The 70,383-nt window shown below is 43.2% G+C and overlaps 2 protein-coding genes across 6 annotated transcripts; one reads left to right on the forward strand and one right to left on the reverse strand.

Moving 5' to 3' along the window:
* Window positions 1-7,838: 7,838 nt before the first annotated feature.
* On the reverse strand, window positions 7,839-22,933 carry Slu7 (spliceosome associated SLU7). Of its 2 annotated transcripts, none has more exons than XM_048435985.3 (16): window positions 22,819-22,933; window positions 18,806-18,989; window positions 18,016-18,169; window positions 17,618-17,698; window positions 17,182-17,346; window positions 15,624-15,692; window positions 13,256-13,303; window positions 12,944-13,075; window positions 12,600-12,697; window positions 12,406-12,473; window positions 11,835-11,974; window positions 10,969-11,130; window positions 10,013-10,117; window positions 9,565-9,636; window positions 9,340-9,453; window positions 7,839-8,859 (listed from the first exon to the last, which is right to left on the reverse strand). In XM_048435985.3, the coding sequence occupies exons 2-16, from the start codon at window positions 18,973-18,975 to the stop codon at window positions 8,680-8,682; spliced, it is 1,758 nt and encodes a 585-aa protein (XP_048291942.2). In that variant the 5' UTR covers window positions 18,976-18,989; window positions 22,819-22,933; the 3' UTR covers window positions 7,839-8,679. The 2 variants fall into 2 exon arrangements, with proteins under 2 accessions (XP_048291942.2, XP_048291943.2); XM_048435986.3 differs by having other exon boundaries at window positions 18,806-19,007.
* A 72-nt stretch (window positions 22,934-23,005) lies between these two features.
* On the forward strand, window positions 23,006-41,783 carry Pttg1 (PTTG1 regulator of sister chromatid separation, securin). Of its 4 annotated transcripts, XM_087910702.1 has the most exons (8): window positions 23,044-23,138; window positions 23,383-23,443; window positions 26,255-26,347; window positions 26,851-26,949; window positions 27,736-27,923; window positions 38,638-38,731; window positions 40,239-40,397; window positions 41,648-41,783. In XM_087910702.1, the coding sequence occupies exons 4-8, from the start codon at window positions 26,862-26,864 to the stop codon at window positions 41,725-41,727; spliced, it is 609 nt and encodes a 202-aa protein (XP_087766828.1). In that variant the 5' UTR covers window positions 23,044-23,138; window positions 23,383-23,443; window positions 26,255-26,347; window positions 26,851-26,861; the 3' UTR covers window positions 41,728-41,783. The 4 variants fall into 4 exon arrangements, with proteins under 4 accessions (XP_087766829.1, XP_087766828.1, XP_087766831.1 ...); XM_087910703.1 differs by lacking the exon at window positions 23,383-23,443 and having other exon boundaries at window positions 23,006-23,138; XM_087910705.1 differs by lacking the exons at window positions 23,044-23,138; window positions 23,383-23,443 and having other exon boundaries at window positions 26,339-26,365.
* The last annotated feature ends 28,600 nt before the right edge of the window (window positions 41,784-70,383 follow it).

The raw sequence follows: 70,383 nt of genomic DNA on the forward strand, positions 1-70,383 counted from the left end.
TCTTTTGTAACAGCCAGGCTGTGGTACTTAACCTTTTCTGCTGCTTGTATTCCTTTTTCTTTTCTTTTAGATTTATTTATTTATTTTGTATACAGCAGTCTGCCTCCATGTGTGCCCACATGCCAGAAGAGGGCACCAGATCTCATTACAGATGATTGTGAGCCACTATGTGGTTGCTGGGAATTGAACTCATGACCTCGGGAAGAACAGCCAGTGCTCTTAACCACTGAACCATCTCTCTAGCCCCCTTGTATTCCTTTTTTTCAAACCAGATTTTCATACACCTTACTAAAAGTAGCCAATGCTTTTCAACACAAACCTCAGTTTATCATAAATATAAAAAGAAAGAAAAAAGGGAAAATGTACACCTTTAATATTACAATGGTATTAAGAATACATTAAAATTTATATATTTTAAAAAAAATTATGGCCAGGTGTGGTGGCGTACACCTTTAATCCAAGCACTTGGGAGGTAGAGGCAGGTGGATCTCTGTGAGTTTGAAGCAAGCTTGGTCTACACCGAGAGTTCCAGGCGGGCTACATAGTGAGACCCTGTCTCAAAAGAGGAAACAAAGAAGGAGCCAGTTGGTGGTGCCACATACCCTGAATCCCAACACTTGGGAGGCATGTGGATCCCTGTGAGTTCGAGGCCAGCCTGGTGCACAGAGTGAGTTTAAGGACAGCCAGGGATGCACAGAGAAACCCTGTCTCAAAACAAAATAAAATAAAAACAAAAACAAAAAACAAAACCAAAAAACCCAAAGGCAAACAAAACCCAGCCAAATAAACAAAAAACAACCCCCAACTAAAACAAAAATAAAAACAAACAAACAAGAAAAACAAAACACACACACATGTGCCAGTTCACAGTGCCTCCTGCTGCTGTTTCAATGTCTAACAAGTGAGGAAAAAACCGAGAAAGATGGCTGCCTCTGCTTGGGCAAGGAACAGCAAAGAACAAAGCAGAAGGCAGGGCTTATATAGAGCATCTTGGGGGGAGGGGGTTGGAACTTTTCAGGATAGAGACTGGTGGGATTTCAAGTCCAGAGGTTGGTCTTTTTACTCTGAAGGATGGGGGACTGGGTCCAGTAGTTAGGGCAGTTAGAGTGTTCTGTGGGTGGAGCCTGGCAGTTAGAGGTGCTCGGGGGAGGGGCCTGGCCACCAAGGTGACCCAAGGGGCTTACAAACACAGCATCCCTTAGTTTTGTAGGCAGTGTCTTTGTGACAAGTGCATGAGGATCCAATCATGACCACGACAGGAGACACCTCTTTTTCACATGGGCAACCAATTCCACATTTTCTCCTAGGAAAGAGGAGGCACCATCAGTACACATGGAGGCACACATGCCAAGAGCCAGGTTGTGCCTCAGAAAGAAGTCTCTGAGGAGCCTGGACACAATGGCCCCTTTCATGGGTAACCGCAAATGTCACAGCACAGGAACTCCTGCGGTTTCTCCCCCTTTTACACACCACAGGAACGCCACCAGCTGGCTGCAGTCATCCATGCCAGCTGCCTCAGCAAGCTCAATGCCCACCTTCAGAGGACTAGCTCTGAGCCCTTCTAGAACTTGCTGTGAGAAGTCCTGGCTCATTTAATCAATTCTAGAATGGATCCCATCATTGGACAAAAGGGCAGTTGCTGAAGCTGCTTCTGGGCATCCGGGCCCAGAACGATTTGTGCTATTCCGAGCGCACAAGGTTTGACTAATTATCCAGCCATGGTGTGAGCACCTGGGCTTCTCCGGGGCACACAGATATGCAGATTGATGTGATGCCCGCAGCAAGGCGCTCGCATGTGATCCAAGTGTTTTCAACTGACCAGATGGTGCTGGTATGGGCTTTGGGCTACTGAGGTTATGCTGTGCAACACCACCATGCCATTTTTTGAAATGGTCTGACAGTTTTGATGGCGAGAGGTCAGCACTTGAAAATATGTTGTTACACAACACACGCCATGAGCACTGAGTGCCATCCACCTCCACTGTCCAGGCGAACCAGTGATGAACATGGTCATCATACCGTTTGCATTTGACATGACACACAAAAATTCTCAGCGAATGTGCCAGAAACACCATGGAACTGGAGGAAAATACATCCCTGAATTTAAACGAGGCCACATTACAGGCTAGTCTGTCACTACATATTCTGCATGCATCAAGAAATGTCCTGTGTCTTGTCTGTTCGAAGTAAATCAAGACAGCATGGCAGTATAACTCAATGCCAGCCACTTCGCTAGAACGAATGCCTTGATATAAGTGATTAAACAACAGGTCACACCTGGGAGAGTTGGGCTTAGGCAAATTATTAATCCCTGAATCCTTTGCCAGAAAATTGCACTTATGACTTGATGTATTTTCAGTAATATTAAAACAAATATTGATTTGTTAAAGTCTGATCAACTCATATCTTCTAGAAAGGACCCTCCGTGACCATCTCTCCCATCTATTCTGTTCCAAAGTCTTATGTCTGCTCAGTGAAGAACCATGAAATAGATAAAGGAAGCAGTCATCAAATACTCAAAGAAAGGGCAGATTTTGACAAAGTGGCTCATATTTTTTTTAATGAAGATTAAACAGGCATGTAAAGCTACTTGATCCCTGTTCAGTTTTGATCCCAACTAAGCAAGAATTTCAAACAAGTCTTTATGCCTAATGATGCCTGCTCTGTACAAAGGCAGGCTGTGAAGTTGGTTCAGAGTACCCTTGCTTCTGGTGGAGCATCCTGTCCACACATGAGAACAAAACTGAGAACTCATTACTGACACATCAAGATAATTTTCATATGAGGACACCCTCAGTTACCACAGAGGGTTTCACAGCACTTGTTCATATAATGAACCCTCAAGAAAACTGATCAAAACAGAAGCCAAGGCAACAGAATAAAACAAGCAATATCGTTGTGATGCGGCTTAACCCAAGGACAGGGTGTAGAAGGGTGTAGGAGGCCAATGGGGTGGATGCTGAGCTCCAATACCCGCTGATATGGTGTTGCTAGACCCTCCTCTGGGGGCTCTGATTCTCTAGCTCTGGAGTGGGGACCCGGAATCTGTATGCTAAATAAGCACATTTGCTAATTCTTAAGATGAGAGCAATGATCTACCGTAAGAGACAATCATCATAAGCCCTGGGAGCCCTCTTGTGTGCCCTGTACCATCTCAGAACTAAGGGATCTCTGGGAATTGCAGTGCATTCCTGGAATTCCAACACCGGAGAGGCTGTGACAACTCACTGGACTGAGGCCAGCACGGGCTACTAAAAAACCACTGTCTGATTGGCTTTTACCCCCACCCCAAACTGAAGATTGAGTTCAAGGACTCAGGCATGCTAGGCAGGTGCTCAACCATGGAACTATAGACCCAGTCCGTATACTTTTTTCCAACAAAAGAGTTTGCGCATGAATCCATGTATAACGCTCGTCTCTGTCACCCTGGAAAAGGAGACAAGGTGGCAAGAACTTTCAAACCCTCGAAGATGAGCTTGCCACCCAAGAAGCTTTTTTGTGTTTTAGAACCTCAAGGTGTGTCTGCCTGCTCCTTTGCAGGAATTAGGACAGTAATATTCTAAACACACATAAACAGGAAGTGCGTCACCACAAGGGACTGCTGATCTGAACAGGTTTGATAATGGTATTGTGGTTGCATTCAAGTTTTTGTTTGTTAGAGATAATTGTTTACAAGTGAAACGATGTTTGGGACTTCCCCTGCAATACGGTACTTCAGCACACTCACAAGCACACAAAATGGTGTGGAGAAGAACAGTTGCTTTCATTTGGTAACTAATGAAGTCAGATGATGGACACACGTCAATCATTCTCACAGCTTTTATGCAGATGGAGTTTTCTGTAACAAGAAATACAATAACCCCAAAGCATCACCTGAAGACAGCTACAGTTCCCTTTCAAAGAGGTCTCCCGCCCATCTTCAGAGATCGGAAAAGCGCTAAATGAACACAAGGAAAAGCCCCGAGTTCTGTTCCCTGTACTCCAAACTGAGCATGATGGGGCATACCTGTAACCCCAGCATTCAGAAGGTGGAGGCAGGGGGATCAGGAGTTCAAGGTCATACTTAGCTACACAGTGTGTTTGAGGCCAGCGTGTTTATAGATAAATAAAAACATCACAAAATGAAATGTTTTTACACTTTTGTGAAACATTTATTGAGGCAAAAAAAATCAGTTGAATGTGAATGTTCACATCATAGAAACATATGTGCGCACATACCCCCGGAGTAGGTTCATCAAACTAAACTTGTTTTTTATTTTATTGTATTTTTTAAGGTAGGGTCTCAGCCTTGCGGTAGTGGCACACACCCTTAATCCCAGCACTTGGGAGGCAGAGGCAGGTGGATCTCTGTGAGTTCAAGGCCAGACTGGTCTACAGTTCCAGGACAGCCAGGGCTGTTACACAGAGAAACCATGTTTGAAAACAAAAAACAAAAAAACAACAGCAACAAAAATAGGGTCTTACTGTCCAGCCTTAGCTGGCCTGGAACTGTCCGTACCACCCAAGGGTGTTGGAGAGGCAGAAGACGTAAGCATGGCTATAGCTAAAATCAGTAGCCACCGCAAGAGTGGGAAAGTCGGCGCGGGCGGAAAGAGTCTGAGGCGTTTGCCAGAGGAACTTGGCTTGTCACTTGAAGACTGGGATTTTTAGATCCTCGGTGCGAATGGCAGTACCTACCTTCTGGGTCTGCTGGGCGGCATAATTAGGAGAACACAGGAAATAACTTAATTGTTTAGGCTCTCAAGTGCTAGCGAACTGAGGTCCTGCACCCCGGCTGCAGCGTCAGGTAAAGTCGAGGATGCTCGGGAGCCAGTTCCAGGGTCCAGCTCTGTTCTAAATTAAGCCAGGAACCCAGGAACCCAGAACCTCGGGACCTATCGGGTCTGCTACCTAACAGGAATCTAAAGGCATGATCGCCTCTAGAGGCGCTAGCCCTCTCGCTACAGCGGATCCAGAGTTTCAGGGACGGGGCGAGGCTGCTCCTGCACGCAGGCGCAGTGATGACCGGCTAAGGGTGAGGGCGGTGGAGGGGCGCGTGGGAGTGGGGGAAGCGGTCCTCGGGGCTGCAAGATACTTGTGCTGTGGCCTCCCTGGGTTTTAAAGATGTGAACTGTAGGGCCGACGGAATGCCTGGAGTAAAAAAGAAGGTGCAATGAGGTTTGCATAGTTTCACCTTTCGACTTTGGGAGAGCTTAGGTTTTGAGCGCAGCGATGATAAAGCTGCACTAATTGGCATGTTCTACTAGGAACAGCGAGGAAAAGAAAGCTTGCCTATTCCCAAATTGAACTCTGGCAAATGTGGCGCACTCCTTAGATTCATTCCATCGAGGTAAGTTCCACCGGGCTGAAGAGGCAGTTCAACAGTTTAGAAGCACTGGCAACTCTTGCAGAGGAACCCACATGGTGGCCCACCATTAACTCCAGTTGCAGGGAATCCAATTCCTCCTTCTAATTTCTATGGGCAAACACTCGGTGCACAGATACACATGCAGGCAAAAATCCTCATACTTATGAAATAAATAAATCTAAAAAAAATCCATTAAAATAAGTAGTGCTACTTTCCTTAACAGCTTGCACCTGCCCTTCCCGTGACTTACAACATGTGTGGGTGAGTGTTCCAGAATCAAATCATCTTGGAGGAAAGATTTCAGTGTGTGTGTGTGTGTGTGTGTGTGTGTGTGTGTGTGTGTGTGTGTGAGAGAGAGAGAGAGAGAGAGAGAGAGAGAGAGAGAGAGAGAGAGAGAGAGAGATCTGTGAGGCACAGAGACTGGATTCAGGTAGTCATTTGCTGGGCAAGCAAGCACCTTTACTTTCTGAGCTATGTCCCTAGCCCGTTTATCACCATTCTGGTCTTCCCCCTCCCCCCCCCCGGGGGGGGGCGGGAGCAGGTGAGGACAAGCTTGTTGGCTTGGAATACCCCAAGTCGCTCAGACTGACCTAAAACATGCCATGATTCTCCTGCCTAATGCTGTGATTATGAGCCAACACACCAGACTGAAAAGACTGTGTATGTGAGTGTGTGCGCTCACATACTCATGAGTGGTGTATATATATGCTTAATTGTGCACAGAGGCCAGAGGAAGATATCAGTGGGATATCTACAGGTCATGGCTAGCTTTTTACATGGTCCTGGGACCTGAAGGTCCAGCAAGCGCTCTTCCATTGTGCCCAGCCTAGAATGCCATGAACTCATACTACAGATTTTATTAAAAGATCAGCATAGATACTAGAAAACCTGTCAAAGAAATTGCAAAAGACTAGCAGCCTTGTAAGCCGGAAACTGAGGACTTAATAACGGAAGGAACTGACATTTGAATCTGATACATCTGTTGGTTGCCATGCTTTAGCTGCTGGGAACCAAGCACGGTGTTTAAAGCTAAGCACATGTGCTGACGGCAAAATATGAGTAACTTGAACTTTGTAAGTTGCATTAGGGACAACACAAAAGCTACAGCCAACAGTTCCAATGCTGGCAAAGGTGACTGTATCTGAGACAATTAAAATTAAAGCTTATAACACAGAGCACAGTGGTTGCACACGGGTAACCCCAGCAACTTAGAAGGTGGAGGTAGGATGTTTGTCTTCAGCTACATATTGTGAGGTCAGTCTGGGCTACACAAGACCTGTCTAGAAGAAAAAAAAAATCAAAGATCACATCCACATAAATCTAAGCACTGTTCTATGCATCACCCCCGCCCTAATTTAACAATAGTATGATTTGGGGTAATAGAATTCTTTCTAAAATCAGAATAAATTAGCCTCAGAAAGGAAATGTTAAGTTTGATAAAGGATGCTGGCATTTTATTGTACAAACTCAAAACAAGTCAACCCAGGTTTTTCAACACTCCTCTAATCCATTTCTTACCAGACAAATGGCGCTACAAACAACTCAGTTAAATATTCTCAATGAAATCTTTATTAACAAAAGATAGTACACAAAACAGACACCAATGACCGACTTCGTGTTAAACTACCTATGTTGAGGTAGGGACAGAATAATTTTGGCCTTGAGATCTACTTGCATTATAGTTTTGTGTGCTTGTGTGGGTAAATGAGCATGGCATGTGTGTAGAGCTCAGAACAGCCAGTTCCCCGGGTGCTGCTCACTGGCCTGGTACTTGCAAATTTGGCTGGGCTGTCTGGCCATCTGCCCGTCTGCCTCTCCGGGCGGATATTACAAGGAGCACCCCTGTATCTGGCCGGCCTGCTTTCTTTCGCTCTTTGCGGTGGGCCCTGGAGTTCAAGCTCACATCCCCAGGCTTGCAAGGCAAGCCCTTCTCTGACCGAGTGAATTTCCCAAGCCTGCAATGTAGTTTAGTCTCGGTCTTGGGAATTTGATTCAGTTGCTTTTCCTCTGCCTTATCTGAGATGCTGACTTGACAAAGCATCCTAGAAGTCAGTTTGGGACACATTTACTGAGTCAGTGCACTCAGATCGTGGTCTCACAATCGTACTGCGTCAGTCAGCATCGTCTCTGCCATGGCTTTAGGCGAGTAAAGCCGAGGACCACAGCAGCATCAGCTATGAATATGCCAGGAAGCTAACCTTAAGACGTCTTTAAGAACCTTCAGCTCAGTTTTTTTGCTCTTCAAATTACATCAAGTGACGCCTGCTGGGTATGTAGACTATAACTAGATGTCTAAGATATTTTGTAACTCTTACGAGGATCAGAATTAGATGACATACAGTAGTAAGAACAAAGTCTTCTATCATAAAAGAAGGGCATTTTGTGTCTAAAAGAATTCATGTTCAGTGAGGTAGGCGTGAAGCAGTCAATGCTGTCCATTCAAAAGCTAATTTTAGATGTAAGGTACAAGGAAATGCACGAAAACCCAAAATTTAACAACCAAGTGAAAAATAGATTTATTATTCAGATTATGGGGGACACAGATATTTACATGCCTTGTAGATTTCCTTCTGGTGATGCAGATGAAGGTAGAATATTTATTGTTGTTGTTTGAAACCTAGAAAATCCTAGAAGGCATTACAGTGAATAGATTGCTATAAAAACCTGCAATTATTGAGTTAAGTTACTACTGGCGTCACTCCTGGAGGTCAGGAACTGAGGAGCTCTGGCTGTAGGGGTGAGGCCCTGCCTCCACCATGGTGCTGCTGTAGAGAAGACCAGAGACTGCACACAGCTTGAGACCGAACTATGGAACAGCTGACTTCTATTTTTTTCTTAAATTTGAGACCATCTTGCTTTGTAGCCTAGGACAGCTTTGAACTCTTACTCATTGAGACAAAGTCTCACATAGTGTAGGCTGATCTCAAGCTTGCTATGTAGCTGAGGGTGGCCCTTGCACAATCTCCTGCTAGGATTACAGGTGTGCACCACCACACTCGGCTGACCTTCAACTCCTGGTCCCCCTGACTCTGCCACTCTCAGGTGCTGGCATCACAGGCATGAGCCACCGTGCCAGGTTCTGCAAGGGCACTCTTGTGAGGAAGACAGCCAAAGTCTCTTTCCTAATCTAATTAGAACGGATGATGCTTAACCCTAACCCACAACTGTAAGCTCTTTCTTGCTCGCTTTGTCTCTTGACTGTGGAGAATGATTCTGAGACTTCGAAAGCTTTATTAATGTCAGACAGCAGAAAGGAAGGACAAGGACTTTCTATCGAGTCAGGAAGGAGCTGGAATGAACATGCTGTGTATGTATCCCATCCTGACTAGTTACTACTGTCCTAGGAAAGAGGCCATGGGGTCGTCTGGCCTCTGTCGTTTCATTCTGTAGGCCTCCATTTCCTCTTCAGTGGGCTCCCGGGTTTCATAAACGCTGTTGTATGGCCGCTTCCGCTCATCAATCTGCATGATCTCCTTGACATGAAGAAGGCGGGCCTCCTCCGCGTTCAGTGCCTGTGGTGAGAGGTGAAAACAAGCTCTCAAATCTCTATCCCATGGCTTTTGTTAAAAAGAACATGGAAGACCTCTTGGACTATGAAGTGCTCTATCAACCTGACACCGTCTGAATACCAACCCCACACCGTCTGAAAGAACACAGCAGTCAGTCAGCTCCTGCACTGTGAAACTACAACTAGCTACTATTCGGCTCACTTGATAACTTTCATAGAGCACAAAATGTGGGATGACATTTTTTAATCAGTTAAAGAAATTTGGATGAGGGGCTGGCGATGCTGCTAAGCCTGGTGACGTGAGCTCCATCTCCAGAATCCACACAACGGAAGGAGGGGACCAGCTCCTGCCAGTTGTTGCCTGACCTCTGCAGAGGTGCATGTTGACATTTGTAAACATTTGCAGGCAGGGTGATACTGTCCCAGGCCCACAGATGGAGCTCTTGCTATTGTCACTTTTGCTTCCTAGACATCACAGAAGTACCTTCTTCAGTTTCTCATGTTTCCTGCCTTCGTCGTCGCTGTCGGAGCTGCTCTTCCGGTGTTTCTTCTTCTTCTTTTTCTTCTTCTTCTCCTCTTTTAGTTTTTCCTGATGCAGCTGACAGGGAGAATAGAAACACCATATGAACACAGAGCTCTGGCATGTTTTAACACCCTACCCCCTGCCCCCCAGGATTTAACAGTCCTGAACAGAGGATTCCACACCGACCTCCATGAGGGTCTGCGGTTTCTTCGCAGGTTCTTCTCCAGCCGCGTCACTTATAATACACTCCTCTGAATTCTGTGGGGAAGAAACAGAATCTGAGCTGAAGATTACAGTTACAAACCAGCTGAAGAACAGGTTAGAATTTGATACACAAGAAGATACGTTTTCTGCAGGGTTTTGCTGTCTTCCACCTTTAAGAACTAGAGGGCAAGGGCTGAGATGTAGCTTGGTTGCCAGAGTCCTTGCGTAGCCTGCAAAGCCTGGGTTTACCTCCAGAGCCTCCCAAAGCCAGGACTGAGAACTACCTGTAATCTCAGCATCTGGGGAGTGGGGGCAGACCAATCACAAGTTCAAGGTCACCCTTGGCCAGTTAGCTAAGTCTACATGGAACCCCAACTCATCACTTAGCGTTCTCCTGCACAGAAAGGAAAACAAACTAGAGGATACTTACAACACTCTCCTTCCCCGCTTCTCCGGTGCAATAGGAGTACTTGAAAAACGAGTGACAACATTTGTATCCCCACCGGCCATCCTTCCAGTAAGATCCCCAGATGTGCTGCAGAGAGAGACACAGAGGGTATTTGAAAAGCAGCTTGAAACTAGGGTCTTTCCCTGGGCAGTGGTGGTGCACGCCTTTAATCCCAGCACTTCGGAGGCAGAGGCATGCGGATCTCTAGTTCAAGGCCAGCTTGGTCTACAGAGCAAGTTCCAGAGTAGCCAGGGTTACATAGAGAAACCCTGTCTCTTGGAGGTTGGGGATGTGTGTATGTGTGGGTAGAAAATCTCCAACAAATAATCAATACAGACTTAATCGAGCTTTACCAAAATACATATGTGTATAGATTTTCAGAGTAAGAAAGGGGCCAGTGAGATGACTCAGTGGGGAACCTGCCTAGCACACAAGGCTCATGGGTTTGAGTGGATCCCTGGAAGTCACATAAAAGTGAAAGGAGACAACCAACTCCACTAACTTAGCCTTTGAACGTGCGTGCGCGCACACACACCCTGGGTAAAGCCAAATGAATTAAGGAGTTAATGTCAGTTTGAGGCACAACAGGGTAGCAGAACTGTCTAAAATTGTCATGTTTTTAGAGATATATGATAGAGTGTTTATGAGTGAAATATTCTACCTGTAATTTCTAAGTATTTCTGCCAAAAATTAGTAAATGCAAATGTGTTATCTACATGCTACTGTACATTCAAAACTAGACAAGGTATAAATAGTACAACAAACAAAAATGTTTTGATTTTACATAAGCATGCAGGTGAATACAATAATATTTTTCATTTTTCTCACTTTTAGAAAAAAATTCATGAAACAAAGCCAAAATGCCAACACCAAAACAAAAAAAGGAAAGCATTAGTTGGCCATATTATGTGAGGAAAAGTGCAGAGCTGAGCACTGACCGTGTGGTTATTGATCTTCACATCCTCCTCATACTTGGAGCAGGCGACAGCCCGCTCCTGGCCTTTAATGACAGTTCCATGCCTGGAGTACTCCACATAGTCTTCTGTCTGGGCCAGCAGCAGCTCAGCTGGAGGAGCATCCAAGTGTTCTTGGCCACCATACTAAAAGGATAATGGGCATTATTAAATCCATTTTATAACTAAGCTTTTATATCAAATCTTTATGAAAGGACTTATTTTCAAAGAGAATAAATGAACCTTTTTAAAAATAGCTTTCCTATGAAACAGTGAAAAGAGCATCACTAATTCTTCCCATTTAAGTAAGGTGTTTCTACTGTTGCTTATCCGGGAATCGAAGTCGGTTTCAAGATGGCCGTAAACCCCTTCCTTTAGGTGCATGTCTGATGTCCTTCACCTCATGGCTTCACTGGTTCTCTCATCAGGAGATGGAGCCACTTTCTCCATCCCTGGAATCTGCACATGACTGTCACCTCTCCCGCCAGTGGGAAGCTCACAGCTGTGATGAAAGCAAAGGTGAGCTCTGTGCGCTGGGCACACGGCTTTCAGCTGTGCCCAGAACTCTAAGAAAGGATTTCAGACAGCCGGGCTAGGCTATGGGAAGACAAGACTATGTGATGCGGTCTTGAGCAGTCAGGGGACCAGCTGACATGAAGCAGTGAGAGGAACAACAGACATTTATCTTAAGTACCACATCTGGAGGAGGAGACATGATTGCTGCAGAAGTCTATCCCAGCTAAGGCAGCGGAAGGACAGGTCTATGCCTATGGGTTAAAAGGGACTCTTTGGACGGCATACCAAATTGAATGCTGCTTAAGCAAAAAGTAAAGTGGTTTTTTTAGCGGTACCTTTTCCAGGATGCTTTCTTTCTGCTGCTCCTTGAAGTCTTCTTTTTTGACTTTGAAGGACTTATAGAGCAGCTCTAGCTTTGTAGGATCTGCCTGGAGATGCACTTCAGATCCCTTGTCGTAGGCTTCCCAAGCAAACACTAGGGCAATTCAAAGTATCTCAATGAGTTGCTAGCTCACTGCATTTTGTTTTTTAAAGCACGCTTTAAGTAACTGCTAACAGTACCCCCCCCATCTTTTCTTTCTGCTGGCTTTTTCTTAAGAGTTGCCTCAAACGTGTGGCAATCCTCCTGTCTCTGTCTCCTACACAGTAGGGTCATAGACATATGCCATCATGCATGTTTTTATAATGCTCAATTACGTTTTTTTAACCTTCATTTATCTGGGTGTGCAAATGTGTGTGATCACTTACGCCACAGAACATATGTCGGGTAAGAGGATAACTTGGTTCTCTCCATCCACCATGGAGACACTGGGGACAGAACTACCTGATGACAGTCACCCCAGCCACCTCGCTGGCTCTCAGTCCGAAAGTTCATATAAAATGCCCTGGTATAAAATTAATACTTACATTGTGTTTGAGCCATTGAAATGGTGTCTCCAGTGTATCTCACAAAGTTATCTCCAGCATAACTCACTCTGTAAGCACAGATTTTAAAAAATTCTCAGAAATTGTTCCCCATTAAGAAAACTTCATTCACAAAATCAAATTAGAAAGATTAGCGTCCTCTACTCTGAAGTCTGTAAAGTTAAATGGATACTTACTCGTCTGGATTCTTTCCTGCATTGGCATAGGGATTCTCTCTCATCGCTCTAGTTTTTGGATCATAATAGGCAGAATTTGGATCTAAATTTCTCAAATACTAGAAGAAAAAAACATTTAAAGACTGAATTAACATTTATTTATAACAATAAAGGGCTCAGCAGGGCAGAGGAGTGGGTTCTGAGCAACCCAACATCCATGTATGATTCCAGTATAATAAAAAGCACATGCTACTGTCCTTTGGAGTGACGCTAGTCATGGTAACCAAACCGCAGACACTGCACATGGAGAGGAAGGTGTGAAAACACGATCCGTCAGAGCTACAGGTCGGGGTGACACGACTTACTTTTGCTATATCTTCACGAATCCTGAGATTCCGAACAGTAATGCGTCTCTTAGAGTCGAAATTCTGCCCGGGCATGTCAATATCATCTGCGTACTTGTCTTCATCCTCGTCTTCACTGTTATGATCCTTTTCCTAAAAGGAAGAGTGGGGGGTGAGAAAACTAAGCAGAAAGTCACAGCACTGAGTTCTTGTTTTCCTTCCTTTTAAATAAAGGCTTATCTGTGTGACTTAGGGCTACTAACATGACTATGACAACTACGAGCCACTGAAACAAAACAGAACATGCAGCCAGAAAAGACAAGCATGTCTTACCATCTGAGAATTGGGTTCCTCTTCTCCCCACTGATGTTTTGGAGAATTCTGCATCAAGAAAGCAGGAAAAGCATTTGTCAATCCCTTCTACTTAATTTACTGATCGCTTAGCATTTTACAAACATATAAACGGGTGTAGGTGAGTGGGACAGTGCATGCCTAGTGTGCACCAGGCCTTGGGTTTGATCCTTAGCACAGAACAGAAGGAGGGAGGGCAGGTGGCTAGGTCACTTCAACTCATAAGCTCTCAGACTTCTCACTTGTAGTGAGCACATATATTCTGACACAATGTGCTACTGTGAACACTTAATTTTATAAGTGTCTACAAAACCAGAAAATAAACACGTTTTATTGATACAGGATGTCTTTCATGTGTATGTGTCTGTGTGTGTACATGCACATGTGTGCGTTCCCTTGGAGGTCAGAAGAGAACACTGGCTTGCTTGGATCTGGGGTCAAAGGCAACTGTAAGCTGCTAGGTGTGGGTGTTGGGAACTGAACTCAAGCACTCTGCTAGAGCAACAAGTGCTCTTGACCACTGAGTCACCTCTCCAGCCTCCTGCTACAGGATTACAATCACAAAGGGTAACAGGAAGTTTAAGATGACCAAAGAACCCAATAAATACCCATTATATTTGTTTCAGTCATTAGCTACATCATGTTCATTAAACCTGACTAGTTTTCTTTTTATGTATGTAGTATTGGGTCAGCGCATGCCACTGTGTACGTGTGAAGGTCAGAGGACAAGCCCGTGAAGTTAGTAATCTCCTTCCACCTTTATATGGGTTCTGGGGCTTAAATCCAAGTTGCCAAGCTTGCACAGCAAGTTCCTTTTCCCATTGAGCCTTCTTACTGAGGCTTAGTGAGGCCCAAACTTCACTAGTTTTTTTTTTTTTTTAAATCAAGTCCAAATAGTAAATGCTGTCAGGAAGTGGTATTTTGAATGTAATTAGAGCCCATAATCTCTCATAGGGAGTGGCACTATTAGGAAGTATGGCTTTGTTGGCGTGGGTATGGCCTTGTTGAGGTTTCCTATGCTTGGGATACTACCCAGTGTCTTAGTCGACACTGTTGCCTGCAAGATATAGGACTCTCAGCTATCTTTCTAATACCATGTTTGCCTGCATGCTGCCATGCTCCCTGTCATGATAATGGACCAAACCTCTGAAACTGTAAGAGAGTCACCTCAATTAAATGTGTTCTTTATAAGAGTTGCCATGAGGGGCTGGAGAGATGGCTCAGAGGTTAAGAGCACTGGTTCTTCTAGAGATCCTGAGTTCAATTCCCAGCAACCACAACAGATGGCTCACAACCATCTGTAATGAGATATGGTGCCCTCTTCTGGCCTGCAGACATAACACTGCATACATAATAAATAAATCTTTAAAAAAAGAAAAAGAGCTGGGGCTGTGGTGGCACACACCTTTGATCCAAGCACTCAGGACACAAAAGCAAGCGGATCTCTGTGAGTTCGAGACCAGCCTGGGCTGCAAGAGCTAGCTAGTACCAGGACAGGGTCCAAAGCTACAGAGAAACCCTGTCTTGAAAACCAATCCAAACCAAACCAAACCAAAAAAAAAAAAAAAAAAAAAAGGAAAAAGAAGAAAAAAGAGTTGCTATGAGCCGTGTACACCTTTAGTCCCAGCACTTGGGAGGCAGAGACAGGCAGATCTCTGTGAGTTCGAGGCCAACCTGGTCTACAGAATAAGTTCCAGGACAGCCAGGGCTGTTACAGAGAAATCCTGTCTAGTGTTTCTTCACAGCAATAGAAACCCTAAGACAGGATACTTGTAACCTGGGTTCAAACTCCACCACAGCACATATGTAAAGTCAGAAAAAAAAGAAACCTGGTATTATTGAGTCTTTTTCTGTGATGGTCTTCTATTTTTTCCATATATCACTAAACTATATGGTAGCTAGTATTGTTACTGAGGTCTTAATAAATGTTATTTTAAGAATGAAGGCCTGACACACGCAGTGCACCCCTGCAACCCCAGGGCTTAGGGAACGGAGATAGAAGTTCAGTTCCTCCCTAAACAAAGACGAAGAAAGTGGATTCTTGTTCTACACTTCATTTCTTTGCTTTAAAACAGTGGTTCTCAACCTTCCTAATGCTGTGACTCTTTAATACAGTCCACATGTTGTGGTGATCCCAAACATAAAATTATTTTTGTTGGTACTTTATAACTGTAATTTGGCTACTGTTATAAATTTTAGTATAAATATCTGTGTTTTCTGATGGTCTTAAGTGGCCTCCATGAAAGGGTCACTCAACCCCCACAGGGGTTATGACCCATAGGTCATGAACCACTGTTTTAAAGTGTCTGAATATGAGTGTTTTGCCTGAATATCTTGTGTCTTTACTTACAGCTTGTTCCATTAGTTTTCCAGAGGCTAACTCTTCTTGCAGTTTCTGAGCTTTCAATGTTCGTTTTGCCTTTAAAAAAAAAGAGAGAGAGACATTTAAATTTTATTTACAACATTTAAAGTGAGTGATTTTAGTGGTTTCAGAAATGGACATTAGAGCACCAAGACCAAGTGAAGGGCTTGTGGGGAGTTAGACCTTTGCGTGAGCGAGCCCTGACGCAAGAGGACCAGGTGGCAGCACTGGTAACCCACAGAGAGCGAGTCCTGGCAGCAGTGCGAGATGCTGCTGCCTCCAGATATGGGCTGATTACTCTTGGGCAGGCTCAGGTTACTACACACTTCAATGCTCCCGAAAACATGAGATCTAGATCTTTATGAGCAATCGCACGATCCTGCCAGGCATGACGGCACATGTTCATAATCCTAGCATATTGGAGGTGGAGGCTCAAAGCCATCCTTGGCTATATAATTATAGTCATACGTAGTTCAAGGTCAGCCAAGGTTACATATAACCCTTAAAACTGAAAAAAAACAAGACAGAAGCATGTCCCAAAAATAAAACTCATGATTTTAAGTATAATCTGTAATTCCTTAAGAAAAAAGCAGAAAAGACTACTATTTTTAACGAATTTGGTTGAGAATGTAGAATCACTGTTTAGAAACAAAAACAGGGCTGGAGAGATGGCTCAGAGGTTAAGAGCATTGATTGACTGCTCTTCCAGAGGTCCTGAATTCAATTCCTAGCAACCACATGATGGCTCATAGCCACCTATGATGAGATTTGGTGCCCTCTTCTGGTGTGCAGGCATACAAGCAGACAGAACACTCTATACATAATAAATAAATCTTAAAAAAAACATATTCACACACACCAAATCTTAAAAAAAAATAGAAAAAAACAACTAAAAAACCTCAAGTTAGATTAAATTTCAGTTTTCTGAAACAGTTTAGCAATTCTTCCGTGGTATGTGGGGCACTATAAAGCAGTGTTAGCCACACGCTGTGGTCTAGGGGCAAAGACCTTAGAACTTCAAAAAGCCAAAAGCAGCTAGGTGTGGTGCTGCACACATCAGGAGACAGAGAGATCTCTGAGTTGTAGGCTAGCCTGATCTGCACAGTGAGATCTAGGCAAGCCAGGGTTACATAGTAAGACTCTGCCTCAGACAAATAAATAAATAAATAGAAGATTTGGATGTTGGTCTGTTCTTTCATGTCTAGTACCTTTGGTCACACTGGAACTAAAGAATAAAAGACTCAGGAAACTGATACCAGTCAGGTGTGGTGGCATTTGCCTTTAATCCCAACAGTTGGGAGACAGAGGCATGAGTTCAAGACTAACCTGGTAGACACAGTAAGTTTCAAGACAGCTAGAACAATATAGAGAGACCCTGTCTCACGGGAAAGAGAGAAACTGCCGCCAAGCAGGGCATCACACTGTCTTCACCACTGAAGTAGACATGCTGCTGTAAACACAGTGCCCCGCGACTCGGGAAAGCCTTGCCAGCTTAGAAAGCCTTGGATCTTCCCTAGCAAAGTAGAAAAGCAGTGAACTGGCTCACCAGGTCTACTTTGGCGTACTCCTCAACGATTTTCATGTGCTCCTCTGGGTTGTAGCCATTCCAGCGGTCCCTCTTCCCATCATAGTCAAACATCAGCTGGGGCTGGATGTGCTCATCTGGGGCGATGTTAGTGCCTGTGAACTTTGCTCCAACCCGCCTTGGCCTCTGAAAGACAGCAGATCTTTTCCTAAGAACTTGCAGCACAGAGGGAGATTTCATGCAACTTTTACAGTCGGCTTGGACATGCTGTGGGGTTTTAGTCTCTAAATTTAATTATCAGGCAGTCTTTGGGCAGGAAACTTTAACGATGCTGGACTAATTTCATACAAATTAATTTTTATTTTTCTAAATTAATTTTAGGAAAACAGAAGATCTCCAGCAAGGGGAAAACAAAGGCTTGTTGACAGTTTCCCAACAGGCTCAGGGCTGATCATACCTCGAAGCAGTCTTTCTTCTTGTGTGTCATGGCCCCACAATTTTCACATGCCCCTTTGCGGTACTTGGTAGTTATAGAATTCTATTAAAGGACACAGAAAAACAAAATAGACATCTTATTTATCAGAGTCATTTAGAAATAACTTTGGCTTTCACTATCTTGTTTACTGAATGACTTTATTAAGTTAAGAAGAAAACCAGGTAGTCTCCATGTTCTAAGTTTAAGGATTTCAATAATATAAAATTCATGTAAGAAGACTGTAACTAACATTGAAAACACTGAATTTCAACACCAGGGTCACAGAATTCCTCCCCACTTTAAACAGCGTTACATTAAAGGTTCCTAAGTTCTTCACACACACTCTCCACCCACAAAAGGACACACAGGTCACTACATACCTCCTTTACACCTCTCTTGTACCATTCCCCAGAGGAACTGAACTGCTTCTGTTTCTCTGGCTGCGGTCTCTGATGCTTTAACGTGGGTCTTTTTGATGGATCAATGTACCATGGAACCGAAGAGATGTACTGAGGGATATGAGGGTTGATATCTCTGTAATAAAATTTAAGTAAGATTGTAAAGCAGAACGTTTGAAAATGACATTTTAATCACAAGGTAGTGGGCATAGAAACCAAGAACAGAAATCTTGCAGCGGAATGGGAGAGGGAAGACGGTTGCTATCTCCACTAACAGAAGAACTAAAAGTAAAGATATAAGTTACTATAGTAAGAAACATTATAATCAAGATGCTGAGACTAATGAAACACCTGAATGAAGACAGAGGAATGATAGGAAGGGGTTAGAGAGCTCCATCTATTCCAGCTAGAAGTCAAACTACTGTCTACAGCCAACTGATTGATTAAAATAATCACATAGGCATTATTATTCAGAGATGTGAAAAACTCAAAATGAAAAGATGTAAAAGTAGCTACCCTAGTCTGGGGAGTGAAAAAAGGTAAAAAAGGACAATTGCTATGCATTATAAGCTCTTCAATATTACCTGATTACTAAACCATATACATATGAGTATGATAAAACAAGAAAGAAGAATAAAAATTCTGTAACTAGTAAAGGGCAGTTTTCTGCCCAAGCAAAGGCTGATTGAGAGTCCTGGTGCAGTGGGTATGGACCTGGGCAAAGGCTGAGCCCTGTGCAGTGGGTAAACAGATCATGCAAGAAGCGACTTACTTTCCCTCTTCGTCAACTTCCGCCGGAGCATTGCCTAGTTTTCTCTGCTCTTCTAGCTCCTTCTTCTTCCTCCAGTCTTCTCTGGTCATCTTCTTTGGCTCCTCCAAACTCATCTCCTTTGACCCCGAAAGGGGCGTGGCATTAACCGTATCTACGGCTGCCGCCGACATGATGAACTGGCTTCCTTTAAAAAGGGAAGGAACTTTTTACATTGAAGGAGGCCTTCAGGATACAGCCATGAGACCATTACACTGTGTGCTATTGATACACACTGTGAGTTTCATCAGGGTTTCTCCCTCCTTCCCTTTTTCCTCCCTCCAACTTTTTGAACTTTATGTGGTGGTGTGAACTGGGTCCTTGCACACACGAGACAGCAGTGGCCCTCTCTCACGCTCTTATTCTTTAAAGTGCCTGTAAAGGAGGGGGTCTTTACAATTTTAAATTACATTTTATTTGTTTTGTGTGTATGTGTGTGGAGGGGTGGGGAGGCATTATGTATGTCACGGCATGTATGGAGAGGTAAGAGGTCAACTTGTAGGAGCTGGATCTTCAATCACCCTGAGGGTCCCAGGGATGAAACTCAGGTCATGAGGCTTGGCAGCAGGTGCCTTTACCTCCTCGGCCATCTCCCTGGTTCTAAGGGTCTCTTTCTCTTCCTCAAAAGGCTCGACAAACTGAGCATTGAAATGTACAACTTCAATCCCAGTTCTTGGAAAGCAGAGGCCTGTGGATCCCTGGGAATTGGAGGCTATGTTCTATGTACAGAAACCATGGCTAGCCAAGGCTATATAGAGAGACCCTATATCTGAAAAAAAAAAAAACCTAACAGTGTTTACATATTCTTGGCACCAGTTCTTTCAAAGCTCCAATTTACAAATGAAGAAAGCCATGCATATAAAATTTAAATTGTCAAAGACTTTAATACAGATACTCCTAAATTGGCCCTCCTGTGTGTCTTAAACTTTTCAACCACAGTCAAAAAAATACAGAGTCAATCACTGCTTCCCATGAAGGTCCAATGTCTTAACAATTACTAGTGTTTAGGGGCTGGGGATGAAGCCTCAGTTGATAGAGCATTTGCCTGGCATGAAGGGAAGGTGAATCCCCAGTTCTGCAAGAACCAGGTGTAGTGGTGTACACCTGTGATCCAGCAATCTGGAGGTGAACACAGGATCAGAAGTTCAAGGTCATCCTTAGCTTTATAGGGAGTTCAAGACCAACCCCTATGCTACATAAGACCTTGTCAGAAAGACAATATAGATGGGTCAGTCTATATTCAGGAATGCCTAGCCCCCCCAACACCTAAATTCATAGAATCTCTATTTCTACACCCTCTGTATCCCTCACCCACCCCCAGTCACTCTGACTTAGCTTCTGTTCCCAGCCATGCCAATGAAACCTACCACTACATTAATTAATATTAATCAATGTGCTAAACACCAACTGGACATTTTCTAGTTCTGTTTTTTCCTTTCGTCATAGATTCTACTTCCTTGGCTTCCACAACATGTCTCTGGTTTCTCGTGTACTCCTCTTCTGTTCTTGACTCCTTTGTAGGCTCATCTATTTTTACTTAGAGACTGATATATTTATTTAGAGATTGATTCCTTATGGTACAGTCAGAGCCTCACTCATCACCCTAACCAATACCAGCTTCCAAGGACTCTGGAGGAACAGTATTCCACTAATGGGGTTCCAGATTATTTCTCTGCTACAGAACTTTTCTTGGATCTTCAAATCCACATAACCAACTGTGTTATGACATCTCTACCTAGAAGCCTCAGAGGTGCCTGTCCACAGCATGCCTTAAACTCCTGGCCCTCCCTGTGGAACCCAGGCTCCTTTCATTGACAGCTCTTCTTTCTATTTCGGCTTACTAAGTATTTATGTATTTCAGCTTACTAACAATTATTTTTACTTTCTGAATATCACTGCTATTAACCTATTCCTTTGATGCCGAATGTTTCCACTTTAGTACATGTTGTGATTTTTTGAGACTTACCAGTTTCTTCTAATTCTGCCCAATTAATCTTTTTACATACTGCACAGCTTAATTTTTCAAAATACAAATTTGATCACACGCCCCATTGCTCAAGCTCAAAATCTCTCCAAAGCAGTATGATCCCAGAGAAAAAAGTAATACCAACAACATAAGCAATTCTTTGGTTTTGAATAACAATATTAAAGAAATAAAAAGTGCCAATAGCGATAAATGCCCATAACTCAGGAGGACTGTATCTGCAAGGCTAGCCTGGTCTACATAGCAAGACTCTGATACAAACATATACAAATGGAAATAAATTACTTTTTATAGAAAACTTTTCCTTTTTTTCTTTTTGTTTTTTTTTGAGACAGGGTTCCTCTGTGTAGCTCTGGCTGTCCTAGAATTCACTCTGTAGACCAGGCTAGCCTCAAAGTCACAGAGATCTGCCTGCCTTTGTCTCCCAAGTGCTAGGATTAAAGGTGTGTGCCACTACCACCTCCCAAATATCTTAACTAAATATTCCCAACACAGTCTAATTTAAACTTCCAATAACCTAAAAACAAAACAAAACAAAACAAAATCAACTTAGCTTTAAAAGCTGTTATGGGTTTTACACATGTTTGGACCAGTTACATTTCCAATCTCAACAGTCACTGGCAACTAGCGATCGTCACAGTGAACAGTCAAAGGATGCTGTCAGTCTTACTGTAGGGACCAATACAGCAGCCAAGGTCTAGCACCCGGTTTCTAGCCACTAGCTGACTGACCCATCCTCACAACCCTACATTCCCCACAGAGTTTCTAAGCCTTCCTCCTGTGGTCCATGAAAATATTTACACAACTCTTTGTCAACACTAAATGCTTAATGACTAGAAGTCAATGGTGCTGTTTAAAGCGTTCTCTTCTGTGTTTGACCCACTGAAAATATATACAGAATTTTGTTTGTTTGTTCTGAGACAGGATATCCCACAGTCTAGGCTGTCCCTGAACTCACTATGTAGCACAGTATCAACTTCTGATTCTACTGACACCATCTCCCAAGTGCTGGATTTGGAGGCATGTGCCACCACCGTGCCTGGTTCTGTGTAGAAGTTTGTCTAAGGGGCAGGAGAGATGGCTCAGGAGCTAAAGGCACCTACTGCTCCTGGACCTACATCAGCTCTCAGCACCTACATCAGGTGCCTCACAACTTTCTTCTAACTCCAGCTCCACGGGATCCAAGAAGACTGCGCATGTACTTACAAGGGCACATGCCCACACACCTGCTTATACACATAATTAAAATAAAATAGAATTTAAAAATAAAAACAGAAGTATTAGAAATCGGTGGTCGCCTAAGTATACTGGGAGGCAAAAGTGGACACTCATAGATTTAATCATCTTCGTTTTGACAATTACCATTTCTTTAATTTATCATACCCACCGTCACCTAATCCTCACAGCAACCCTATTTTACAGTGAGGAAACAAGTTTGCGGAGGTTAATACCGCCAGCCACCAACACATCAGCGAGAGAGACAGGTCTCAAGTCCAAGGCTGACTTTACTGTCAGTTCTTTAAATCATGTTACACATCACAGGCCACTGGAGTGTAGACCTGCCACATTCAAAGTTAAGATAGACCGAAGTACTGTCAGCAGATTACACTGTTTTGCGGAGGGGTCTACAGGTTGGACCGGTGACGACTCAAACTCATTGAATGTAACACATACATTCTAATTCTACTCTCGCATCACCTCCCCCAAATAAGATCATCCCCATTCACGAGAAAACTAAAGCTCAAAGGCTTTCTTTTGGGGACAGAGGTGTCAGCTTGGGTAAAGGCCGCTCAGGATGTCCACCCCGCTGTGACCAGGACTCTGGCTGGCTGGACGCGAGGGTGGCGCCTGCGCCCTGGGCGGTAGTCTCCCCCCCCCCCCCCCCCCCCGTCCGCGGTCCCACGGCGGCTCGTCACCGCGAGGACGCACTGCAAATAATGGCCTCTCCTCGGAGTCCCCAGTTCGTCCCCTCAGTCTCGGAACCCTAACTTACCCAGTCGGGCCCACAGCACGCCTAAACCATCCGCCACGAACGAAGCGATCCGGTAATGTTTACTTCCGGGTTCCCTGCCTTCTTCCGGCAGACCAGTGATAACTTCCGGAAGAACGGCACATGCGCACTCCCAAGTGCTTGGCCAGGGCTATTTTTTGTTGTTTTTTTTTTTTAAGAAGCAGGAGGTTCATGCAAGTAGTTCGTTGTGCACCCTGCAGGAAGACGGTGGCAGTGCAGCTTTGTGCCCCAGCAGGGAACACTGTTCTCTTTCTAGAACAGTAGAATTTTAGCAAAAAATATTTACTGAAAAAATCAAAAAGGTAGGTGTAATGGCTCACGCCTTTAATCCCTGAGACACAGGCGGATCTTTGAATTCCAGGCCGGTGATATAATAAGATCCTGTCCCAAACAAACTTAAATAGTCTCCCATAAAACAGAAACTATTCAACAAACTACTGGAAAACAGGAGATTTTAGCGGACCTTTTTTCCTTCCTTCCTTCCTTCCTTCCTTCCTTCCTTCCTTCCTTCCTTCCTTCCTTTCTTTATTATTGGGTTTCTTTTAGGTGTATGAGTTTACCTGAATTTGTACGTCATTGGCATCAGATCCTCCGGAACTGGAAATGTGTACGTATGTATGTGTATATATATCGGGAGCCACCATATATATGCTGAGTACCCCACCCGGGATCCTTTGCAAGAACAGCAAGCTCTCTTGACTACTGAGTCATTCCCTGGAAATTTTTCTTTGTTCCCTTGTTGTTATTTACACTTCCCCCTCACATAAATTTCTCTTCAGATACAGATGAATGTAGCTAACACCCCCCCCTCCCAAGAGAAGGGTCGGAAGTTAAAGATTGTGAAGATTTAATTTGGCAAGTTAAAGCCAGAGAGTGCTTCCTCAGAGGAATTATAGAACTTTCTGGGCAAGAAGGAGGAATTTTTCCTCAGGCTTGAGTTCGCAAGAAGATTCTAGAGGTACCAAGAAAGCAGAGATCATCTCTGGATGAATGCTTTTTATAAAAGGAGAAATATATTAGCTAAAAACTCTGTATTCTACACGAGGGTAGTTTACCAACCAACAGGGTACATTATTCCCTAATAACAAACGGGAATCACAAAGCTCGTCTAGGGACATCGTTATGAAGAAAATGATGGCCTTTTAAAGACAGGGTGGTTATATAATTTACGCTTGCAGTAGGACCTTGGAAAAGCAGCAATGGTTCCTGTCAGTGAGAAAGGGAGAAAACTTAAGGAATTAGAGTGTCCATGCGGAAGCTGTGGGAATTTATAGAGATTTCTTTTAAGAAGAAGCAAAATTTAGAAGGAGATACAAGGAGAAAACAGATTAGATTAAGGGGATAAAAGGAATAGGGCAGAGAAGAAACAGTAAGGGTGGGGGCGGGGCATTGTCTTTATTCTCTTCCTCCTCCAGTTAGACTCTTCTTTTTCGTGATTGGCATAGTGTTCTGCTTTTAAGAGGTGTAGAGTATATATTTGGTAAGCGAATTTAAAGGGAACTCAAGGTACATATTCATTAGCACCATCACCTTGCTTGGAAGCAGATTTAAGGAGGTGTAAAAAGACGGATCCCAGTGCAAATTCTTAACTGTACACGTAAAAGGCAGTCCTGTATTTTATAGTGTTACATAGCCCCCGCCCCCCCCCAAGAAAAACTTTGGGGAAACTTTTCAAAAATAAATGTACATTCCTTAAATTTTATCAGCACCAAAGTTTTTGCCTATGACATTTGAGAAAAACAAGGTGCATCCTCCACTTCTCTTTGAATATTTTTTCTTCTTTTGGAGACAAGGCCTCACTATGTAGTCTTGGCAGGCTAAAGGAGCTGTGTAAACCAGGCTGACCTCGAACTCACAGAGATCCACTTGCCTCAGCTTTCCAAGGGTGGGATTAAAGGGGTTGTGTTGCTACGCCTGGTTTCTTCATTTTGAAGAATCCCTTTAGTAGGCAGACAGCATTATTTATGCAGAGCTCCTGAGGCTAAGCAGAATCTGTTGGCTCTGAGGAAACAAAGTGTCTCCTATGTGTCTGGAGAGAGGGGAAGACTGTCAGTAAGATGCAGGATTTGGTTAGTGATTTGAAAATTTGCTTTTTGTTATTGTGCCAGACAGGGTTTCTTTTGAAGCCCCAGCTGTCCTGGAACTTGGTTTGTAGACCAGGCTGGCCTTGAACTCACAGGGATCCACCTGTGATCTGCCTCCTGAGTGCTGGGATTAAAGGCGTTGCGCTATTTTTGTTGTTGTTGTTGTTGTTGCTATTTTTGCTATTTTATTTCTATGGAACTCACACAGCAGAGTCTCTTGTGGCTCCGTATGGCTTTCACCGCCATTTTGAAAAGAATCCAAATATCCAGCAGGAGGGAATGGGTGAAAATCCTAGGACATATATCCTACTATCACGAAACTTTAGAATGTTTTCAGGAATATACAAAACTCCTGACATGGGAACTGACCCATCATTGTGAGAGTGCTCAAACAGACTAAGGAATCTTCACTCCCATTAACTGTAATCAAACACACATAGTAAAAAGGGTGTAGGTAGGACAAGGTTCCAAAGATATTAACCGTGCTTATTTCAATCAGAAGACCTGGTTCAATCAGAGACAAATGACCCCCATTTGTCTTCAACCTGTCGAATTTCCACAATACTCAAAAATAAGCAGACACAGGCAGGTGGATCTCTGTAAGTTCAAGACCAGCCTGGTCTACATAGTGAGTTCCAGGGCAGCTAGGGTCCTCCACAAGAGCAACAAGTAGTGCTCTTCATTGCTGAGCCATCTCTCCAGCCTTGGAGACTGTTTGGATGTGGGCAGACCCAAACCATCTTCTCAGTAGTTTAGGACCTCTGACTTTGACCTGAAGATTTAAGGTCTAGAAAAAGCCTCTTGGTTTCTCTAGTTTACTCTTAAGATTTTGTGCACGTGTGTTCTGGATGAAGTTTGGTCTCTATTGATGCGTTTTCGCCTTTTTAGCCAGTAACTAATGTATATGCCCGTCTCCTAGAGAATTCACTCTTTCTACTTTGATTTCTGGGCTAGTGAGTTCCAGACAAGTCTGCGCTGCGCAGTAAAAGACTGTCTTAAACAAGCTAAAAACATAAAAGTAAGCCTGGACTGGTGGTACAGTAATCCCAGCCCTTGGGAGACCGGAAGCTAGTTCATGGACAGCCTGGGTCACATGAAACCTTGTTATAAAAAAGATTTTAATGTTTAAAGTTATGTTTAACGATGTTTTTGTTACTGGGCCAGTGCCTTCTCGCAGGTCCACACCGTGGAAACAAAAATCCCATCAGTAGTTTTGGATAAAGTAAGATCATCGTTTTTTAATTCCTGGGAGAGAGATGCAGGTGGGTGTGGGTGTGGGTGTGTGGCGGGGGGAGCGGTGGCTGAAAACTTCGATTGCTATCATTGGCTCTCAGATTCCAGGCCCCTCCTCCTCTCGGATGGACCAATTGAGGCGCGAGTTGTGTTTTAAACCGCGGTGTGCGGGATCGTTGGTGGTACAGTCTTGGGTGAGTCTGGCTGTTAAGGTATCGCGGGTGAGCTGGGGTGACCGGGAGTGGGGGGCGCGGCGGGCAGACTGGAGGCCGAAGCTGGGTCTACGAGAGCCTCACTCGGCCCCGCGTCCCTGGGCACTCTTGGCGCGCTCGATCCGCGGCGACGCTGGTTTTATTTTTCTTCTTCTCTGCCTCCTTCAGGGTTTCAAACAGCTTGTGATCTCGAACTTGTTACGTCTCGGAGACCAGTCTTGATTATCTGATCCTTCTGTCTCCTCCCTAGCGCTCAGATTACAGCCCGGAAACAGTTTTGATGGGTGCCAACTTCTACTGCCTTCTCTTTAGGAGTTTAGTATTTCTGACCCTGGCTTGAAGAGTTAAGATCTGGATAAAGCCTGTTGGTTTCACCAGCTTAATTGTAATTTCTTTGGTGCACAGAACCCTTAGCCAATCTTGGTCTCTGTTGGTGCTTATCTCTTCATGCCTTCCCCAATCTGATATGTAAGTCTCTCCCCTAGAGTAATCCAGGATGGCTACTCTGATCTTTATTGATAAGGATAATGAAGAACCAGGCAGCCGTTTGGCATCTAAGGATGGGTTGAAGCTGGGGTCTGGTGGTAAGTATGGGCTGCCTTTGAATACACAGGTGTTGAGTGGTCAATGGGCGTGGCCTGGAGCCGGTAGCGTTTAGTGTACTTTGTGGTTGATTGGAGTCAGGTTTGTTATATTTTCATGTTTATTATCTTTTTTTTTTCTTTTTCTTTCTGGTTTTTTGAGACCGGGTTTCTCTGTGTAACAGTCCTGACTCTCAAGTGCTGGAATTAAAGGCATGTGCCCCCCACCGCCCGACATTATCCCCCCCCCCCCAGAGATCTGCCTGCCTCTGCCTCCAGAGTGCTGGAATTAAAGGCGTGCGCCACTACCACCCGGCAGCACACTCTTAAATTAACCTCATTAAGACAATAAAGATCTCTGTGAGTCTGAGGCCAGCCTGGTCTACAAAAGCTAGTTACAGGACAGGCTCCAAAACTACAGAGAAACCTTGCCTTGAAAAACCAAAAAAATAAAACAAAACAAGACAAAAAAAAACCAAAAAACAAAAAACAAAAAAACTAAACCACTGCCAAAAATGAAGCATGGGTTTGTGGGTGAGAATTGGCTTGAGTTGATGAGATATTTACATGGTCTAATCTTTAAGAACACTGTATTTATTACCTTTATTTGTGTGTGTTTGGGAGCATACATATTCCATGGGTGCCTGTGGAGGTCAGAAGACAACCTGTGGCCATCAGTTCCCCTTACACTGTGTGGGGTCTGGGGATTGAACTCAGGTGGTCAGGTTTGGCAGCTTTACCCACTGAGCCCGTAATATTCTTGGGATTATACTTTTTCTTTTTCAACAGTCAAAACAGTCAAGGCATTAGATGGGAAATCGCAGGTCTCAGTGCCTCAAGCTGGCAAAGTGTTCGATGCTCCAGCCTTGCCTAAAGCCAACAGAAAGGCTTTGGGAACTGTCAACAGGGTTACAGAAAAGCCAGTGAAGACTAATAGGCCGCTCAAACAAAAACAGCCAGCTTCGACCGTGAAGAAGGTGAGTGTGGGATATGAAGATGACATGCGTGTACATGTTTTAGCACTAAAAAAGGCTTAGTCTCATTCCTATGTGTATCGATGTGTGTGAGCACCCGAGGAGTCCAGAAGGGGGCGCTGGGTCCTTTGGAACTGGAAGTACAAGCAGTTGTGCACTGCCTTACATGGGTGCAAGGAACTGAATCCAGCCCCTTTGGAAAAGCAGCAAGTGCTCTCTCTCTCTCTCTCTCTCTTTTAAATTGATATTTATTGAGTTCTATATTTTTCTCCGCTCTCCTCCCTGCCTTTCACCTCCCTCCTTCAATCCTCCTCCAAGGTTCCCATGCTCCCAGTTTACTCAGGAGATCTTGTCTTTTTCTACTTTCTACTTCCCATGTAGATTATATCTATGTAAGTCTCTCTTAGTGTCCGCATTCTTGTCTTAAGTTCTCTGGAATTGTGGTTTGTAGACTGGCTTTCTTTGCTTTATGTTTAAAAACCACCTATGAGTGAGTTTACATGTGGTAATTGTCTTTCTGTGTCTGGGTTACCTCACTCAAAATAATGTTTTCTAGTTTCATCCATTTTCCTGCAAAATTCAAGCTGTCGTTAATTTTTTCTGCTGTATAGTACTCTATTGTGTAAATGTACCACATTTTTCTTATCCATTCTTTGGTCAGGGGGCATTTAGGTTGTTTCCAGGTTCTGGCTATGACAAACAAAGCTGCTATGAACATAGTTGAGCACATGTCCTTGTGGTATGATTGAGCATCCTTTGGATATATACCCAAAAGTGGTTATTATTGGGTCTTGAGAAAGGTTGTTTCCTAATTTTCTGAGAAATCACCACACTGACATCCAAAGGGGTTGTACCAGCTTGTATTCCCACCAGCAATGCAGAAGTGTTCTTTTTTCCCCACAACCTATTCAGCATAAGTTGTCATCAGTGTTTTTGATCTTGGCCATTCTCACAGGTATAAGATGGAATCTCAGAATTGTTTTGATTTGCATTTCTCTGATGACTAAGGATGTTGAATATTTTCTTAAGTGTCTTTCAGCCATTTTAGATTCCTCTGTTGAGAGTTCTCTGTTTAGGTACTCCTTTTTTTTTTATTGGATTATGTGATCTTTTGGTGTCCAATTTCTTGAGTTCTTTGTATATTTTGGAGACCTCTGTTTGATGTGGGGTTAGTGAAGATCTTTTTCCCATTCTGTAGGCTGTCATTTTGTCTTGTTGACCGTGCCCTTTGCTTTACAGAAGGTTTTCAGTTTCAGGAGGTCCCATTTATTAATTGTTTCTCTCAGTGTCTGTGCTGCTGGGGTTCTATTTCGGATGTGGTTCCCTGTGCCATTGCGTTCAAGTGTACTTCCCACTTTTTTTTCTATAAGGTTCAGTGTGGCTGGCTTTATGTTGAGGTCTTTGATCCATTTGGATTTGAGTTTTGTGCATGGTGATAGATATGGGTCTATTTTCATTCTTCTACATGTTGATTTCCAGTTATGCCAGCAACACTTGTTAAATATGCTTTCTTTTTTCCATTTGATATTTTTTGCTTCTTTATTAAAAATCAGGTGTTTGAAGGTGTGTAGATTGATATCCAGGTCTTCTATTCGGTTCCATTGGTCCTCCTGTCTGTTCTTATGCCAGTACCAAGCTGTTTTCAGTACTGTGGCTCTGTAGTAGAGTTTGACGCCAGGGATTGCGATGCCTCCAAAAGTTCTTTTATTACCCAGGATTGTTTTAGCTATCCTGGGTTTTTTGCTTTTCCAAATGAAGTTGAGTATCATTCTTTCACGGTCTTTGAAGAATTTTGCTGGGATTTTGATGGGCATTGTGTTGAACCTGTAGATTGCTTTCGGTAAGATTGCCATTTTTACTATATTAATTCTGCCTACCCAAGAGCATGGGAGATCTTTCCATTTTCCACTTCTTCAATTTCTTCAAAGATTTAAAATTCTTGTCATACAAGTCTTCCACTTGTTTGGTTAGAGTTGCTCCAAGGTATTTTATGCTATTTGTAGCTATTGTGAAGAGTGTTGTTTCTCTGATTTCTTCCCCAGCCCTTTTATCATCTGTGTACAGGAGGGCTACTTATTTTTTTTTGAGTTAATCTTATATCCTGCTACATTGCTGAAAGTGTTTATGAGTTGTAGAAGTTCCTTGGTAGAATTTTTGGGATCACTTATGTAAACTATCATATCAGCAAACAGTGAGAGTTTGACTTCTTTTCCAATTTGTATCCCCTTGATCTCCCTTTGGTGTCTTAATTGCTCTAGCTAGGACCTCAAGAACTATATTGAATAGATATGGAGAGAGTGGACAACCTTGTCTTATTTCTGATTTCAGTGGAATCTCTGGGATGGGAGTTTCTCTCCATTTTGTTTGATGTTGGCTGTAGGCTTGCTGTATATTGCCTTGATTATGTTCCTTGTATCCCTGCTCTCTCCAAGACCTTTATCATGAAGGAATGTTGTATTTTGTCAAATGCTTTTTTTGGCATCTAATGAGATGATCATGTGGTTTTTTGTTTTTCAACTTGTTTATATGGTGGATTACGTTGACAGATTTTTGTATGTTGAACCATCCCTGCGTCTCTGGGATGAAGCTGACTTGATCATGGTGGATGATGGTTCTGATGTGTTCTTGGATTCGATTTGCTCGTATTTTATTTAGTATTTTTGCATCAATGTTCATGGATGAAATTGGTCTGTAATTCTCTTTCTTAGTATTGTCTTTCTGTGGTTTGGGTATCAGGGTAATCGTAGCCTCATAAAAAGAGTTTGGCAATGATCCCTCTGTTTCTATTGTGTGAAATAATTTGAGGAGTATTGGTATTAGTTCTTTGAAAGTCTTGTAGAATTCTGAGCTGAAACCATCTGGTTCTGGGCTTTTTTTGGTTGGGAGACTTTTGATGACTGTTTCTATTTCCTCCGCAGTTATAGGTCTGTTTAATTTGCTTATCTGGTCTTGATTTAATTTTGGTAAGTAATATTTATCCATAACGTTGTCCATTTCCTTTAAGTTTTGGAATTTTGTGGAGTACAGGTTTTCAAAATATGACCTGATGATCTTTTGTATTTCCTCTGTATCTGTTGTTATGTCCCCTTTTCATTTCTGATTGTGTTAATTTGGATATTCTTTCTCTGCCTTTTTGTTAATTTGGATAAAGATTTGTCTATTTTGTTTTTTTCTCGAGGAACCAACTCTTTGTCTCATTGATCTTTTGTATTATTTTCTTTGTTTCTATTTTGTTGATTTCAGCTCTCAATTGAATTATTTCCTGCTGTCTGTTTCTCTTAGGTGAGTTTGCTTCTTTTTGTTCTAAAGTTTTCAAATGTTCCGTTAATTCACTAGTGTGGGATTTTTCCAGCTTCTTTATGTAGACATTTAGTGATATGAACATGACTCTTAACACTGCTTTCATTGTGTCCCATACATTTGGGTATGTTGTGTGGTCATTTTCATTGAATTTTAGGAAGTCTTTAATTTCCCCCTTTATTTTTTTTGTTGGTAGCTAAAAACTCCTTGGGTTGGAGTTTTCCTTCTAATATTTTGTGTAGGGCTGGGTTTGTGGCTAGGTATTGGTGAAATCTAGATTTGTCATGGAATATCTTGTTTTGTCCTTCTATGGTGATCGACAGTTTTGCTGGGTATAGTAGTCTGGGCTGGCATCCGTGGTCTCTTAATGTCTGCATAATGTTTGACCATGACCTTCTGGCTTTCATTGTCTTCACTGAGAAGTCCGGTGTAAGCCTGATAGGTCTACCTTTATATTGTTACTTGACCTTTTTCCTTTGCAGTTATTAATATTCTTTCTTTACTCTGTATGTTTACTGATTTGATTATTATGTAGCGAGCGAACTTTTTTTGGATCCAGTCTATTTAGTGTTCTGTAAGCTTCTTTTATCTTCAAAGGCATATCTTTCTTTAGGTAGGGGAAGTTTTCTTCAATGATTTTGTTAAATAAATTTTCTGTGCCTTTGAGTTGAACTACTTCTTTTTCTACACATATTATTCTACGATTTGACCTTTTTATGTTTTCCCATATTTCATGGATATTTTGGTTTAAGCTTTTGTTAGATTTAATGTTTTCTTTAACTGATGAGTCTGTTTTATCTTCAGCACTTGAGATTCCCTCTTCCATTTCTTGTATTCTGTTGTTCATGCTTGCATTTGTCATTTCTGATCTTTTTCTCATGATTTCTGTTTCTATAATTCCTTTGGCTTGTGTTTTCTTTATTTTTTTCTATCTCAGTTTTTAAGTCCTGAATAGTTTCTGTTATATGTTTGGGTTCTTTTTCTTGGTTTTCTTTAAGTGATTTGCTGATATCTTCCAATTTTATGTTGGTATTTTTTCTCCATTTCTTTAAGGTAATTTCTCATTTCATCTTTAAGAATTTCAAACATTCTCATGAGGTTATTTTTTAGATCCTTTTCTTCTGGTTCATCCATATTTGGTTGTTCAGGTCTTGCTTTTGTAGGGTCTTTAGGTTTTACTGGTATTGTGTTGCTCTTTGGGTGTAGCATGTGAGTTCTTTGTATATTTTGGAGATTAGACCTTTGTCTGATGAGGGGTTGGTGAAGATCTTCTCCCAGTCAGAAGGTAGCCTTTTTGTCTTAGTGACAGTGTCCTTTGCTTTACAGAAGCTTCTCAGTTTCAAGAGGTCCCATTTATTCATTGTTTCTCTTGTCTGTGCTACTAGAGTTCTACCTAGGAAGTGGTCTCCTGTGCCTATATCTTGTAGACTACTTCCCACTTTCTCTTCTATCAGGTTCAATGTGTTCAGATTAATATTGAGGTCTTTAATCCATTTGGACTTGAGTTTTGTGCATGGTGATAGATATGGATCTACTTTCATTCTTCTACAGGTTGACATCCAGTTATGCCAGCACCATTTGTTAAAGATGCTTTCTTTCTTCCATTGTATACTTTTAGCTCCCTTGTCTAAAATCAGGTGTTCATAGGTTTGTGGGTTAATATCCGGGTCTTCTATTCGATTCCATAGGTCGACTTCCTTGTTTTTATGCCAATACCAAGCTGTTTTCAATACTTTAGCTCTGTAATAGAGTTTGAAGTCAGGGATGGTAATGCCTCCAGAAGTTCCTTTACTGTATAAGATTGTTTTGCCTATCCTAGGTTTTTTGTTTTTCTTTTCTTTTTTTTTTTTTTTTTTGGTTTTTTTCAAGACAGGGTTTCTCTGTGGCTTTGGAGCCTGTCCTGGAACTAGCTCTTGTAGACCAGGCTGGTCTCAAACTTACAAAGATCCGCCTGTCTCTGCCTCCCGAGTGCTGGGATGAAAGGCGTGCGCCACCACCGCCTGGCTGGTTTTTTGTTTTTCCATATAAAGTTGATTATTGTTCTCTCAAGGTCTGTGAAGAAGTTTGATGGGATTTTGATGGGGATTGCATTGAATCTATAGATTGCTTTTGGTAGAGTTGCGATTTTTACTATGTTGATCCTCCCAATCCAAGAGCAGGGGAGATCCTTCCATTTTCTGGTATCCTCTTCAATTTCTTTCTTCAAAGACTTAAAGTTCTTGTCAAATAGATCTTTTACTTCCTTGGTTAGAGTTACCCCAAGATATTTGATACTATTTGTGGCTATCGTGAAAGGCGAAGTTTCTCTGATTTCCCTCTCTGCTTCTTTATCCTTTGTGTATCGGAGGGCAACTGATTTTTGGAGTTGATCTTGTATCCTGCCACATTACTAAAGGTGTTTATCAGCTGTAGGAGTTCTTTGGTAGAGTTTTTGGGGTTGCTTATGTACACTATCATATCATCTGCAAATAACGAGAGTTTAACTTCTTCCTTTCCAATTCGAATCCCCTTGATCCCCTTATGTTGTCTTATTGCTATTGCTAGAACTTCAAGCACTATATTGAAGAGGTATAGAGAGAGTGGACAGCCTTGTCGTGTTCCTGATTTTAGTGGAATGGCTTTGAATTTCTCTCCATTTAATTTGATGTTAGCTGTCGGCTTGCTGTAAATAGCTTTTATTATTTTTAGGTATGAACCTTGTATCCCTAATCTCTCCAACACCTTTATCATAAAGGGGTGTTGAATTTTGTCAAATGCTTTTTCAGCATCTAATGAAATGATCATATGGTTTTTTTCTTTCAGTTTATTTATATGATGGATTACATCATATGATAGATTTGCATATGTTGAACCAGCCCTGCATCTCTGGGATGACGCCTACTTGATCATAATGGATAATTTTTCTAATGTGTTCTTGGATTCGGTTTGCCAGTATTTTATTGAGAATTTTCGCGTCAATGTTCATGAGTGAGATTGGCCTGTAATTCTCTTTCTTGATTGTGTCTTTGTGTGGTTTTGGTATCAGAGTAACTATAGCTTCATAAAAAGAATTTGGCAGTGACTCTTCTGTTTCTATATTGTGAAATACATTAAGGAGTATAGGTATCAGCTCTTCTTGGAAGTTCTGGTAGAATTCTGCATTGAAACCATCTGGGCCTGGGCTTTTTCTGGTAGGGAGGTTTTTGATAACAGCTTCTAATTCTTCGCGACTAACAGGACTATTTAGATTGTTCACCTGGTCTTGGTTCAACATTGGTATATGGTAATTATCTAAAAAAATGTCCATTTCTTTTACATTTTCCAATTTTGTGGCATACAGGCTTTTGTAGTAAGATCTAATGATTCTCTGAATTTCCTCTGTATCTGTGGTTATGTCCCCCTTTTCATTTCTGATCTTATTAATTTGCGTGTCTCTCTCTGCCGTTTGATTAGTTTGGATAGGGGTTTGTCAATCTTGTTGATTTTCTCCAAAAACCAGCTTTTTGTTTCATTGATTCTTTGGATTGTTTTCTGTGTTTCTATTTTGTTGATTTCAGCCCTTAGTTTGATTATTTCCAGTCTTCTACTCCTCCTGGGTGAGTCTGCTTTTTTTTTTTCTAGAGCTTTCAGGTGTGCTGTTAAGTCTCCAATCCAATGTGTGCTTTCTCTGTTTTCTTTAATTGGGCACTTAGTGCTATGAACTTTCCTCTTAGCACTGCTTTCATAGTGTCCCATAGGTTTGAGTATGTTGTGTCTTTATTTTCATTAAATTCAAGGAAGACTTTAATTTCTTTCTTTATTTCTTCCTTGACCCAGGGGTGATTCAGTAGTTGACTGTTCAGCTTCCATGAGTTTGTAGGCTTTCTGGGGGTAGCATTGCTGTTGAAGTCTAACTTTAGTCCATGGTGATCCGACAAGACACAGGTGGTTACTAATATTTTTTTGTATCTGTGGAAGTTAGCTTTGTTACCGAATATGTGGTCAATTTTCGAGAAGGTTCCATGAGCTGCAGAGAAAAAGGTATATTCTTTCCTATTTGGGTGGAGTGTTCTATAGATGTCTGTTAAGTCCATTTGATTCAATACCTCCAATAGATCTCTCAATTCTCTGTTAGGTTTCTGTCTGATTGACCTGTCCATTGGTGAGAGAGGTGTGTTGAAGTCTCCTACTATTAGTGTGTGTGGTTTGATGACTGCCTTGAGTTCTAGAAATGTTTCTTTTACTTAAGTGGGTGCTTTTATATTAGGGGCATAGATATTCAGGATTGAGACTTCCTTCTGATGAATTAATTGTTCCTGTTATGAATATGAAATGTTTATCTCTATCTCTTCTGATTGATTTTGGTTTGAAGTCAATTTTGTTAGAAATTAGAATGGCCACACTCGCTTGTTTTTTAGGTCCATTTGCTTGAAAAACCTTTTCGCAACCCTTTACTCTGAGTAGATGTCTGTCTTTGTGGTTGAGGTGTGTTTCTTGTAAACAGCAGAATGTTGGATCCTGTTTTCGTATCCAATCTCTTAGTCTGTGCCTTTTTATAGGTGAATTGAGTCCATTGATATTAAGTGATATTAATGACCAGTGGTTGTTGACTCCAATTAGTTTTTTTATTTTTTCTTGGGTAGGGTAGTAAAATTTGTATGTTTCCCTTCTTTTAACTTGTGCTTGTGAAGGGTCACTAGATGTGAGTTATTGTAGGCAGTGTTGGCAATGTTGGATTCCTTGGGTTGTGATTTTTTTTTCTATTACTTTCTGTAAGGCTGGATTTGTGGCTACGTATTGTTTAAATTTGTTTTTATCTTGGAATATTTTGTTTTCTTCATTGATAGTGAACGATAGCTTGGTTGGTTATAGTAGTCTGGACTTGCATCCATGGTCTCTTAGTTTCTGCAGTACCTCTATCCAGGACCTTCTGGCTTTCATGGTTTCCATAGAGAAGTCCAGTGTAAGTCTGATAGGTTTACTTTTATAAGTTACTTGACCTTTTTCCTTTGTAGTTCTTAATATTTTTTCTTTAATCTGTATGTTTTGTGTTTTGATTATTATATGGCGAGGGGATTTTTTTTTTTGATCCAGTCTATTCGGTGTTCTGTATGCTTCATAGGAATATTATTCTTTAGGTTGGGAAAGTTTTCTTCTATAATTTTGTTGAATATATTTTCTGGGCCTTTGATCTGCAATTCTTCTCCTTCTTCTACCCCTATTATTCTTAGGTTTGGTCTTTTTATGTTTTGTGATGAGAATTTGTTGGATTTGCTGTTTTCTTTGATCAGAGTGTTTATTTTCTCTATGGTGTCTTCAGAATCTGAGATTCGTTCTCTCTCTTGTATTCTGTTGGTTATGCTTGTTTCTGTAGTCTCTGTTTGTTTACCTAGATTTTCCATATCCAGCTGGCCCTCTGTTTGTGTTTTCTTCATTGCCTCCATTTCAGTTTTCAATTCTTGAACTGTTTCCATTACCTGTTTGATTGTTTTTTTCTTGGTTTCCCAGGGTATCATTTACAGATTCACTCATTTCTTCAAACTTTTTGTTATATTTCTCCTCCATTTCTTTAATGGAGTTATTCATCCCCTGTTTAAGGGACTCTTATTGCTTTCATAATGTCACTTTTTTCCACCTCTTCTGGATTAGGGTGGTCAAGTCCTTTTGTTGTAAGATTGCTGTGTTCTGGTGTTTTCATGTTGTTTTTCAGATTGTTGGAGGAATTCTTGCCTTGGCGCCTGCCCATCTCTTCCTTCAAATGCTCTCCAATGAATCTTCTGGTACAGGATCAGGTTCCCTTGTTGGCCAGGGACCTCTCTGACAAACGGCCTACCTTGCTGCCGGCAGGCTATTGAAACAAAGGAACTTCCCTTCTGCCCGGTTGCACTCACCACCCTGTCCCAGCCCAGCGCCCAAAGGGGCTGAGCTGGGGGATTTTATGGCCCTGAGGAAGGGAGGAAGGGAGGAAGAAGGCTGGGTGTAGCATGTGATCTTACCTTTTCTACTCATCTTTTCCTCTAATAGGTATGTTTGGGGCTGTCTGAGATTCTGTTGAATAGTCTTCTAGGTGCCAGTGAATCCAAAGCTCAGATGGTTTTCCTCATGGTACAGTCAGTGTTACAGTTCTAGTTACCCCGTTGGTTATTCCTGTGCCCGGAGGTAGCTCGGTGCTCCTGTGCTTTGGTCTGCTCCCTTGGAGTTTGCTGGGCACCCTTCAGGGAGATGACGGTGCTGCCACCTGATTTTTCTGTCAGTGTGCAATGGTCCTTGGCCTCTTCATAGCACTTGCTCATAATTCACCCTTGAGCCTTGCTTCTTCCGCAAGTGCTTCCTTAACCACTGAGCCATCTCAAGTTCCACTATAGCACTTTTGATGCATAAAGACGGACTTCCTAGCTGGCTTTCTTCTGAGTAGGAGATGCATAGAAGTCCACAAACGAGTGAACAGAGGAGAGTGGTGCTGTATACTCCTTCCAGTTGCTTAGCTCCTTGGGTACAATGTAACTCGTAGAAGTAGCTAATGTTGCCTTTGCCTCAGGAGGCAGCTGGTTCAAAGCCACTTAGCAGATGGGTGAAGTACTCAGCTGGGTTTGATGGACACCCCCACTCTCACACTTGGGAAGCGGCCAGCCTGAGCTACCCCTCAGACCCCCAATTCTGGAATACACATGTGAGATCCAGAGCACCCAGATTTCTGTTTTGGCCTACTGCTCTTGTCTACCTAGTAGTCTTCAGATGGTTTGAGTGTTTTGCTGCTTCTTAATCCCATGTACTTAAGGAACATAAACTTGTTAACATTAGCCATGCAAATGATTAAGGTAATAGTGGCAGAGAAACCACACTTTATAAGGTTAAAAATGACTCCCAGCATTAGCTGGCTACTGTTCTGGGATGCCTCAAGTCTGTGTACTCTGCTGTTAGGTTTGAACAACTGAGTAGATTACCCTTGAGTTAACCCTGCTCAGTGTTGTTGGGAATATATGTGGATAGATGCTAAAATTTCTGGCTTAACTTAAAAAAAAACTTAGTTTTTGTATGTGGATGTTTGCCTGTATAATATATAAGTGTACCGTGTGCCTGAGGAGGATGTAAAGGGACATCGCATCCTTTGAACTGGAGTTACGGATAACTGTGGGTGCTGTAAGAGGAACAAGCGCTCTTAACCACTGAGTCACGTCTCCAGGCCCTTAGCTTGTGTGTGTGTGTGTTTGTGTGTGTGTGTGTGTGGAGGGCAGGGCCTGCACATGTGATGCCTGCATGTCAAGGTTGGAGGATAACTTCCGGGAGTCAGTTCTCTCTTGACTGAATCCTGAAAGCAAGACTTGTGACTTGTTGGAAGAGAGCATGGAACTGACAGGTGTGAAAGTGTGACGCCATCACTTGAGGACGCCTCCAACTTCCTGTTACCATGAGGGTGGCAAAGCTTCTAACAGCTGCTTTTTCTCTTGGGTTTCTCTAGATCGCTGAGAAGCCGGCTAAGATACAAAGCTCTGTCTCTGCTCCTGATGACACCTATCCAGAAATAGAAAAGTTCTTCCCCTTCAATCCTCTAGGTAAGGTCTTTGGGATGCCCTCGGCTTGAGATTTTCTTACCCTGTGATGTCCTGTATTGTGCAGCTCCAGACTCTGAGACTGTTGACCTGGGTCACTTTGACTAAACAGATTTGCTCAGGTGGAGTCACTTGCCAGGATATCGCCTTCGGTCAGGGGGAGAATGGGAGCAAAATCAGAAGCTCCAGGTCACTTGTGCAAATTCAGGGCCAGCCTGAATCTTCACAGTGAGTTCCAGGATTGCCTGGGCTACATAGAGACCCTGTCTCAAAAAGGTGTATTGTTTGATATCACCTCTGATGTCATCAGAAAGGGCCAAGTGGTGGGCTTGGTGGTGCACGCCCTCAGTCCCAGGCAGAGGCAAGTGGAGCTCTGAGTTCAAGGCCAGCCAAGGCTGTGTAGAGAGACCCTGTTTCAAACAAACAAAAAGAAAAGGCCAAGTCTAAAAGTCTAAAGTAATGTAAGAGAAATTTTCAAATTAATGTCATGCTATTACAGGTGAGTGTTAACACTATTCTAACCTTTTTTATATTTCTGAAGACTGTCATTGGCGATAAAACTTTTCTTGATGTGTGGTAGACTTCTTCATTCCTTGAGGTTCTGAGACAAATACTCTCTTTTCACATGAAAACTGTCTTCCAGGAAAAATCCTAGCTTGACCTATAACTCAGATCATGGCAAATCCCTTTTCCCTCCCTCCCTCCTTCCCTCCCTCCCTCCCTTCCTTCCTTCCTTCCTTTTTTTTTTAAAAAATAATTTATTCAAATTTATTTTATATGCATTGGTGTGAAGGTATCAGAGGCCCTGGAACTGGAGTTATAGACAGTTGTGATCTGCCATCTGGGTGCTGAGAATTGAACCCAGGTCCTTTGGAAGAGCAGCCAGTGCTCTTAACTGCTGAGCCATCTTTCCAGCCCCCGGCGAGTTCCTTTTCTGTGACATCAATATGGTCACATTTTCTTCTGGTGTGCAGAAATTCTCATTTTATTACAGAATCTTTGACAGAAAATGGGGGCTTATTTTGTACCTCAGGGTGGCTTCACACTCACGGTGATGCTCCTGCATTAGCCTCCCAAGTGCTTGGATGATAGTTATGTGCTATCTGTCATACTTCTATCACATGCCTATTAAAGAGACTTCAAGAGTTGTTACAATCATGGTTTTTTTGGTTTTTTGAGACAGGATTTCTCTGTAGTTTTGGAGCCTGACCTGGAACCAGCTCCTGTAGACCAGGCTGGTCTTGAACTCACAGCAATCTGCCTGCCTCTGCCTCCTGAGTGCTAGGATTAAAGGTGTGAGCCACCACTGCCTGGCATAATTATACTTTTTGCTGAGTATGTTTACAGTAATAGTGACTTTAAGGCAGGAACTTATTTAACTGAGTATTATTAAATTGGCTCTGTTCTGAGTAATGGAGAAGAATATTTTGACGTAATGTACTTCACTGCCGTTGCCCTAACCGGGCTGAGGGAGCTTTGTCCTGACGTTTGTTGCTTCCCTTGGTGACAGATTTTGAGAGTTTTGACCTGCCTGAGGAGCACCAGATTGCACATCTCCCCTTGAATGGTGTGCCTCTCATGGTCCTGAGTGAGGAGAACGTGGTTGAGAAGCTGCTGCACCTGGATCCCCCTTCACCTCTGAAGACACCCTTTCTAGCGTGGGAATCTGGTAAGTGAGCCGGGGGCTCTCGAAAAGCTGTGAGCAACTTGTTAGGTGACACTTGCATTGCTCTGGGGACAGCAGGCAAGCCTGTGTGTAGCTTCTGTCCCTTGGACTACTGGGGCAAAATTTCAGAATAATAAAACTTTTTTCCCCAGTCATTATGTTTTGATACCAAAAGAAGTGGTTCTGGAATCTGGTCAGCCTTTGGTTACAGCAGAAGATGAAATTCAACATCCAGCTTCTTAGGCCACGAGTTGAAGTAGTAACCGTGATGAGGTGAATAATCCAGGTTCCATCCATGGCTAACAGAAGGCCAGACACCTATGCTGCCGTGTAGACCGGCAGCACCTTCTCCATGCCGAAAGCTTAAGGTCTTAGTTGGAAGTGGCGGTCAGAAGACACCATCAGACCACCCACCATGATGACACGGGTGGTTGGTCCTGTCTTAGCATTAGACTTTCCTTATGCTCTAAAGAACATGTAGGTTGGTCTGGTGGCTCAGTGGTTAAGAGCTTTGCCTGCTCTTCCAAAGGTCCTGAGTTCAATTCCCAGCAACCACATGTGCTCACACCCATCTGTAATGAGATCTGGTGCCCTCTTCTGGCCTGCAGGCGTACACACAGACAGAATATTGTATATATAATAAATAAATATTAAAAAGAAAAGAACGTGTAGGTTCACATACTTTGAAGGCCTACTTCTTGATAAAGGTCAGCTTGAAGGCCACTGCCACATTTTAGAAATCTGCACGTTGTGTGATGTTGCACATTAATAAAAACTCGGAGGCAGATGTCTGGGGCTCAGCCTGAAGGTCAGAAAAACAAAAACAGCCAGCCACTGGCTCTTGCCTCTACCTCAGTCTGAAATGGCAAACTTGCCTCCAGGAATCTCAGAATGAGACTGTGTGGCTGAGAGCTGTTTCCTCTTGTTTTATAATCCTCTGTAGGGCTGGAATTAAGGGCATGCACCACTGGGATTAAAGGTGTGCACGACCCAATTTCTATGGCATAGAACTAGTGTGTCTACTGGGAATAAAAGTGTGTGTGTCACCACTGCCTGGTCTGTGAAGCTGGACCAGTGGGGCTCTTTTACTCTATGATCTTCAGGCAAGCTTTATTTATTAAAATACAAATGAAATAGCACTACTGTGTGAGATTCATCAGGTAAATGAATTTAGGGTGGAAGTAGCAGCTAATGTTATAGACAGTGGCTACAGGATTTGGTGGAAACCTAACAAGAAACCCCTCTTTCTCCAGATCCACTGCAGTCTCCTTCCAACCTTCTCTCCACCCTGGATGTTGAACTGCCGCCTGTTTGTTACGATGCTGATATTTAAACTTCTTATTCTTTTATAGTTCTTATGTATGTTGTATAATAAAGTATTTGTGTGTACGTGTGGGGCGTGACTTCTTACTAGCTCATGACTGACATTTCTTGGCATTAGAAGGTACCCCTATTTTCTGTGAAAGTATCCCCTCCACCAAGTGCTTCATTGCCTTTTCATGGCCATTAACTAGTGACAGTTATTAGATCTCTTAATTAGAAGAGCCACTTCCAGCTCATTAAGTATTTATCGTTAGGCATTCTTTACCAGCAGTTCTATTTAGTGCTAATGACTTTAGGATTCAGTAGCCAGACTTTGAAAGGCTCTAAATCTTTGAGAACGCAGCCTCCTCGGCTTCTTTAGTTAGGTACTTCGAAGATCATTGCAGATAATTTACTTACAGTAGGGTCCACTCCCCCCTGTAGGAATCAGTTGTTTATCTAATTGTCGGCATGAGTGTTTGATAAGCATTAATGCCTTTGACATCTAAGTCTAGGAGTGGAGCTGGTCCCTTTGCTTTTGAAGGGACTGTGTTTTGTCCACTGGTGTGGTAGGCCAGTTTGTGTAGTGTGTGACAATTTTTGGTTTGCAAAACCAGGGGCAGCAGGGGTGGGGGTGGGAGATACTAGTCCTGAGGAGGGAGGAGTCTCCTATCTCCGTATGCCCTTTGAGGCTGACTCCGCAGTTATGGGTCTGCATCTCTGGTGGCCGGGCCCTGACTGCTCAGGCCGCAAGCCTGCCCGGGATTCTGTTCCCGCAGGCGCTGGCTTCGTTGCTGCTGTAAAGGGAGCTTTAGCTAAAAATCTCTGTTGTTCTTTTTATAAATAAGACTGGAGAGTCAAAGGCAAGGGTGAAAACTCTAGCTCAGAGACTGCGTAGCAGCCAGCTAACCCTTTCTCCTTGCTGGTGTCTCCCAAAGAAAGCCTCCCTCTGCTCCACCAAACAAAAGCCTAAAAATAAAAAGGTATTCCAAATCCCTCCCTGCTTCTGGGGCCTCCCTTCCACCCTTCTGCCCTCTGGTGTATGATTTACTCTGTCAACCAGCTGCTGGCAGCCTCCTGGCCCCAGGTTCATTTTATATACTGCAAATGCAAACTCAGGGTTCACAGGTGATCGAGTGTCCCCCAACACGATACATTTTGTATTGTCCGAGTGTGAAGTCTGAAGCTCCTCCTCGGTTGTAGTGATCTCTGGATTACAGTCATGTCCGCATCAGCTCTGTCCTCAGCTTTGACTGGGTCCCAGCTCCTTACACACAATTCCTCTCTGTGCTTCGTGTTCTCTCTGAAGTGTGGGTAAAGCAGCGAGCGTCTAGCCATGCCGCGGGTAAAGCAGCGAGCGCCTAGCCGTGCCGCAGGGTGAATATCGCGTTGTCTGTCCTAATCTTATTCACCAGTTAAATTAGTCCGCTTGAGTTCAGCCCCTCCCAACTCTTCCAGAAAATGCTTAGACCCAAGCTAGATTCTTTGCCAAATATAGCACAAGAGGCCTTTAGTTTCCTCTAACCGTGGGAGCAGTCCGGGAGCCCTAGCGGCATTCTGGTCTTCTGAATGCCTACCAGAACGATCCATTAAGCCGTGCTTGAGGAAGCTAGGGGCTTCCTCAGCCTGCATCTCCAAACTCTTCCTGTTTTGTTCCACGAACACGTCCCCCACGTCTATGAACATCGTGTTGAGAGGTCTAACAGCCATGACTCTGCGTCTTGGTGCCACCTTTCAGTGTTATGGTCCATCATAGTAGGGAAGGCAAGAAGCCACTCCAGGGTGTGGCTCCTGACTGGCAGCAGTTGCATCCCTGGATCAGAAAGCAGAAAAAAAGACTGTCGGTGCTCATAGCTTGCTTTCCCGTTTCTCTGTCTTCCGTCAACCCAGGATCCCAGCAGAGAGGATGGAGCTGGTGGTCTCTCAAGTTAATCTCTGCAAACACCCTCGGTTACTCTGCACTGTGGTGTTCTACGCCAATGCCGTAGGCATGTCTTAATCCAGTTGACAAAACTGCCATGAGGGACCACCTGTGGTCTGCCCTTTGGCACACAACCCTGTGCACCTCAGAACAGGGTACCTGAAGGTCTCCCACCACATCCGGGTCTGCAGGCTCCATGGCCCAGGCTAGTGGAGCAGGTGTTGTCCCACACTGTGTTCTGGACTTGGAAGCAGGTAGCAATCTTAAGTTCAGGTAAATCCCAGATACTATAGTAACAGGATGGGAAGGGATACCATACTCTTTGCCATGCTCCCCCGCAGCCTTCTTTTCTACCATGCTTTGCCGGTGATGCCAGGGTAGGTCCACAGTTCCTGCACCCTAAGCCATGTTCATCTGGGGTAAGAGACTATTTCCAAGATTCCAGTCTTTGCTGCTCTATATGACTGCAGGAAGGGAGGAACTCCCCTGCAACCATGGACACAGCTTTTTTGTCTTCTCACGTCCCCAGAAGCTGGCTCCCTTACTTCTGTCCTTACTCTCACTGTGGTTGTTGCTCACAGGGCCGACATCTCAGGCCCAAAGCTAACTTAAATTTTTTGTTTGCGTATGTGTAAGTCTGAGGACAACTTCTGGGAGTCTCTTCTCTGTCTTCATACCACAAGCCCCTGGGATAAGGCCCAGGTTTGGCAGCAAGAGCTCGCTGAGTCATCTCGCCAGCCCTAACACTGACCTTTGAATAGGCTGAACTTACTGGCGTTGGAGACCTCAGCCACATGTACTCAAGTGACAGGAACAACAGGTAGCAGACCTGCTCCTCCCGTCCAGCCAGAGTAAACTCTGGCCAAGGGTCTTCTTGTTAGTCTTCAAGTCTCTTAGACTGAACCAAATAAACCATCAGTTAGTGGGACTGGATTACAATGGGAAGAAGAGCATAGTGTCCTTTGTCCTGTGTGCTCGTGGTTCCCTGGAGGACTCACGCCTTTTATCTATCTATCTATCTGTCTGTCTGTCTGTCTGTCTGTCTGTAGGCCAGAAGAGGGCACCAGAATGAACTCAGGACCTCTGGAAGAGTAGTCATCTCTCCAACCCCAGGACTCACGCCTTTTGAAGAGGCCTCTTTTTCCTGTAAGAGCAGCTTGGGGTTGATGGTTCACTTCTCAACACAGTGAAGCAGACTGCAGGCCCTCTAGTGTGCAAAGTAGGAGGGGGTTGCCACGGTGATGGCATGAACCATCCCCTCACTTCAAGGTTGCTTCCTGCGGCTGAGGTGGGAGCTGCCTGCCCTTGCCATGCTGCTCAGAGATCAGGTTACAGCTGGTTCCTGGCTTCCTGCACAGTTGCACCTGGACCCTACGATGGGAAGCATCGTGGGGTTAGAACACTAACCAGAGGTGGAAGGCAAGGGTGACTTGGGAAGCATCTTCATTTCCCTGGAAAGACTGAATTGAACATTGTTCTGTATTCCTAGGTCAAAAATCTGGCATATAGTTAGAGCACTACCTCCAGCAGCTGGTCCCAGCCCCACCTTGCAGCTGAGGCAGAGGGATGGGGGTGGCTGATGCTGACAGGAGTTGGGTAAAGAGAGAAATGAAAACAGAAACCTGACCTTGAAAGGGAGCCAAGAAACGGGAAACCAAGGAAGACGATATAAAGAGAATAAAGCGAGATGGCTCATCAGTTAGGAATGTGTATTTTTCTAGTAAGTAAATCTTGGTTTCCAGAACCCACATTGGCTCAACTCACAGCTGCCTGTAACTCCAGTGCCAGGGGATCTGGATCTGACATTGTCTTCTGACCTCTGTGGGCACCTACACTCATGTGCACAAGCCCTCCTCCCCAGGTCACATAATGTAGTAAAAGGAGCAGTGGGCCGCTTCCTGCTGCCTGGCTCCCAGCCTGCTTACACCCGAAATAATTACACGGAAACTGTATTCATTTCAACACTACCTGGCCCATTAGTTCTAGCCTCTTATTGGCTAGCTCACATCTTGATTCAAACCATTTCTAATAATCTGTAAGTCACCATGAGCTTGTTGCTTACTGGGAAAGATTCAGCATGTCTGACCTGGTGGCTGGCTCCATGGCAGCTCACCCTGACTCTGCCTTCTTTCTCCCAGCATTCTGTTCTGTTTACTCCGCCTGTCTAAACTGCTGTCCTATCAAAAGGCCAAGGCAGTCTTTTTATTTAACCAATGAAAGCAACTCATACAAAGAAGACCCTCCTACACCAACATAATTGTTGTAGAATATTATTTTAAAATGCATTACATTTGTTTTTGCTGTGGAACATTTGTTTAATGATGCGAAGATGTATTGCATTCTTTTAAGTTGCAATTGTTTAATTCTGTGAAGCTGTGTTACACAGGAACAAGAAATTGAGGCGAGGACAACTCCAGGGGCCAGCCACCCAGCTACACAGCAAACCATGGAGTAAGAAGTAAAGAAAGGTATACAGAAGTAGAGAAAGAAAAAAGCCCAGAGGCAAAAGGTAGACAGGATAATTTAAGTTACAAAAATATGGCTAGAAACAATTCAAACAAAGGCTGGGCACTTTTTCTTACTCTTACTTTTTGGGGTCAGGGGTATTTTAAGCAGTTAGAAATTAAACATGGGCAAATTTCCAGTACCTACTGAAAAATTCTCTCCCAAAACTATCCAAAAAAAAAAAAAAAGAAAGGAAAGAAAAAGAAAAGAAAGAGAAAGGAAAAGAAAAGAAAAGAAAGAAAGAATAAGACTCCACATATATTTATTTGGGAGCTGGGTAGCAGGTCACCCAAAGAGTAAAAACAGCCAACTATACATTTAATTAATAAAATAAATCTTAACAAAGCAGACATAAAGTCACATAATGTGGGCATGCAAGCTGGGGCTGTTGAACCTTACGGGATATACTTATGAAGTTTGAGAATGACCCTGATAGGTGCTATGTAGTGCACTCTGGCTCTTGTAGTGAAATATACCAGACTGGATAGCTCAAACCTTGGAGGTTAGGACTTCAAGACCCAGATGTGGATAGGCTTGGTTCCCTTGGAGGCCTCTTTTCTCTACTTGCAGAGAGAAGAGTTGTACCAGAATGGACTAACATGTACTGTGGTGGAAGGGGGGATAATGGTACTGCCTAATGACGGAAATTTTAGGATACATGCTGGGTGTGTGGTCTGGAACTGAAGCGAGGACTCAGGAAGACACCGTTTGCCTCTGTCATGGGTGGAGCAGAGATTCTGTCCACTGATACTCACAGAGAGGTGAAGGTTGGTGAGTCAAGACTTGGCATCCAGAGGACAGCATGGCAATCTAAGTATGAGAGACATCCTGTAGGAAACAGCTTCCTGTGGCTGTGATAAAGACTATCCAAAAGCAACTCGGGGCGCAGAGAGTTCATTTACATATTCTGATAACATTCTGTCACTGAGAAAAGCCTGGGCAGCAACTCAAGCAGGGCTGGAGCCTGGAGGCAGGAACCTAAGCAGAGGCCGTAGAAGAATGCTGCCTACTGACTTGCTCAATGGTGTGCTTCAGCCTGGGTTCTCATTGCTGGTGTTAGCCTAGCCTTTCACAGCTGATCCATCTCCCCAGCCCCAGCCCCAGCCTCAGCCTGTCTTATACAACCAAGGACCACCTGCCTAGGAGTTGCACCACCCACAGTGTGGGTTTCCCCACATCATCACCCATTAATCAAGAAAATATTTCATAGGCTTGCATACGGGTCAATCTGAGGGAGGCATTTCCCTGGAAACCTCCTCTTCCCAGATGACTTTGTTTCGTGTCACGTTAACAAAGTACTAACCAGTACACTGCTGTTAAGGACACCCCCCCCACACACACACACGTCTCCCTATGCATCTGGGACTGGTCTTGAACTTAAGATCCTCCTGCCTCAGCCTCCTGGTGCTATGATTGCAGGCATTCGTCACCACACCCAGCTACATACTTTAGTTTAACACGCAAAAGTGTGTTCCTTTTGATACCAAACTTCTTAGTCTACATGAGAGTGAGTGAAGATTTGTTACAAGTTCTCTTCCTGGAAATAGAATATCAGGAACCAACAGCTTATTATTTTTGGTCATGAGGGGCAAGATTTGCCTAGCGTTAAGCCAGAGGCCACCTTCACTGCTTGAAGGACTCTCACTTGAGGTTTATCACCTCGCTGGTGACTGCATGCAGAGCGTAGGGGAAGGGCTCGCTCGGAATACACAGAATTGCCAGGGGAAGCAACAGCATAGGGGTGGGGGAGAGCACGAACAGAGCTTCGGAAGTAAAGAAGGACAGGTAGGCACAAGGAACTCCCCGGAAACATGGCTACCAGAAGAGCAGAGGCCTTTGTCCAAGTTGCCCTTTACAGCAGCGATTCCCAGTGACTGTCTAGAGAACCCCAGGGGTACTCACGACTTTTGCCGCAATATGTAAGGTTGAGTCTACTCCAATAATAGCACTAAGGTTATGTACCTCTTTATCTCTCTCTTGTCCGCAGGAGCACAGTGGTATTTTCCAGAAGGGACATTAAGGGTGAGATGACAGCCGACTGCCTGCAGAAGCAGCCCCAAGAATCCAGCGGTCAGTTCTGAGGCAGATGTTGAGGAGATCCGCGACTGTGAAGCCGTGTCAGCTTCCTCCCTCGCTTCCTGTGCTGAGAAAGGATTATTTTTCATAGACTATGTTGTATTGATGTTAGCAGCACATTATAGTCATGTTTAAATCAATTAGAAAACATTTGTAACTTCTCAGATTTAATTTTTATCACTATACATATTGACAATTGAATCCTTAAAAATGAAACCTTTTTGTGTGTAATATTTTTTGTGTATATATGTGTGGTGATGTTTTGTTTGTGATCTAACAAAGCTTTCCCCACCAGTCACTAGTTCTTACCTCTATGAAATCCTCAGGCCGAATGGGGTGTCATGTCTCTACAAGACCCCTGACTGAATGCCTTTAGCTCCTGCCTCCTCCTGTCTCTCTACCCAGCCATATTCCTTCCTGTCTCCACCTCTCTAGTGTTAAAGGTGCGTGACTCCCAAGTACTGGGATCAAAAGCTTGAGCCATCACCTCCTGGCTGTTTCTCTTTGAGACTGGATCAATCGTGTAGCCCATGGTGGCCTTGAACTCACAGAGATCTGTCTGCCTCTGTCTCCTGAGTACTAGGATTAAAGGTGTGTGCCACCACTGCCTGGACTCTATGGCTAACTAGTGGCTTAGCGCCACACTCTGATCTTCAGGCAAACTTTGTTAGATCACAAAATGTCACCATATTTATGTTCATCTTTGTATAGGTTCACGTGCACTTGTGTGCGCATGGTGAGGGGACAGGCAGAGGACAGTCTCTGGCATTAGGAGCCATGCGCTTTTCTTTTTGGTTTTTTGAGGCCATGTGTCTTTGTGTAGTCCTGGCCGTCCTGGAACTTGTTCTGTAGACCAGGTGGCCTCAAACTCAGAGATCTGCCTGCCTCTGACTCCCAAGTGCTGGATTAAAAGAGGGTACCACCACTGTCTTGCCTAGAGACAGGCTATTTTATTAGCCTAGACCTGATCAAGTCATTAGAGTGGCTGACCAGTAGCCCAGAGAGCTTGCTGCCTGCTTTGACGATGCTGGGATGACAGGCACACACTGTCATGCTTGGCTTGAAAGATAATTACATTTTATCTATTTATTGTGTCTCTGTATGTGTGTAGTGGTGGTATACATGCTATTATTGTGTGTGCGGTGGTATACATGCTATTATTGTGTGTATGTGTGTGTGTGAGGGGTGGTATACATGCTATCATTTCACACGGGGAGGTCAGAGTACAATCCTACAGGAAGTTGGTTGTCTTCTTCTTCTAGGTGTGGTAGTAAGTACCTTTACCCCCTAAGTCACCAGATGTGGTGGTAGGTGCCTTTACCCCGTAAGCCATCTTGTCAGCCCTTGCCCCTGCCCCCATTGAAATTGGGGTTGAACCCAGGTCTTTGAGCTTGCAAGGCAAGCACCTTACTGACTGAGCCACCCCACAGCCCTGATCCTTAATGATTTTAAGGAGTGTAACAGAGTCTTGAGACCAACCCATCTGAGAATTGCTAGTGCAGGGAATATGAGTTTATAGACTCTGGGGCTAATGTGCTTGTGTTCAACCCCTGACATTGTCATCTTAGGTGAGTTACTTACCTTTTCTGAGACTTAATTTCCTGATCTGTAGACTATGTTACTTTCCTTATTCAGGCACCCAGGGCAACAAATGAGTTGTACACAGATCATTTAAAAAATGCTATCAAGAAAAAAGTAAGATGGGTTTCTGCTCTGTGGGTGGCCCTGTGTGAAGAGCTGTGAAGGTTGTATAGTGGCATTAAGTCACAACTCCTGCATCGAAGGGTCCTGTCACTCACAGAGCTGTGCAGATTTGTAGTCTGTACCTTGGGGTTGTATACCAAACCTGACTGGACTTTATGCTCTGCCTTTGAACTAGTCACTACCTTTGGGAAAAGTCAGATAATAACGGCATTTATGGTCCACTGAAGACACAATTTTCTACTTGTCCATTTCAGGCACACTGTCATTTAAGTCAGTTGATTTTGTTTTTTTGTTTGAGAACAACTGCCCAGCCTTTCTCTGCTCCGCGACCGGAGCAGAGAAACCTGTCTTCTTGGGATAGCGCAATCGTACCACTAGAGGGCGCCCTCCCTTTGTTGTTGCTCACCTGCTTTCCTGTCCGTACACAGTCTCAGCTGAGATGAACGCAGGATGGAGCTCTTAAGCCTGTAAGGACTCTCATAGCTTGATGATTGTGCCAAGTTTGCTTGTAAAATCCCTTTTTCTTTTCTCTTCTCTTCTCTTCTTTTCTTCTTTTCTTTTTCTTTTTTTGGACACAGGGGCTCATGTCATCAAGGCGGACCTTAAATTTGCTGGGTAACGGAGGCTGGCCCCGAACTCTTTGATTTTCTTGCCTTCTGCTGCCCAGAACTATAGCGACAAGCGTGTGTCACCTCACCCAGCCTAACTCTTGTTTTTAAAAATCAGCCATGTTTACGGAGATGTCTTTTAAGTAAAACTGGGGTGGCAGTATGAGCGTAGCTGCCACCGCCTAGCCTTTCCAGAATGTTCGTTTCGCACCAGGTCCATACCGAGGGGGTTTCATGCGCATCTCGTGGACTCACAGGGCCACGCTGTGGTGTGTAGGTGTACTGTACATGTATCTTCGCAGCTAGAATCTCGAGTTCTAGGTGGTCAAGTAATCTGTGATATCTCTCTTGAGAGGACATTTGGCACTCTGAGCGGGTCTCCCCAGGGCCTTGTGCCCCAGAGTTGTAAAAGAAAAGCCCAGGATAGGTATTTTTTTCTACAACACTGGTTCCCAGGCTCGTCAGACACAGGGCTTTCTGAATCAAATATTTTGTGCTCAGTAAAATTTGGGCTGGCCATTTGCTCTGAGCCGAACAGACCAGACCAAACCGATTTTGGAATTCAATCTCGGAGGCCCTGCAGCCAATTAACTAAGTTGCAACCGAGTTCCTGACTGACATTAAGGTGTGGCCAATTATTTTCCACATCTCAATTCCTTTCTCCTGTAAATACTGTGTGTTCAAGTTGTTGACTGGGGTTCTTAGAATCTGCTCTGGTGTTGGGAGCTGCCCAGTGTGAGAATCCTGTGATGGGGGAGATAGCTTAGCGGGTAGAGTGTAAGGATGTGACTTCGAAACCCCCTCCCACCCTAGCTGGGCGTGGTGGCCCACAGCTGGGGATGCGGTCCCGCGAAGAAGGAACTATTCCACGAAGTATCAGGCTTCCGGCCAATACCAAAGGTACGACAGGGAACCAATTCCCAAATATTCCACGAGGGGGCGGTATATCCCCTTCTACCCCTGTAAAGTGCTTCGTTTCTGATTCTTTTTCTGTAGGTGACAAGGGGCCTCTCTGTTGGAGGACTTAGAGGTCCCCTGAGTGGTGAGGGGGTGAAGAGGGAAGGAAGTGAAGACAGGAAGCCACAGAGCATAAAGATGACCCCCAAGCTAGTTTGATAGATTTCTAGTCACGTGATACCCACCATGAGGTCAGTCATGTGCTTGACAGTTTTAATTTGGTTTCTAAGTCACTTGTTTGCAAGGTGATTACGAACTAACACAGTTTACTCTGGTTGAAATAGCTTTTTAAAAAAGGCATGATAGCTAGTGATTGGTATTCACTTAATTTTCTTTAAATAGACACAACTTTTGTTTAATCGAATACTACAGACATTTAAATGGAAACTTTGTTTTTTTATTTTTATTGTTTTTATTGAGCTATACATTTTTCTTTGCTACCCCTCTTTCCTTCCCCTTCCTTTCTACCCTCTCCCATGACCCCCATGCTCCCAATTTACTCTGGAGATCTTGTCTTTTTTCTCCTTCCTATGTAGATCCATGTATGCCTCTCTTAGGGTCCTCTTTGTTGTCTAGGGTGTCTGGGGTTGTGGACTGTAAGTTGGTTCTTTTCTTTGCTTTACATCTAGAAGTCACTTATGAGTGAGTACATATTATATTAGTCTTTCTGGGTCTGGGTTACCTTACTCAATATGCTTTTTTTCTAGATCTATCCATTTGCATGCAAATTTCAAGATGTCATTATTTTTTATCGCTGTGTTAAGTGGAAACTTCTAATGTATAAATGATGCATAGACATAAAATTTGCATCACTTGACATAATTAGAGGGTACAAAGAAAGAGATAGAGAGGGAAGGAGGGACAGAGAGAGAGGGTGGAAAACAGAAATAGTGCCATTGAATTCTTGCTGACCCTGGTCTCCTTCTTGCTAAAGCTCTGTCTGGGGAAAGATTCATCTGCATTAAGGACATGTCAGTACGGAGCCCTGACTGATCTTAAAGTAGCCAGCAGGATGAGCAGACATGCAACAGGGATAGGTTTTCCTACTGTGTCAACTGACACTATGTAAAGTTTCATAAGACCTCAAACCATTTCCCACATCCTGTTCATAAAATCCATCTATCAGGGAGATAACGGGCTCCCTGGACTTGGAGTGTGGGGTCTTTTCTGTGCACAAGCATCTCTGGGTCTCTTTACCTTACCCTCAAAATGAAGAGGTTGGAGTAGAAGGAGTTGGAGTAGAAGAGTTCGGAGGAACTCTTGGATCTAGCAGTTCAGGATGCTTTGACAGCCTGGTTCTCATGGAAAGAGATGACGTCTTCTTGGTGACTCAGGAGCTTTGACTGCCTGGCGAAAGCCGCAGCACCTCAAACACTCTAGCTGGTACCCCATCTCCAGGGGGAATTTAAGGTCTAAGAAAACTGGAGGTTGAAGCTAAAAACGCAGAACCTTGCTCTGCCTCCTACTAGTGTGGCTTGAGCAAGCGACTGAGTGTGCTAGCCAGTGTTGTCTTATGTGGAAGGTCCAGGATTCAGTTGTGTTCACTGTAGAGACTAAATCATCAGTTTGCAGGTCAGCCGCTTACATGGCCTGGCTGGTTGGATAGCGTTATTCCTGTCATTAAGATAATTCCCAAGAATTTGTTTTGAAGAACAAAACTCAAAAGTCCTGGCAGGGAATTTTCCTCAGCGAAATTGATTGGTAGCCCAGTTCTTCATGGTTTTAAGTGGGCAAGTTGGAGTTTTATAAGCACCCTCCCCACACATGTGATGCTTGGCCTAAGACAAGTGTATGAGTTGACACCAGGACAATGGTGATCACATTCATATAGCTTTGGCGGTAGTGTGAGGGACAGATACGTCTGTGTGGGTTTGAGGACAGGTTTATTTGTATATTTTAAGCATGTATCTGTTTATTTTGTATTCATTGTGTGCTTATGTGTATATGTGTACGCCACAGCATGGATGTGGGAGCCAGAGGGCAACTGGTTCTCTTCTACTGTGTGGGTCCTGGCAATCAAGCTGAGGTTGCCAGGCATGGCAGCAGGTGCTTTTACAAGCTAAGCTGCCTCACCAGCCCCAATATTTATTTATTTTTTAGATAGAGTCTCGCATATCACGGGCTGGCCTGTAACTGAGGACGATCCTGGACTTGTGGCCCCTGTCTCTGTATCTCAAGGGCTGGGATTACAGGTCTGCCACCAAGACTGGTTTATTCGAAGCTGACAGCTGCGTGTGCTAACCACACGCTCTGTCAACCGCACAACGACCCCTGAAAAACATTGAAAACCTGTTTTTAAGCACTGGTTGAATAACTGTGGTTTTTCTAGCTCACGTGCGTCCCAAGTGTCTGTCTGCTTCCTACCTGCAGGTGACTGTGAGGGTGTGTCTCTAGGGAAGAGCGGGAGAAACCAGAAACCAGACGCGGTGCCTTTGTCCTGCTGATCCTTGGGTCTCTCTCCAAACAAAGGCAGGCTTCTCCTAGCCTGGGTAGGCTGAGTCAGCTGGCAGTGGAGGGCAGTGGGGCTCCTGCTCCGAAACTTCTTGTGAGTGGGCTGCAGTGTGCCGGCATGTTCCCAGCCAGGTAGAAGTCTCCCAGTGACTACCTCCTTTGGGCGGACGGTAGGTGCTCCCTGAAGCAGAGAGTGCTCCGCTTGGGATATAGGCTTTGGGCTTCCAGTTCATCTTCCTCATCAGAGCAGGGGCCTGGGACTAGATGGTGAATACCTCTAGTTTTTCTTCATTTTAAGTGAGAGAGGCGACCTTCTAGGGACTTTTAAATAAAAAATAAATACCTCTATGTTTGCTACAGATAGATCTTGGATCCTTTTGACCAAAGCGAAGATCCCAAGTGTTATAAATAATTTTTATTTGTTCTTTTTAGATAGGGTCTTATTGTAGCCAGGGCTAGTTTTGAACTTGCTATATAGCTGAGACTGGCTTTGAACTCCTAATTTTCTTGTCTCCATCTTTTGAGTGCTGTGATTATAGGCATACTATACATCCTCTTTCTTTCCTTCTTTCCTTCCTTCCTTCCTTCCTTCCTTCCTTCCTTCCTTCCTTCCTTCCTTCTTTCACAGAGGTTCTTAAGTAGTCTAGGCTGACCTTGAACTTGCTATCTACCCAAGGGTGACCTTGAATTTACTATCCTTCTACCTCTCCCTCCAAAAAGGTGGGGTTACCAGGATGTGTCATCACGCCTAGATTATGCAATCCTAGGGTCAGAAGCCAGGCATTGGGCCTGCTAGGGAAGCACTCTATCAGCTGAGTGTCATGCCCAGCCCACAGAGGTTCTTTTACTTTTATTTTATTTTATTTTGAGACAGGATTTTTCTTTGTAACAGCTCCGGCTGTCCTGGAACTCACTCTGTAAACCAGGCTGGCCTCGAACTAGAGATCTGCCTGCCTCTGCCTCCCAAGTGCTGGAATTAAAGGCCTGTGCCACAACCACCCAGATAGAAGTTTGTAATTATAGGCAACAGAAAGTGACTCTGGCTGACTAACACGTAAGAGGAATTTCCCAAGAGTGAGACAGGTATACAGAGAAATGCCAGCATAGGAGAGAGAGGACAGTGACAGCAATGACTGGGTTAGACTGGTCAGCAATCTGGGGGGTGGCTTAGCACAGTGCTACTCTGGTGCAGATGCCACTGCTACAACCTGCGATGTAGGCAGGAAGTATTGGCTGTAGCTGTTGTTGCCACCTTAAAATGAATCCTCTAAGGGCCTCTTTCACGCATGTATGGACTCATGCAGAGTCAAGCGCTGAAGTATCCCAATTGCAAGGCTTGTAGAAAAGTGAATGATGTTTTTAACTTCAATAGTGGGAAATGCTCTCTGTTTCCCTGAAAGGGTCTTGCATCGGGGGAATTCCCTGAACAAAAGTGCTGCTTTCCAAGGCCAAGAGGAGTCTTTTAGGCCGTGGGATGTCTCATGAAACCAAGTGGCGGAACTAGACCTCTGCACAAGAACTTGGCAGTCAGTAGAACTCTTCTCCAGGGTCAAGTCTGCTTTTTCTCAATCCAGGAGATGTGCTCAGGTGGAAAAACCATGGTCTCTTCTATGTTTCTCTATACAGCCTACGCTGGCCTGGGACTGGTGATCCCCCTGCCTCTGCTTCCTAAGTGTTTGGATTAGAGGTGTGCCCTAGTGCACCTTTCTCTCCCCTTCTCCTTCCCTCTCCTTCCTCCCTCCTTCCCTCCCTTCTTTCTTACCATCCTTCCATGCATGGTGCACGGGAACTCTCTCAGCATGGTCACTGAGGTATTTACTACGAGGACTGGTCTGTATGCTCCTTGCCCCTGAATGAGTCTCTGGTGCTCACTCTTTTCTCCTCACCCTGTTCTGGGATCCTTTAGAAAGCTCAGTTGCCCTTTCTCACATCTTCCAGGGGCTGCTACCGCAGTCACACAATGTTAGGCCTTCTTCATTTCATGGATGGGGAGTCTTGGGTTGGAGAAACTCAGCGAGTGGCTTCCCAAGAGTCTAGCTGTCCTGCTAAAGTCCTTAGGACATAGCACTTAGAAGGTACTCAGCTGCTAGAAAGTTCTCAAGAGACATTAGTGAAATCACCGGGATTTCTTTCTATCCAGAGTATATTTCTTCCTTCTCTGTCTTCCTTGGCTCCGCTATTAGTTGCTTTTCTCATGGCAGCCGGGGGAAACACTGTGAGGCAGGAGGGGACCATTTGGCTCACAGTTTGAGGGAATACAGTCCATCATTTTGAGGAAGGTATGAGAGCAGAAGCGGTGGCCAGCTGGTAACACAGCACACACAGGGAGCAGAGAGCAAACAGGAAGTGGGGCCAGGCTGTAAGTCCTCAAGGCCTGCCCACACTGGCTCACTTCCTCCAGGGAGGCTCCACCTCCTAAAGGTTCCACACCCTTCCCAAGAGCCACTCCAGCTGGAGGACAAGTGTGGGAGCACAGGCCTAGGGAGACTTCCACATTCAGGTCACAGCAGCTCTTTCCCCTTTTTGCAAACAGCGTACACTGAAGGCCTTCTATAGGCCCAGCAGCACTCTAAGAGCTGGGAGCTAAACAAAGAACAGGCTAGGCAAGATTTTTATCAGCGCTTTTGTTTCAATAGAAGCAAATACACAAGATCATTCTGGGTAGGCCGAGGAGCCACAGGAGTTGGATTTGTTGGGGAGCAGGGATACTTTTGGGCAGAATATTGAGGGAGGGAGGATTGTAAGTTTCTTATGATATCCATAAAATGATGCACTTTCACTGAAAAAAAAACACACTGGGATAGTTAAGGAAGTATGGTGTAAATGCAAAGTAACCACTAAAATGTACAGCCGAGGAGACAGCAAAAAGCATTTTAATAACACTCAGCATAGGAGAGTCCGTGATGAGATGACTCAGCAGGTAAATCACTTGTCTCCAAAGTAAGACGGCCCGAGTTCGGTCCCTGAGACTGGGCTCTGGAGGGTGGGAGCCGAACAGAGAGGAGACTGCAGCTGCTGCAGCTCCGAGACAGGAAAGAGTTGGAATTTATTTACCTGCAGCACACAGCGGAAGGCCATGGCGCACAGATATGGACCTGAGTGGAGGCAGACGGGCAAGAAGGCTTGGGTCAGTCAACGGGCTGCCCAGACTCAGGGTGAGAAGAGAGAAGCCGTGAGACTGTTTCAATAGGGGAGGATCATAACTAAAACTTATTTAAAAAGAAAACTCAAAATTGAGGGACATTCTTTAAGTCTCACAAAGTCATGAGCCCAATTGGCCTTAACATGCGTAGCCCAGGCTGGCATAGAACTGAGGATCCCCCTGCCTCTGCCTCCCAATGCTCCAGTGCTTGACCCTTTTTCTCCCTCCTTCCCTCTCTGCCTTCTTTCTTTCTCCTCTTTCTTTCTTTGCTTGCTCTTTAAAAAAGTGTCCCACTCCTGCAAGAGAAAGACAAGCTGAGAATGAGTGTACCGTTAAAGGGGCGATGGTAAACATGGGGTGCAGGTGTGGACTGGACTCTGGGAGGGAAAGGGGTGGTTTCAGTGCTGTGAGGATCAGCCCTCCGCAGCTCCAGGATGGAGGGGAATCCAAGGGGGTCAGGGGACAAATCACTCAATTGACTATTCTATCTGAGGGAGTAAAACTAGCTCTCTGGGGCTAGTAAAAAAGGGACCCCCCCCCCCCCCCCGTATACCTCCAGCATGTCAAGATCTCTCCTAGGGTGTTGATGAATGGCAAGCCTTCGGCAGGTCAGAGAAACTGAGAAGGAGATGCAGAGCAGGTGAACTACTGGACAGACAAACAGACACATGAGGACTTTTCTGAGGGCCAAGGCTTAGTTCTTCATTTTTTTATTCTCACTGTTGTGAGATTTGTCCTATTCTATTCCCTTTCTGTTCTGTTTTTCCTTCTTGATGTTTTACTTCTGTCTCTCTTGATGTCTTTCTTCTAAATAACAATTTTATCCCTTACAGTTTCTATATTCCAGCAAAATATTTCAAGCAGTATAAAAAATTAGCGTGATTACATTCTATTTTTCAAGTGAATTATTACAATCAATGTAAGTAAAAAAAAACCAGCATGCTTTCCATATCTCTTACATGATTCAACATTTTACATATTACAGGTGAAAACAAGTTCTCCCAAGGACCCACGTAATTCATGTCCAAGCAACTTGTTATAGAATCACAAAGCATAAGCAAGCAAGGTATTTTTCTTGGCCAGTTCTTTGGCTGGCAGGCTACATTTTATGGTTGCAAAGAAAGGATCAAATATTTTATTATCTATCTCAAAAGGCAATCTTATAAAAAAATCTAAAAAGAATCACAAACCTAAACTTTTATATATATAAAAAAAAATCAGTCAGCTCTACTTTAAATCCTTAGGGCTGCACATCCGTTCATTAGCAGTTTTTATATCAGGAAGCTGAGGGCAGAAATGGGTACAAGGAATTAGCCATCGCCCTTGACATCAACCAATCCCAGTAGGAAAGGTACATCAGTCAACATACCCGATACCTTGTTCCCGCTCCCTGACCTCAGTGAGTCCCTTGCTCGGCTTCAAAAGTACGCCTTTAAATTGTTTTCCAAGAAATTTTTTGTTTTTAACCTCAAAGCTATTAACAAAACCGTCTTAACCTAACCTTAAGTCATTTTTAAAGCTTGTTTTTAGCTATGATGCACTCTGAAACCTGTGAGCACATCTTCCAACATTAAGATTAAAAGAGCTTGAGTTGACTGGGCTTCTGGGACTAAATTGTTTCTCTTAATCATTAACCTAAGCCACAGTCTTATGACTCCTCAAGAGAAACCAGCGGTACGACATTTCCTTGTTCTTATTTTCTATCCTCTGCAGCCCCTGCTTTATCAGGGGCGGATCCAACATGGTACCTTCTTTTTACCTTTATTAGTTTCCCCACTAAGCTGAGTTCTATCATAAATCCTTACTATATTTGTTAAAGAACCCCAATGGTAAAAATCCTATTTAAAATAGCTCTATTATTGTATCAAATCATTGCTTTTGTTAGATAGTACAGCTTAGGAGAAAATCATCTTCATACTGATCCACTGGTACAAATGTCCAGTAGCACAGAATATTCCCATGAGACACCTTAAAGGCAGGGGGCTCGCCTCCTATCAGTCACACCATGCCAGATACCAGAGAAAAAACCGGCAGCAGCAGACTTGTGAAGAAGACACAGCAGCAGGAAGAGACGGTCTGGGACCGGCGCCCTCAGGGCCTGTCCGGGAGTCACCCTTCGATGCTTGTGGGGAGCTAATCCTCCGAAGTCAATTGTCACCTGCTGCTCCTTTGACGGGACCACCAGCGTGGTTTAAAGAATACTCTTGGGGCAAGTGCTGACTTAAGAAGACCGCTTTTTGGAAAAGAGGACTGAATGGTTGAAAAACTCCCCAAGCACAGTAGCATGGTCGGTTATGCAAGAGGTGGTTGTTTAAGGAAGTGAGAGAGCCTGCGGTGCCTGGGTCACAGTCTCAAGAATTCAGGAAAAAAGAAGGCTATGTAGGGTCAGTGTTAAAGTGAATACAGAATAAACGCGATGCTGGGGGTCCGCATGAAAACGTACTTGAGTTTGCTACCATTGGTGGGTGTAACCTTTCCAGAACTTGAGCCCGGATGTGGTTAGACTGTGCCCATCGGCTGCTCCTCTATCTCTCCATCTATCGGTTCAGGTTACTCTTTTCTTTGTCTTATTTTTAGTTGAGCAGTGCGGTAGTGTGAATAAAAATGGTCTCCGTAGGCCCATAGGGAGTGGCATTATTAGGAGGCACGATCTTGTTGGAGTAGGTGTGGCCTTGTTGGAGGAAGTGTGTCCCTGTCCCTCTCAGTCTAAGATGCTCAAGCCACGCCCAGTGTGGTAGTCTCTTCCTGCTGCTTTCAGGTCTGAAGGTAGCACCCGCAGGTACTTCTCCAACACCATGTCTGCCTGCACTCTGCCATGCTTCCTGCTGTGACGACAATGGACTAAACACACGAAACTGTAAGCCAGACCCAATTAAACACTTTTCTTTATACGAGCTGCTATGATCACGGTGAATCTTCAGAGCAATAGAAACCCTAAGGCAATTATTTATTTGTTTATATTTGTGTGTACACGTGTGTGTGTGTGTGTGTGTGTGTGTGTATTCCGTGGCACAACTTCTGTAAGGTGAGAGGGTAACTTTGTGGAGTTGGGTCTCTTCTTCTTTGTTCATGCCTGTCTCAGGGATCGAACTCGGGTCATCAGACTTTGGAGACAAGTATTTTACCTGCTGAGCCATCTCACCAGCCTGAGCTGCGTGTTATTAAAATGCGCTTTGTTATCTCCTTAGCTGTACATTTTAGTGGTTACTTTGCATTTACAGTATATTTCTTTAACTAAGCGTACTTTTGAATGAAGTTGTATCATTTTATGTATAGCTTAAGAAACTTACAGCATGCTTCCCTCCTGGGGCCATTATTATCTTCATGTTTTTGCTTTTTAATATCTCATGAAGCTCTATATTTTATTGTTATTATTGTTTGTTTAGTGATCTCCTTCTCTGTGTGTGTGTGTGTTAAAGGTAAGTAGGATGATCCCAGGTTACATACTAGTTCAAGCATCTCCAGCCAGGCCTTACAAAGGAGTCTTTGAAAGTTTCAGGAGCACACAGCTTTTCAGGAGGTATAGTTTTCTGTCCAGGTAACTGATAGACCTATTTGGTTGTCTTTTACAGGAGGGGCTGATAGCATCATCCTTGTTCTTTAGTGGAAGGCCTTTGTTAGACCTTAAACAAGTGGAGAGATTACAGCTGTGGATATTTATTCATTGTTGACCTCCTAGGCAGTCAGAATGTCATTTCCAGAGCACGGTATCCAGGGCCAGAGGTGACTCAGAGCCCATGCTAATTACCAATAACCAGTCTTACAGTTTCTGGTCTCGACTTTAAAGCTGTGGTTCTCAACCTGTGGGTGGAGACCCATGGGGAGTGGGCAGGGATCCTTTCACAGAGGTCTCCTAAGACCAACAGAAAACAGATATTTCTCTTATGATTCATAATAGCAAAATTACAGTTATGAAGTAGTACGAAGTTAATTTTGTGGTTGGGGGTCAGCACAACATGAGGAACTGCATTGAATGGTTGTGGCATTAGTAAGGGTGAAAACCACTGCTTTAAAACCTGCTGATTGTTATGAGAAACAGGTTCGCCCCTAGAGACATCTAAGTCTGATCACTTCCAACCAGCTATGTAACAACCCCCTCAAGAGCTGAGACCCCAGAATCATTTGAGTTGATTTGGCCACTCGTGGTTGAAACAGGACAAAGAATGGGGTTTAGACCATAGAACGGTCTTGATAACTTTCAGACCTAAGCAAATGATCCAGATATACTAAGTTGGGCTGATGCAACACTATTTGAAGGTGGAGCGGCTGTAAATGAAAGGAGGTAAAATTAAGAGAAGAATTAAACACAGAGGAGCAAGGACTAATAGAATCACCTCTCAGATGATAACAGGCGCAACTCATTTCTACTACGGAAGCCCAGAGATCCAATTCAAGAACTGTTAGCAAGAAGAGCTGGCTGGCGTCTGGCACGCTGTGATTTTGTAAATCATTTAAGGCAGACAAGGTGTTGGTGGGATTATATATACACAGTATACACAGTATAACGTTAGCACAATAGCAACAACTCCTGAGTGGCCGTGATGATATCTGAAGCCATACAGTTTTGTGTTCCTGAGGTCAGAGGCAGTGTATCTTAGAGTCTAGTGTGTCCTGGTCCAGCAGTTTTGATAAATGTCCCACAGGCAGATGGTTCTGGACCAACGTGTTGGTGAGACTTCTCAGGGATACTTGCTGACATTCAATTTAAAAGCTCATCAAGTTATAATAACCCCAAAGATGGGATTTTGAAAAAAGAAGCTTTTGGATCCATATAGAGTTTAGCTATAGGGCCATAACCAGAGCTTGGAAATGTACAATAACCTGTTTGTCCTCCGAAGGTCTGGGTTATTTGCTAAGCAAAGCGTTGGGAATTGCAAGGACCTGGATGGCTTTAATACAGCTAAAGAGCCTTATGCCTGGGAGTTAAGATGAATTCTAAGATAGTACCTTTAGAGATAATAATTGGACCTTTAGATTTTGTCGTACCCGTTGTTGGCCCGGGAATTTAAAGACATCATTAGGTGGTTTGAGGATTTGTTTAAGGAAGGAAGCCATATATAAGAAGATCATTCACGTATTGTAAGACCATTTTCTTATCTAAATTTAAGTCATTTAGGTCACTAGCTAGAGCCTGTCCGAAAAGTGTGGGAGCTGGCTCCAAAACCCAGTGAAGGAGAATCTAAGTGAGTTTTCTATTCTGATCGTACACATGGTCCATCCAAAGACAAAGATGAACTGAGGCCCAGATGCTCTGGGGGTACACAGAAAGAAGGCATCTTTAAGATGTCGGGAATTGATCACTAGACACAGAAGGGATTTGTGTACAGAGGACTGGGACTGTGGGTATACAGCTTCGCGGCTCAATAGTCTCTGCTGAACTTCTTGGCCAACATTGGGATATTAAAGGGCAATTTGTGGGGAGTTAAAATTCCATAATAGAGAGAGCACAGTCAGTGATCTCTGAAGTCCTTCTCCCAGCTTCAGGCTGAAGAACAAATCATTAACAGTTAGGAAGAGCATGAAAATCCTGCTGCTGTCTGGCCGTCTGTGATTGCCCTACCTGGCATGTTAGTAACCAGTGCTTTGGGGTTAATGAGGAGGCCTTTAAGAACTGAATAGTTATATTCAGTTATTTTGTAAGAGTTACTTTCCCCCTTTAAAAACAGAGACTAGCTCTTTTTGCTTTGTATTGTTACAAATAACTAAGCCTGGTGTGTGCTTAAGACCAAAGAAATGGGCAAAAGTTAACTTTTTTTTTTGTTGTTAAGGTCAATCAATTGAGGTTCCTCAAGGGTTAATTTTAGTGACCTGATAAAAAAGTCCCTTACTGACTTTAGCTTTCGCTCTACCAGTTTTGTTATCTTCTGAGGTGGGTCTCACTGGCTATGGGTACCCTTGGGGACACTCTGTACTGACTCTCCTCTTCAAAGAAACTACGTATGTTAGAGTCTAAACTAGCCAAAAGTCCATGGCTTCTCCCATTGAGAAGGTGTGAGACTTACTCAAGTTTCAAGATCCTTTGAATGGGGTCTAGTCTTCCAGTGGTGCATGTCTAACAAGGGGCAGGGCTGTCCTCTTGGCCCCTTTGGCATTGGCCTATAGGTGTGGCTGGCAAAGGCTAAGGTCAGTTACATTAGGTTACATTAGTTTTTCTGTTGTTCTGTTTGTCTTCTGAGGCTCGGTGTCTGTACTCCAGGCTGGCCATGACTCCCTAGTGGAGGATGGCCTTGAACTAGTGATCTTCCCGCCTTCACTTTCTAATCACTGAGATTACAGGTACCACCGTGTTTGAAACACTAGTTCGGAAGCACAAACAGTGGCTTAAATTTTAGTTGTTGTGTGACACTCAGATCAAGTTCAACAAAACCAACAGGGTTTGGATAAGCCTGACTATTAACAGTGGTTTTCAACTTGTGGGTCACGAGCTCCTTAGCAAACCTCTATCTCCAAAAATATTTACTTTACGATCCATAACAGTAGCAAAATTACAGTTATGGAGTAGCAATGAAATAAGTTTGTATTTGGGTCACCACAACACGAGGAACTGTATTAAAGGGTCACAGCATCAGGAAAGCTGAGAACCACTGGCTTATTAGGACTGTTTCCTAAGTAGGTAAAGTCCTACAAACCCAGTAGATAATATTTGAAATTATCTTGATAAAATGTAAAACCTCCTTTCTGTAGGCCAATTTTTGGTAACTTACAAAGAATAGGTCAACATTTTAAGCAAACCTGATTTTGGTAGATGGGAAATTGGGTTCCAGTTCTATATTAATACATTGAATTCTGACATTAGGAAGTTTTAATAATTTTGAATTATAGCCAATTTAGTCATTTACAGTCTTTAAATTGTAACTTCCTGTGACATATTTTAACCCCCTGGCTTTGTCCTATTTTTTCCTGTTTCCATTTTGAAACAGTTCCTTCCTGAATTGTAGAGTAGAAGTGATTTCACTATACGGCCGCCCTTTATTCAAAAGCATTTTCTTTTTACCAGAAATACATTTCTATGCCCGTAACCTTTTCACACTTGCTGGTTTCTGTTTTACTTTCTTGTACAAAATTCTTCATGTAATTTGAGTTTTTCTTAAAAAGCCATAAGACCTGCAATAGGACATAACTGACCTTTTTTTTTTTGTTGTTTCTTACAAAATTCATGTAGCTGGAGGGTGGCCTTAAAACTTAAATTGGCAATTGTTGGTTGTTTTACTGTAGCATCTGACTTAAGCTGCTTTGTCACATCATTTACACAATCCTGGATCTTTAGGTCATTCGTCTAGTTATTCACATAACACACACACACGCACACACACACACACACACACACACCAGATCAAGTTCTTTTTTTCACTAAAAAGTTTCCTTTATGTGTATTGGTGTTTGTATGTATAGGCTGCTATATGTATACACATCATACATGTTCAGTGCCTGAGGTGACCAGAAGTGGGTGATGGATTCCTGGATCTGGAGTTATAGGCAGCTGTAATGTGGGCACTGAGAACAGAATCTGGGTCCTCTAGAAGAGCAACCAGTGCTTTTAACTACTAAGCCATCTCTCCAGCCCCAAGTCTTTTCTTTTCTAAAGGTATGAAGATCATATTTGTCCCAATTATAAAGGATATATTTGGGAGATGCATCAATAAGAGTGAGAAAAACTTACCTGTATTAGAAGAGAAAGAAGGGGCTGGAGAGTTGGCTCAGCATTTAAGAGTCACACTGCTCCACCAGAAATTCTCAGCAGGTATATTGGGCAGCTCACAGCTGCCTGTATCTCCAGCTCCAAAGGATCCTACACTTTCTTCTGGCCTTCGCTGACAGCACCCTCAACCTATACACAAATACAAAGGAAATATTAAGAGGATGGAGAGATGGCTCAGTGGTTAAGCGTTCTTCTGCTCTTACAGAGGACTCTCATTCCATTCCTATTCTATTCTAGCACCTAAATAAAGCAGTTCTTGGGTCAGAAAACACCATCTTTATGTTACATAGAGTTTCAAAGTCTCTGCTTTGCCAGGACTGAAGAGAATGGGTAAAACCTTCTAGGTACCTACAGTTTCCAAGTGTCAATATTTGTTTTTTTTTATGGTCTTTTTTGTCAATATTTGTTTTATTTTGTAGTAAAATGCACAGTGTCTTCTAAAACATCTTTGCTATGGAGCCCTTTTTTAAGGGTGCACATTAGATGAGTTAGCAGCGGGATGTCCTTCTTATCTTCCCTTTAAAGGTGAATTCTGTCCTGGATATAGTGCCTTCCTTAAGAGAACCAAGGAATTAAAATTGTCAGCCAGTGATGTTGGGTTAGGCACTTGGCCACAAATCAGACAGTAAATCTATAGGAGCAGTGATGGTACCTGACGTTCAGATTTGGAGCCTCTTGTTGCTGACAATATTCATCTGAGTAATATCAAGGCAACTCTCTCAGTTAGGGTTTTATTGCTGTGAATAGACACCATGACTACAGCAATTCCTTTTTTTATTGATTTTTTATTGAGCTCTACATTTTTCTCTGCTTCCCCCTCTTTAACCCTCTCTCAAGGTCCCCATGCTCCCAAATTACTCAGGAGATCTTGTCTTTTTTTTTTTTTTTTTTACTCCCATGTAGATTAGATCCATGTATGTCTCTCTTAGTGTCCGTATTGTTGTCTAAGTTCTCTGGGATTGTGATTTGTAGGATGGTTTTTCTTTGCTTTATGTTTAAAAACCACTTATGAGTGAGTACATATGATAATGGTCTTTCTGTGTCTGGGTTACCTCACTCAGAATGATGTTTTCTAGCTCCATCCATTTGCCTGCAAAATTCAAGATGTCATTATTTTTTTCTGTTGTGTATTACTCTATTGTGTAAATGTACCACATTTTCCTTATTCATTTTTTGGTCAAGGGGCATTTAGGTTGTTTCCAGGTTCTGGCTATGACAAACAATGCTGCTATGAACATAGTTGAGCACATGTCCTTGTGGCACGATTGAGCATCCTTTGGATACCCAAAAATGGTATTGCTGGGTCTTGAGAATGGTTGTTTCCTAATTTTCTGAAAAATCACCACACTGACATCTAAAGGGACTGTACTAGCTTGCACTTTCACCAGCAATGCAGAAATGTTCCCTTTACACCACAACCTCTCTAGCATAAGTTATCATCAGTGTTTTTGATCTTGGCCATTCTTACAGGTGTAAGATGGAATCTCAGAGTTGTTTTGATTTGCATTTCTCTGATGGCTAAGGATGGTGAGCATTTTCTTAAGTATCTTTCAGCCATTTTAGATTCCTCTGTTGAGAGTTCTCTGTTTAGGTCTGTACTCCATTTTTTTTATTGGATGATTATTATTTTTTTTGATGATCAATTTCTTGAGTTCTTTGTATATTTTGGAGATCAGATCTCTGTCTGACATGGGGTTGGTGAAGATCTCTTCTCAATCTGTAGGCTGTCGTTTTGTCTTGTTGACTATGCCCTTTCCTTTACAGAAGCTTTTCAGTTTCAGGAGGTCCCATTTATTAACTGTTTCTCTCAGTGTCTGTGCTGCTGGGGTTCTATTTAAGAAGTGGTCTCCTGTGCCAATGCATTCAAGTGTACTTCCCACTTTCTCTTCTATAAGGTTCAGTGTGGCTGGCTTTATGTTGAGGTCCTTGATTCATTTGGACTTGAGTTTTGTGCTTGGTGATAGATATGGATTTATTTTCATTCTTCTACATGTTGATATCCAGTTATGCCAACAACATTTGCTAAATATGCTTTTTTTCCTATTTGATATCTTTTGCTTCTTTGTCAAAAAACAGGTGTTCAAAAGTGTGTGAATTAATATCTGTGTCTTTGATTCGGTTCCATTTGTCCTTCTGTCTGTTTTTATGCCAATCCCAGGCTGTTTTCAGTACTGTAGCTCTGTAGTAGAGTTTGAAGTCAGAGATTGTGATACCTCCAGTAGTTCCTTTATTGTACAGAACTGTTTTGGCTATCCTGGGTTTTTTTGCTTTTCCATATGAAGTTGAATACCGTTCTTCCGATGTCTGTGAAGAATTTTGCTTGGGTTTTGTTGGGCATTGCTTTGAATCTGTAGAATTTTTTGATAAGATTGCCATTTTTACTATGTTATTCTACCTACCCAAGAGCATGGGAGATCTTTCCACTTTCTGTTGTCTTCTTCAATTTCTTTCCTCAAAGATTTAAAATTCTTGTCCTACAAGTCTTCCACTTGTTTGGTTAGAGTTACTCCAAGGTATTTTATGCTATTTGTGGCTATTGTGAAGGATGTTGTTTCTCTGATTTCTTTCCCAGCCCTTTTATCATCTGTGTACAGGAGAGCTACTGATTTTTTTTTGAGTTAATCTTGTATCCTGCTACATTACTGAAAGTGTTTATGAGTTGTGGAAGTTCCACTGTAGAATTCTTGGGGTCGCTTTTATACAGTATCATATCATCAGCAAACAGTGAGAGTTTGACTTCTTCTTTTCTGATTTGTATCCCCTTGATCTCCTTTTGTTGTTGTTTTTTTTTTTTTTTTTTTTTTTTTTGCTCTAGCTAGAACCTCAAGAACTATATTGAATCAATATGGAGAGAGTGGCCAACCTTGTCTTGTTTCTGATTTCAGTGGGATCGCTGTGAGTTTCTCTCCATTTAGTCTGCTGTTGGCTGCTGGCTAGCTGTATATTGCCTTTATTATATTTAGGTATGTTCCTTGTATCCCTCCTTCTCCAAGATCTTAATCATGAAAAGATATTACATTTTGTCAAAAGCTTTTTAAACATCTAATGAGATGATCATGTGGTTTTTATTTTTCAGTTTGTTTATATGGTGGATTACATTGACAGATTTTCGTATGTTGAACCATCCCTGCATCGCTGGAATGAAGCCGACTTGATCATGGCAGATGATGGTTCTGATGTGTTCTTGGATTCAATTTGCCAGTATTTTATTTAGTATTTTTGCTTCAATGTTCATGAGTGAGATTGGTCTGTAATTCTCTTTCTTAGTAACGTCTTTCTATGGTTTGTGTATCAGGGTAATTGTAGCTTCATAAAATGAGTTTGGCAATATTTCTTCTGTTTCTGTTGTGTGGAATAATTTGAGAAGTATTGGTATTAGTTCTTTGAAAATCTTGTCGAATTCTGAGCTGAAACCTTCTAGCCCTAGGCTTTTTTTGATTGGGAGACTTTTGATGACTGTTTCTGTTTCTTTAGCAGTTATAGGTCTGTTTAATTTGCTTATCTGGTCTTGATTTAATTTTGGTAAGTGATGTTTACCCAGAAAGTTGTCAATTTCCTTTAAGTTTTCCAATTTTGTGAAGTACAGATTTTCAGAATATGATCTGATAATTCTCTGGATTTCCTCCAAGTCTGTTGTTATGTCCCCGTTTTCATTTCTGATTTGGTTAATTTGGATATTCACTTTCTGCCTTTTGGTTAGTTTGGATAAAGGTTTGTCTGTTTTGTTGATTTTCTCGAAGAACCAACTCTTTGTCTCATTGATTCTTTGTATTGTTTTCTTTGTTTCTATTTTGTCGATTTCAGCTCTCAATTTGATTATTTCCTTAGTCTAGTTCTCTAAGATGAGTTTGCTTCTTTGTAGTGAGGGGCTGCGGGCAGGCCTGCTTTTTGCCTCACCCGGCTCCTGCACAGCTAGCTTAGTCCCAGAAATAACAACACACAAATTGTATTTATTTAAGCACTGCCTGGCCCATTATCTCTAGAGAGTTAGTTACTGACTAACTCTCATATCTTGATATTAACCCATTTCTAATAATCTGTGTAGCACCACGAGGTGGTGGCTTACCGGAAAAGATTCAGCATGTCTGACCTGGTGGCTGGCTCCATGGCTTCTACCTCATAGCCCTCTTCCCAGCATTCTGTTCTGTTTTCTCCACCTACCTAATTTTCTGTCCTATCAAGTGGCCAAGGCAGTCTCTTTATTGACCAATGAAAATAACACAATAGACAGATAACCCTCCTCCATCACTTCTTTTTGTTTTAAAGCTTTCAAATGTTCTGTTAATTTACTAGTGACCACAGCAGTTCTTATAAAGGAGAACCTTTAATTGGGGCTGACTTACAATTTCAGAGCTTTAGTCCATTATCATAATGGTGGGCCATGGTGGCGTGCAGGCAGATATCGTGGTGGAGAAGGAGCTGAGACTTCTACATTTTGATCCACAGGCAACAGGAAGTGAACTGTGACACTGGGCATAGATTGAGCATAGGAGACCTCAAAGCCCACCCTCACAGTGACACTCTTTCTCCAATAAGTGCATTCCCTGAGTTTATGGGGACCAATTACATTTAAACACCCACAATCACTGAACTTGTAAAGTCCTGTTGCAAGATCAGGAAGTTTGGCTTCTCTGGGGTCCCATATGGATCTCTTGAGATCCTTATTCAACAATCATATGTAGACTTCAGCCTTAAAGATGGAGCCTATATCTCTAGGGTGGAGCTAGGGTAGTGGAACAGCACTGTACCCTAGTCTCCAGGTGATTCTCATGCATATCGTCCAAGACCACATTTCCCCTTCTAAAAACAGATCAACTTTGTTCTTTCGCAAGTTCAAATATGAACGGAATGCATTCAGATTACTCTCATCCTGTGATGGAATATTATTTTAACCAGGCGAAGATGTGTTATATTTGTTTATGCTGTGGAATATTACTTTATAACTGTAAAGGGGTGTTACTTTTTTTTATGCTGCATTTGTTCAATGATGGAAGAATGTGTGGTTAATTACGTAAAGATATGTTGCATTTGTTTCCCCCTGCCTGCTTAAGGCACCTGATTGGTCTAATAAAGAGGTGACTGGCCAATAGCTAGGCAGAGAAAGGATAGGCATGGCTGGCAGCCCAAGAGAATAAATAGGAGGAGAAATTTAGGCTCAGAAAGGAACGCAAGAAGAGAGCAGAAGGAGAAGAGAAAGAGGGACATGCGCAGAGCAAGAATCTAGGCAACGGCCAGCCGACCATACGTGAGAAGCAGTGAAAGTAAGATCTACAGGAAGAAGGAAAAGAAGGTAAAAAGCCCTGAGACAAAAAGGTAAACAAAGAGAAACAGGTTAAAAGAACTAGCCAGAAATGAGCCTAAGCTAGGCCAAGCATTAATAACTAATAAGAAGTCTTTGTATCATGATTTGGGAGCTGGTTGGTGGCTCAAAAGAAAAAGCCTGGTACATCACCCCCATCTTCTCTTACCCCCATTCCACCCCAGCCGATGTCCCTTTCCCACATTCCTGTCTTTTTTGTTTTGTTTTGTGACACGCTGAGCCTAACCAAGACCACCTGAATGACCCCGGGAATGGAACTGTTCAGAAGAGCCTTTTGGGAGCACCAGTGGGTACTGAGTTGAAA

This window comes from Myodes glareolus, chromosome 9 (assembly GCF_982192425.1).
Source record: "Myodes glareolus chromosome 9, mMyoGla1.1, whole genome shotgun sequence".
In the NCBI taxonomy this organism is placed as follows: Eukaryota; Metazoa; Chordata; class Mammalia; order Rodentia; family Cricetidae; genus Myodes; species Myodes glareolus.

What these genes read in the sequence shown, in the direction of transcription:
- Slu7 (XM_048435985.3), bottom strand. Translation starts at nt 18,975, where the DNA reads ATGTCGGCGGCAGCCGTAGATACGGTTAATGCCACGCCCCTTTCGGGG. An exon ending in GAAAACTAATGGAACAAGCT is followed by an intron (nt 13,304 to 15,623) that starts GTAAGTAAAGAC and finishes TTCTTGATGCAG; the next exon opens with AATTCTCCAAAACATCAGTG. An exon ending in TTCGTGAAGATATAGCAAAA is followed by an intron (nt 12,698 to 12,943) that starts GTAAGTCGTGTC and finishes TTTTTCTTCTAG; the next exon opens with TATTTGAGAAATTTAGATCC.
- Pttg1 (XM_087910703.1), top strand. Translation starts at nt 26,862, where the DNA reads ATGGCTACTCTGATCTTTATTGATAAGGATAATGAAGAACCAGGCAGC. An exon ending in GTTGAAGCTGGGGTCTGGTG is followed by an intron (nt 26,950 to 27,735) that starts GTAAGTATGGGC and finishes CTTTTTCAACAG; the next exon opens with TCAAAACAGTCAAGGCATTA. An exon ending in CAGCTTCGACCGTGAAGAAG is followed by an intron (nt 27,924 to 38,637) that starts GTGAGTGTGGGA and finishes GGGTTTCTCTAG; the next exon opens with ATCGCTGAGAAGCCGGCTAA.